Raw genomic sequence first — 72,089 nt, 5'->3', positions numbered from 1 at the left:
TTGTGTTGTATCTTATTTTTAAGGCATGTTTAAATGTTACCATAGCGACTGGAAAGTGTTTGGAGGCAGAGAGGATGTTACTCATGTTATGTTGTTGGTGCGATGTTAAGAGGACACTTCTAATAAAGTTACATACAAGTACACAATGGATTCATGTTTATTTTTATTGTCATAGGTTTATTATTGGTAGCGAGCCTTAACCTATCATATTACATATTGATGTCAGACATAAAACGTTGTCAGAATAAGAAATTTAAATACAGCCTGAATAGTGAGGACATGCTCATTCCTTCTTTAACTTAGCCCAATAAATATCATAAGTTCAACAATTATATTTAAAAATACCACAGTTTTTACACCAGTCGCATAATTTTGTTTTGTGCATTTATCCGTCCCACCCTAAAGGCTGGTCCATGAAAATATTTTCTGGCATTAAACCAGTCCGTGGCTCAGAAAAGGTTGAGGACCACTGACCTACCCTATTTCACCAACTTGAGAAATCTGCATAAAATAGATTATTTTATTGTAGTGAATATAGAAGTTTGAGAACAAATGACAACTCCTCAGACAATTACTCTGAACTACATACTTTCTTTCTAAGTATGTTATAATTCTCCACCAAAATCAGACATGTAAAATGAAATAACTTGCCAAATTTTTCGTATCCCTTACTACCTCCATGAACATGAGTTTTGTGGATACAGAATTCAAGCAATCCATGGTTGGTCTGGGAAGAAGTAAGTGCAGATGCAGTGGTTAGATTTGGAAGTGAGCAGGGATGCTGCTATGTGGTCATAACACTGCTGTCAGGAGGAAGTGTCCACAAAGGCCACTTGAGATCATGGCCCTCAGCCCACAGTTACTGTCTAACCTTCATGCAGTCAGTGTAGAAACTATGAGCTTTGGGGCAAATCCACTTCCACCAGCCTGTCTGAGACTCTCTTAAAATTACCTCGGAAGCTGATCGAACCTTTATTCCTCAAAGTAGGAAATTGGGGGAAATTGTCAGTTATAAGAAAGCCAAGTAGAATTGTGGGTATAAATTTTCGGACTCTTGAAATAACTGAAATGCTCAATCGATAACGTCTGTGTCTACTTTTGAAATAACCATGAGGGATTTGTTCTCCAACACCTGCAGATACAGTCTCCCAAACTTGGTCTTAAATACTGAGAAATTAACAAATCTATTGTTTAATCTGTCCAGGCAGCCCAGGAGGCAGTTAGAGTTCCCTATCAGGACTGGATTTGGACTGCAGGCTTTAATATTCTGAGATGAGCATCAAATTCCAACCGACATAAAATGCAACAGATGTGTAACCAAGGGTACAATCACAAGCTTTGTTTGCAACATTACCCATCACCACGTCTAGCTGCTTTTACACCTGAAATGCTGAATGTCTCCTTTTCTCTCCATTTCTGCTCCCTGCTATATGATTCTGATGCCACCAATGCTAGAGCAACTTCTCCATAGGCGGTACATTTCTCCTACCTATGTTCATCACGTTATCCCTTGATGGACCAAAGGATCTCAATAAACAAAGTTATTCAGTACTCCATGTCTAGATCAATTCCCTAGAAAGACAACGGGAATGTTTGTCTTAACCACGTAGGTAAACGCTCAGACTGTCACACTAGTGACCAGATCATTATATGGCACATCAAAGCCAGGAAGAAAAGACTAAGGGTAGTTTTTTACTATGAGAACATAGCAGTATGGTTCACAGGTACTCGAGAGAGAGCATTAAGCTCTGTGGGATTAGTGCTAGGGTATGAAGCCATTTTCTTTGTTACTATAGAAACAGCAAAATGTCAACTATTTTTAGAGCTTTGTTCCAAGATTCAAGCAGCCATGCTCGTTATCGGTATGTTTAAAAATGCCAGAAACATATGCCAAGCTAAGAATACAGGTTTATAAGGTAATTTATTTCCCCTCACACACTTTAATCATATGCACGTACCCCCACATTTAATGCTGTTTCTGCAAATACAAATCCACATGTTATAAGAAACTATATAAACGGTATTATTGTATATGCATATAGTTCATAAAAGAAGTTAATTATTCCATGTATGGTTTTTCAAGGGCGAGTATAACAGTGTTCATAGCTAGAAACACTATAAGAAACTTGGAAATGAGATGCTCCATTAGTTGGCACCTATTATCACTTAGCTGATTTCCTTTCCATCTTCAATAAACATCTACTGAAAGCCAGACACTGCACTGGCTTCTGTAAATATAAGGATGACAAAATGCCACAGTTTCACACCAGTACAAAGTGCTCTACACATGAGTGTGACCTGAAGATGCATTGTCCTATAAATCTGGACATAAACTTTTAGGAAAAATGTTAACTAAGGAGCTTTTCTCCAAAAATAAAATGGCAATTCTTAATTTTTGCCAAACAGCCAAAATGAAGAATGGACGCATCTCTGTGCAGTTTCCTTTCTGCTTGGAGCTTTAATGAAGTCCCTCCAGCAAGCGAGCATCTAAAATCTATCCATGAGGATGGCTTCACATATTTGTGTGTAAGGGAAAATGAGTGACTTGTATGTTTTTCTGGGCAAGATACAGACCATGCAATCAGGAAAAATGATGCCACAGTAAATGATTGGAGCTATCCAAAGTCACATTCACTCAGCACTGCATCTGACCAAGACGTTTACCATTCATGATCTCCATCTTCCCTTTGTATGGTTTTAACTTAAAATTTACATTGTGGGGTTTCACAGACTCCTGTAATGATCAAAAAGCTATTGGAGAAGAAAGTCCCCTGGCAAGTTATTCTCATATTGAGATTTACTTTCTGGAGAGTAAAACAATCAGAAGAATACCTCTTGAAGAAAAAATAAATCCTCTAGTGTAGAGTGTCTTAGGTGCCACTGTTCTACAACCCTCACTAGCAAGTTAAAAATCAAGTTATTAAGCAAATTTATCTAATATACCTCGATTGAAATTAGAATTAGGATAACATATTGTACTGATTGCTTCTTTGGAATTGCTCTTCATCTGTTAGAAGGTAGTAGGCAAGCCTTGATGTAAAAAAATAAATTAAATTGGGGGCGTGGGTGTAATATGTTTGTCATCTCCCTGAATTGACAAATAGAAGTCAGATAATTATTATACTGAGCTAGCATATTTATTGGGAATAGGCAAATAATGTAAGTTAAGGTCAAATAGCATGTATGTATAGAGGGGTCTCTAACAGGGTCCCAGGAGGGGAGGGCAGCTGAGCCCAGGAGGGACAGGTGTTTGTCGCAGGCCAGCCCTCGGGAGCCGGTTCTCTGGTGCTTCAGGGCCACCTGGAGTTTTACCTCTCCTCCTGCAGCTCTGTCTCAACCTTCCCTGCGGTTTCTATTCTGCTTTATTGTTTCTAAGCCTGGTTCCGCAGTCCCATAGTGACACTTCTACTCATCTCACAGTCTCGGGGAACCTGACAAGAGGCCCTTTTCCCCAAATCCCGGTGAATTCCCACAGGATCAGAGTCTGTGCTCTGTCTGACCCTACTCGGTGCAGGTTACAAAGGCACCGGGAAACCATAAAGTGGACACTGTGGCCAGACCTGAGGCCATGTTAGGAAGTGATTACTGAAGGTCCTCTGTGACCGGACAGAGAGGATGACAGTTGGGAGTGGAGGATGGAGTGGGGTTGATGAGCAGAGAGTGAAAATATTCATGACCTTGCAAGTTATAGTCAGGACTTTGGACTGTATGCTAGAGTTATGACAGAGATTTGAAAGTGACGTGGCAGGTTTTGTATTTTTGTTTGTTTTTTTGTCTGTTTTAAGAAAGTGCACCCTGTATGTCCAGTGCAGGAAATGTCTGAGTGGGTCAATATTTAGTGTTGGCAGGACCTGTGTAGCCCAGACAAAATGCAATTCACTATTCACTGAAAAGAAATAGTTCCTGAAGACTGGAGAGAAAAGCTGTCACCCTGAAAAGTGTAAGGTGCCTAGTATATTTGCATTGCCCCCAAGGTTCATAGCTGGTTTCTGCTGGGAGCAGATCCAGGATTTGAGGCTCCAAAGCACTGCTAATTTGGGAATCCTCTTTAATAAAAAATACATTATAAAAATAAAATTAAAAATAAATGCAGATATTTGTGTAGATCAGAAAACTGATAACTGAACTTGAATGTAACCCCAAACTGAGTCCCTTTAACCAGATGCCACAAATACTTGAGTCACACCAGTGTCACCCATCACGAGGGGAAGTAGGACAGACAAGCTGCAGCAGAAACACACAGTGGTTCCGAATGCGTAGAGTAAAAATATCTTACTTCTGCAAAAGTTTACAGATGGCCATGTGAACGCATGGCCCAGGTCCCTCCTAAAGGCGATGAAGGAGAAGGTGCTGAGGCTTAACCTTCTTTAAGGTTTGCTCTAAATCCACCTCCCGTTACTACATGTGACAGGTAAAAATCTCCTGAAAGAAGATGACAAATCCAGTGTCCCCATCAATCTACAGATATGTTTGAATCAATCTGAATCTACCAAGAAAAGACTATTGTCATGCCACAAGCAGTTGGATGTTACATTAAAGTTCATTCAAGGTAGGAAGATGGCAGCGGAGTAGGCAGACGCACAGACTCGCAGCTCACACCACTGAACTGGATTATAAACTAATTTATGAACAATCAGTGTGAAAAACCAAATCTGGACTACAAGAACAGCTTTCAAAAATCAAGGAGCAAAGAAGAAGCCACAACAAACCTGGTGGGGAGCGCCTGAATCTCCCCTGCTTACAAGAACAGGGGGACGCGGTGAGGCTGGGCTCTTAATTCCAAGGAAGAGAACAGTAAGTACTGCTCACAGCCACTTACCTGGTGACCAGGGAGCAAGGTGTGTTGAAAGGGCCTGCTTGTCTTCCAAAAAGAAGAGAAAGAGAGAGATGGATGGTGGGGGGAGAGAAATATAAGTGATGACATAAAAAGCTGACTCATTCAGTGCTGGAGACAGCCATAACTGGGGGAGGGGCTAATCCTTCCACAAAGCAAAATACAAAAGTACTTCCAGGTCACAGAGATACAGACATCTCTCCAGCTCCAATCAGCACAACAAGACACAGCTGAAAACAAGAAGTGGGGAGGAGGGGCAGTAACTCAGGTCTCCTTGGAGATCTGAGATACATCTCCCCCTACTGAAGCTGAGAAAGCAACCCGCCCCCAGAGAGATTAACTGGCAGAAGAGGATTTCAGAGCCTCAGGTCACACCCACTGCATTCCTGGATACAGTTTCAAATAAGTCCCCTGCTGAGATCAGCAAACAAGACAATCGCCTGTTAAGAAAACAAACAAATCAAGACTTCAAAGCAGCCCAAATCCTAAAGTGGATTACAAATAATAGCTGATGCCAACCCAAGAAGACTTAGAAACAACACAAATAAAAACTAAAGGCAGACAACACCAAGCCTAGACTCAACCAGCTCTACAAAGAAAACACCCTGGGTAGGCACAATGAGAAGACAAAAAAGTGCAATCCAAATGAAACCACAAGAGACACCTTCAGGAGATGAACTGAGTGATATGGAAATAATCAAACTTCCAGATGCAGAGTTTAAAATAATGATTGTAAGGATGCTTAGGGATCTTAGAACAACAATGGATGGTCATCACAAACACCTAAATAAAGAAATAGCAAGTATAAAAAAGGATATTGAAATATTAAAAAAGAATCAGTCAGAGATGACAAATACAATATCAGAAATGAAGACCACAATGGAAGGAATTAAAAACAGGATGGATACAACTGAGGATCGAATCAGCGAGTTGGAGGACAACTGGAATGAAGGCATGAAAGCAGAGAAGAAAAAAGAAAAGAGACTCAAAAAGTCTGAGGAAACTCTTAGAGAGCTCTGTGACAACATAAAGAGAAATAACATCTGCATCATAGGGGTTCCTGAAGAAGAAGAGAAAGAACAAGGGATAGAGGCTTTGTTCAATCATATCATAGCTGAAAACTTCCCTAAATTAATGCAGGAGAAAGTCTTACAAATTCAAGAAGCACAGAGAACTCCACTAAAAAGAAACCTACACCAAGACACATCATAATTAAAATACCAAAGTTAAATGATAAAGAGAAAATATTAAAAGCTGTGAGAGAAAAAAAGGCTATCACCTACAAAGGAGCCCCCATAAGGATGACATCAGACTTCTCAACAGAAACACTTAAAGCCAGAAGGGAATGGCAAGAAATATTCAAAGTAATGCAGAACAAGAACCTACAACCAAGACTCTTTATCCAGCAAGGCTATCATTTAAAATTGAAGGAGAAATAAAAAGTTTCCCAGACAAAAAGAAACTCAAGGAATTCATTACAACCAAACCAATGCTGCAGAAAATGTTAAGGGGTATGGTGTAAACAGATCAAAGTGGGAAAAGAATATAGCAAAAGAGGAATACAGCTTTAAAGAATAAAATGGCAATAAACAACTACATGTCAATAATAACCCTAAATGTAAATGGATTAAATGATCCAATCAAAAGACATAGAGTAGCTGCATGGATAAGAAAACAGGACCCATACATATGCTGTCTACAAGAGACACACCTTAAAACAAAAGATGCACATAGGCTGAAGGTAAAAGGATGGAAAAGAACATTTCATGCACATGGAAATGAAAAAAAAGCTGGCGTAGCAATACTTATATCAGACAAAATGGACTTTAAAACAAAGAATATAGTAAGAGATAAAGAAGGTCACTACATAATGATAAAGGGAGTATTCCAACAGGAAGATATAACTATTATAAATATCTACGCACCTAATATAAGAGCACCTAAATATATAAAGCAGACTTTGATGGATATAAAGAGCGAGATCAACAGCAAACTATAATAGTAGGGGATTTTAATACCCCACTAACATCACTAGATAGATCCTCAAGAAAGAAACTTAACAAAGAAACAGCAGAATTAAAGGACACACTAGATCAACTCGATTTAATAGATATCTACAGATCCTTTCACCCTAAAGCAGCAGAATATACATTCTTTTCAAGTGCTTGTGGTACATTCTCTAGGATAGACCACATGTTAGGGCACAAGAGTGGTCTCAACAAATTTAAGAAGATTGAAATCATATCAAACACATGATCACAATGGCATGAAACTAGAAATCAACCACAACAGAAGAGCTCAAAAATTCTCAAACACATGGAAACTAAATAGCAGCTTGGTAAATAATGAATGGATTAAGAATGAGATCAAAGAAGAAATAAAAAAATTCCTAGAAATGAATGATAACGAGCATACAACAACTCAAAATTTATGGGACACAGCAAAAGCAGTACTGAGAGGGAAGTTCATAGCACTACAGGCACACTTTAAGAAGCTAGAAAAAGCTCAATTAAACAACTTAACCCTACATCTAAAAGAACTAGAAAAAGAACAGCAAGTAAAGCCTAAATGTAGTAGAAGGAAGGAAATAATAAAGATCAGAGAAGAAATAAATGACATAGAGACTAAAGAAACAATAGAGGATCAATGAAACTAGGAGCTGGTTTTTTGAAAAGGTAAACAAGATTGATGAACCTTTAACTAGACTCACCAAGAAAAAGAGAGAGAGGACTCAAATAAATAAAATTAGAAATGAGAGGAAAGAAATAACAACTGACACAACAGAAATACAAAGGATTGTAAGAAAATACTATGAAGAACTGTATGCCAAAAAACTAGACAACCTAGATGAAATGGACAAATTCCTTGAAACATACAATCTTCCAAAAATCAGTCTGGAAGAATCATAAAACCTAAACAGGCTGATTACACCAAATGAGATCAAACCAGTTATCGAAAAACTCCCAACAAAGAAAAGTCCGGGGCCCGATGGCTTCACAAGTGAATTCTACCAAGTATTCAAAGAAGAACTAACTCCTATCCTTCTCAAGCTATTTCAATAAATTCAAGAGAAAGGAAGACTTCCAAGCTCCTTTTATGAGGCGAGCATAATTCTGATTCCAAAACCAGGCAAAGACAACACAAAGAAAGAAAATTATAGGCCAATATCTCTGATGAATATAAATGCTAAAATCCTCAACAAAATATTAGCAAACCAGATCCAACAATATATGGAAAAAATCATACACCATGATCAAGTGGGATTTATTCTGGGGAGGCAAGGCTGGTACAATATTCGCAAATCTATCAATGTTATTAATCACATAAATGAAAGGAGGGAGAAAAACCACATGATAATTTCAATAGATGCAGAAAAAGCATTTGATAAAATCCAGCACCCATTTATGATCAAAACTCTCAGCAAAGTGGGAATACAGGGAACATACCTCAATATGATAAAAGCCATCTATGACAAACCCACAGCCAACATCATACTCAATGTGCAAAAATTAAAAGCAATCTCCTTAAGATCAGGAACAAGGCAGGGTGCCCCCTTTCACCACTCTTATTTAACATAGTCCTGGAAGTCCTAGCCACAGCAATCAGACAAGAAGAAGAAATAAAAGGCATTCAAGTTGGAAAAGAAGGAGTAAAGCTATCATTATTTGCAGATGATATGATATTGTATATAGAAAATCCTAAAGTCTCAGTCAAAAAACTACTGGACCTGATAAATGAATTCAGCAAGGTGGCAGGATATAAAATTAATACTCAGAAATCAGAGGCATTTTTATACACCAACAATGAACAATCAGAAAGAGAAATTAAGGAAACAATCCCCTTCACTATTACAACCAAAAAAATAAAGTACCTAGGAGTACATTTAACCAAGGAGACTAAAGACTTGTACTCAAAAAATTATAAAACATTGATAAGAGAAATCAAGGATGATACAAACAAGTGGAAGCATATACCATGCTCATGGTTAGGAAGAATAAACATCATTAAAATGTCTATATTACCCAAAGTAATTTATAAATTCAAAGCAATACCAATTGAAATACCAGTGACATACTTTAAAGATATAGATCACATATTCCAAAAATTTATATGGATCCAAAAGAGAACACGAATAGCCTCAACAATCTTAAAAAAAGAAGAATAAAGGGGGAGGTATCACACTTCCAAATATCAAGTTATACTACAAGGCAATTGTACTCAAAACAGCCTGGTACTGGCATAAGAACAGACACATAGATCAATGGAACAGAACAGAGAACCCAGAAATAAACCCACAGCTCTATGGACAACTGATATTTGACAAAGGAGGTAAGGAAATACAATGGAGTAAAGATAGCCTCTTCCACAAATGGTGTTGGGAAAATTGGACAGCAACCTGCAAAAAAATGAAACTAGACCACCAACTTACACCATTCACAAAAATAAACTCAAAATAGATAAAAGACTTAAATGTAAGGTGTGAAACCATAAGCACCTTAGAAGAAAACATAGGCAGTAAGCTCTCTGACATCTCTCGCTGCGATATGTTTGCTGATTTATCTCCACGGGCAAGGGAAATAAAAGACAGGATAAACAAATGGGACTATATCAAACTAAAAAGCTTTTGCACGGACAAAGACAATAAGAACAGAATAAAAAGACAAACTACACAATGGGAGAACATATTTGACAGTATGTCTGATAAGGGGATAATAACCAAAATTTATAAAGAACTTGTAAATCTCAACACCAGAAAGACAAACAATCCAATCAAGAAATGGGCAAAAGAAATGAATAGACACTGCTCCAAAGAGGATATACAGATGGCCAATAGGCATATGAAAAAATGCTCAACATCATTAATCATTAGAGAAATGCAAATTAAAACCACAATGAGATATCACCTCACACCGGTTAGAATGGTGTTCATCAACAAACAACACAGAATAAGTGCTGGCAAGGATGTGGAGAAAAGGGAACCCTCCTGCATTGCTGGTGGGAAGGCAGACTGGTGCAACCTCTGTGGACAACAGTATGGAGATTCCTCAAAAAATTGAAAATCAAACTGCCTTTTGACCCAGCCATCCCACTTTTAGGAATATACCCCAAGGACACCATAGAATGGTTCCAGAAGGAGAAAAGCACCCCCATGTTTATAGCAGCATTGTTCACAATAGCGAAGATCTGGTAACAACCCAAGTGTCCGCCAGAGGACGAGTGGATTAAAAAGCTTTGGTACATATATACTATGGAATACTACTCAGCCATAAGAAATGATGACATCGGATCATTTACAATAACATGGATGGACCTTGATAACATTATACAGAGTTAAATAAGTAAATAGAAAAAAACTAAGAACTATATGAACCCATGCATAGATGGGACATAAAAATGAGACTCAGAGACATGGACAAGAATGTGATGCTGACGGGAAGTGGGGTGAAAGGGTGGGGAGGGGGCGGGGAGGGAGAGGGAGGTAGTGGGGGGAGGGTAGGGGCACAAAGAAAACCAGATAGAAGGTGACGGAGGACGATTTGACTTTGAGTGAGGGGTATGCAGCATAATCAAAGGTCAAAATAATCTGTAGATGTTTTCTCAGAACATATGTACCCTGATTTATCAATGTCACTGCATTAAAATTAATAAAAATAAGATTAAAAAAATTCATTCAAGGTTATACTCAATGATTTACAATTGTATAGTTAATAGAATAATGTTTTAAATGACTGTATATGTCCAATGGCCAATGCTTTTGAGTTGAAAAGTACAGGGTGGGCCCTGGCCAATGCCACAGTGCATAGAACATTAGTCTAGAGCACTGAGGTCACTGGTTTGAGCCTGCGGTTGCTGGGTTGAGCCCCAGACAAGGCATAAATGAAAAGCAATCGATGGCACAACTAAGTAGGAAACAAGGTTGATACTTCTATTTCTTTCTCTCTTTCTTTAAAATAATAATAATAATAATAATAATAATAATAATAATAATACAAGGTTGGGCAAAAATAGATTTACAGTTGTTTGTATGGAAAATAATATAATTAATAAAAAATAATCCAAGAATAAACTCTGTGTTTCAAGTACTCACAACTATAAACCTACTTTTGTCCCACCCTGTATATTGTTTTTCAGAACAGTTTTTTGAGAAAAAAAAATTGAGGGTTCAGAGTTACTTAGAATAATTTATTTAATTCTAAGGTATTTTACATATTTTTAATGTTTCATATCCCGCGTACGCTTTTAGACATACTCTCTTTCGTTCACTGTAGATGACAAAAATTGTGTAGGGTTCTATTCACGCTCCCCTGAGGCGGAAGCATCCAGGTTTAAGAATAATTATCCTGGTGCATTTATTGTCCTTGGTAAAGGGCTTTCTAAGTAAATACATCAGGAATTCTTGCTTTACAAGAATACTCAAAGTAGACAACTTTTGAAAACGAGTTCAGACTTTACTTCCCATGAGTGGCTGAGAAGGTCTTTGGGGGTCAAATGAGAAAAAAAGCGCCAAATTTCTTGGACTTTAAAATATCAAGCCCTAGAAAATTGTATAAAAAATTTCTAAACTTAAAAATGGGTAGATTTTCATCTCACCTATGACTTTTTCTCCAACTGGTTACCAGAAAGTTTCCTTGCTATTATTTCTGAGCAATATAATATCATCACTTGGTATTTATAAAATATTCTCATAGAGCATAGCTTTATTTTTAGTTTTTGTAATTTTAGAGTGTTTGATGCTTATGAAAAGTGTCAGATTGACATCCCTGGATACCAAAGTCCTCAATTTGTGCTTTATTTAAGCCTGGGGGAAGCTCAGCCTTCTCAGTGATATTAGCCATCACAGCTACAACAGAGCAGTATAAGTAATACCGGGCTGGCTCAGGGCTTGGCCTCCCTGCAGAATCTGTCAGCCAGTGCACCAATTAACTCAACTACAATTCTGATGATGTGTACTGATTCATCAGCAAGTGGATCATGACTGTAGGTTTCACAGCTGCCTCAAGAAACAAATAGCCCAAACTAATAGTATAAGCTGTCACTAGTATCACAAAACCACGGAGCTGAGAAGTTGAGCAATCTCTCACAGTGGGCTTTGTACCTAATACACACACACACACACACACACACACACACATACAGGGGAAAATTAATTTAAAAATTACACAAAGGCAGGCCTGACCTGTGGTGGTGTAGTGGATAAAGCATTGACCTGGAATGCTGAGGTTGCCGGTACAAAACCCTGGGCTTGCCTGGTCAAGGCACATATGGGAGTTGATGCTTCCTGCTCCTCCCCCCTTGAGTCTCCCTTCTCTCTTTCTCTCTCTCTCTCTCTCTCTCTCTCTCTCTCTCTCTCTCCCTCTCCCCCTTCTCTCTCTCTCCTCTCTCAAATAAATAAATAAAATCTTTTTAAAAATTACACAAAGGCAAACCTTAAGTGCTTTGTTGGTGTGGTCATAAATTTCATTGTATCAATTAAACAATTTCATTCTCAGTGACAACTACGATTGCCAATAACTCCTGAAACAAGTAAACATCTGGGTGCTGGCCCTCTTTTGGTTATAAGAGTAGGAGAGACTTGCAGACTTGTCGATTAGTAACTAATGTAAAAATGAGGGACCTCTAAGCCAACTGAAGAGATGTGACCTGAGGGGAACGTTAGGGTAGAAGGGAAGAGGGTCAGTGCAAAGGGGTGGAGGAGACTTCATGCTAAGGAGAACTTGTATGCTGTTCTGTCACTTCCCTAATGCCCTTCACTTGGACATTGTCCACAAAATATATTTTACATCTCAAAAAAAATGTTCATTTTGACCAAATTTGGAAAACAAAATGGAGTCAGTTGTGCTAAGGTCACAGCCCCAAATTGAGACTTTGTATCTCACTTAATTATAGTTTCAACCTTTCCCAGGAGTGGAATCTTAAACTAGCCCATTTGGAATGACATGGTCAGCACTAGTAAGGTCATCTCTCTGACAGACCCCTGTTCTTCCTTAAAGGAAAGTGACCATGCCACAAACAATTCACTCTTTGCTGGTAACTTCTTTGTCCTGTCACCTTCTACCTATAAAAGTTGTACATCTTATACAGCTGTGTGGAGTGCCTTTCTATTTGCCAGATGAGATTTGCCACCCAATTCATAAATTTTTTTAAATAAAGGGTCTTTAAAACTTAGTGAATTTTTGTTTTTTCACAATGCAATACCCAGAAGAAAATTGCAACAAATTTGACAAAAATCAACAACTTAGAAGTTATGTTTGCTGATGACAATAAGATAAAAATTGAAATCGTTAAACATAACTGTATATTTAAGTTATACATAAATTGTTTGAAGAAAAAATATAAAGCTATTTTTGTGCCATATGGGTACAGACTGCTATTATTTATGCATTATTTTTTATATATCAATAAATAAAATGTAAAGATTAATTAAAACTAGTTAGAACCAAGTGAAAATGAAAATACATTTCAAAAGTATAGAGAATCGATAATGAAGCAGGACTAAAAGAAGAAATACTATATATATATATATATGGTAGAAACAAGACAAATTCTAAAAAAATATAAAAATATCTAATTTTAAAAGTTAGTAGATCAAGAGAGTAAGCTGGAGGGAAACAGAGGGAAGAAAAATAATAACTATAAAAGTAGAGGTCGGTGTTATAAATAATAACCAGAGAGAAATCAATAGATAAGATTAACAAAATTAAACAAACAATACTGCTTTAGGAAAGAAAAAATATATAACCAAATCTCTGCCAACAGGATAAAACTAATAGGAACATGCAAATAAATTCTGAATGTAAAAGAGAAATAACTCCAAACACAACAGAAGATTAATAGCTTAATAAAAGAACAGAGTGAACACATATATACTAATAAATTTGGAAACATGGAATTTAAGGAGCAAACAAATAGCTTTTTATAGTCTTATATATTTTTTTAGCCTTTCCTTTACTGCAAATGACTTTTCATTTATCTCACAATGCATAATTATAAGTTCTGCTTTAAGACTTTTCTTTAGCCAATAATTTCAATGTCCGAAATAGCTTGCAGCTGACATTTTTTTATTGCTTTTTCCGGAGAATAAATCACATTTTCCTGATTCTTCCCATATTAAGTAATTTCAGTTTTCACCTTGTGCAAGTATTATGTCTACTCTGGATTGTGTCATAAATCTCTGCAAAATATTGAGGCTTTTGGTTTGGGAGGCAGTCAGTACTGTTGGTCATACAAGGAAAGGTCTGGGTTGGGGTATGGTCCCATTCTCATTGTGCTCCTCCAAGCCTTTGTCACACTGCACAGGTCTGATCCATGTGTGTGTAGATCAGAGGCTCATCTGGAACTTCTGAGGCTTTACACGCAAAACTAGGGGCTCTCTTCGGCTGGTTCTCTCCCTCTACCACTCTCCCCTCGTTTTCCAAACTGTAGAGGCTCCCTTGCCTGTCTTCTAGACCAAAGGATGACATGATCCTGTCCGTGTTTTATCTCTAGGATGGTATGAATTCCTCACTGGGACCTTCTTGTAACAGAACTTTAAGAAGATTGAGAAAAAAAAATTTTTTTTAACTTTCCTCCACAAATCACTGGCTTTTGTTCCAACTTCCCAGTCCCTCAGTGAATCGCTTTTGTGTTCTGCAGAGTTGATAGCTCTGGTCGGTGGGAGCGACATGCTGAGCCCACTATCACACGGGACACTCCCTCAGGTTTTGTCTTCAGATTTCTGGATGCTCAGTAACTCAGTGGTGTGCTGCTCTCAGCACCTTCTACTGTAAGATCTTAGAGATACTCATGGCATATACCTTCTTAAAACAGTGTCTTTTCACCAGTAAATTACCATGAGCTCACAAGCACTAGAAAGACAGGGATGAAGACACAGTCCTCGGTGTCCAGACCACTGAAAGTCAAACATTCTGAAGACAGGTCAGTAAATAAGCAGATGCAGCGCGAGAAGGACAACAGTGGAGACACGACAGGGTCCTAGGAGAAGCGAGAGGAAGATCTCTTAACATAGCCGGCTCATTCTTCCTAGAAGCGCCACTTCTCATCCGAATCCTGAAGGATGTGTGGGAATCACCTTGGTGAAGGCACGGGGGATGAGGAGGAAGCCTTTGGCTTTTTTCAGAGTAACCTCTTCAAGTACAGAGTAAAAGTGACTTGTTGGGTTGATAATCCCAGGTGAGCCTGACCAGGCGGTGGCACAGTGGATAGAGCATTGGACTGGGATGCAGAAGACCCAGGTTCGAGACCCCGAGGTCGCCAGCTTGAGCGTGGGCTCATCTGGTTTGAGCAAAAAAAAAGCTCACCAACTTGAGCCCAAGGTCGCTGGCTCCAGCAAGGGGCTACTCAGTCTGCTGAAGGCCCGCGGTCAAGGCACATATGAGAAAGCAATCAATGAACAACTAAGGTGTTGCAACATGCAACGAAAAACTAATAATTGGTGCTTCTCATCTCTGCGTTCCTGTCTGTCTGTCCCTGTCTATCTGACTATCTCTCTCTGTCTCTGTAAAGAAAAAAAAAAAGATAACCCCAGGTGAGCCAGGAATCAAATACAGATATACGGGGTTTATACCCAGAGACATTAACCCTGTGCTGCCCAGCACACTGGTTCCAACTCTGTGCAGCAACTCTGTTCTCAAAACTAAACCTCACATGCTCAGTGCCCGATATGATATGTGAGCAACAAGGTGGATTTCACAGTGTGAAATTCTGAAAGAGGAGCTTTTACTCTCTCTCACAACTCATGTGTAGTTTCCAATGATAAAGGCAATGGGCAGAACAGGGGAATGGGAAAACCAGTGGAAAGGAAGAAGAAATAGGGTTTGAGTTTGGCTAAACCTGATGAATTTCAAGACTAAGTACTCGAACTAAGCTAACAATCTTCGTGCCACAGCCTGGTTTGGCCGTTTGTGCCGCGGCCTGGATCTATTCACCCCCTTTACCCGCCTCAGTTTCTATATTCTCAGTTCCCAGTGAAAGCAGCCCTGTTTAGGTTAGTGAGGAAAGCGGAGTATTTCTTACTCCCTATTTTCTTCGGGGTTTGATTATATATTTAGCCAATTTTTCGCTCGACCATACCTTCGGGTGTGTTGCGAAACATCTGGAGGCTCCAAGGATAGGTTTTTCTGTTTCTGATTGAGGATCTTGTTGAGTTTTGGGGGAGATTTATCGGTATCGCTTCCTACCGCGCCATTACACTGACGTCATCCGTCTATGATTCCTAAGCTAACAATCTTGCAAGGGGATGATCTATATATAAAAAAAGCATCTTGCAGGAAATCTGACATAGTACTAAGCTCCCACTCAAGCAATAGCAGCTTTATTAGTTTGAAAACACAGCCACTGAGGTTATCTCTACAGTGTTTGTTAGAATATGCAAGACTACCCTGAACCTCATACCCTAAAAGGACTAAAGTTCTGAGCTCTCCAAGGGAGAGGAAAGTGACCAGGAGTGTGACTTATCGCCTGAGGATAACCTGCTTCTTCAACAAGTTCCTTCTTGAAGAGAACAAAATATGGCCGTTGATGAATTCACTGTCTTCTAAAAATGTACATGCAATGCGTGAGCTGGTTAGAATCCCCCTACACCTGCTAGAACACCAGCATCGGGCTCCACACCAGGTGTTTTCGCCATCACAGCCCAAAGGTAATGTAGAGTGCTGGAGGAGAAAGAGAGGCAATTTGTTCTCACATGTTGACACAATTAAATCTCTCTTTCTCCCCGGGACTTTAATGATGATAAATGCTGTGACCATTCAAGAGAATCTGAACCCAGTTTATTACACTGCCGGTGAGAGAGAGGCATGGTTAAGCTGAACTCCCTTTTAGTGCGATCTCAATGAATGTCCATTACACGTGCAGCTCCAAAACCGCAGACGTGTGAGAACCGGCAATGACTCATGGAAGCACAGTTAAGTGACTGAAGTCGCTGTTCCATGCTCGAGTGCCTCCCTAGTGAAGCACAGTTGCCCCCACCCCAGGCTCCCCAAGCAGACAGCCCAGGCTGGGGTATTCCCCTAATTGTGATATAGTGAGAAAAGTCTGTGCTGATTTTTTTAAAAACAAAACAAAAACAAGCAAACAAACAAAAACAGCAATAGGCCTCAACCCTGGGCAATTACTAGCCTACAACCATTGCGCATGAAAATCTTTTATGTTCTGTGAGTCAAGTAGGAATTTGGATTTATATAGCCGCTAAGGGTCACCTCCACTCTAAGCATTGAAGATGCTATACTCTGTTCAGCAATATGTGAGGGCTCCTCTCTGGCCCACATTCCTACCCTCCCCCAATTCTGTTGAAGTCTCTTGATCTAGTTAAGTAGGAATATTTTCTCTCCCCAGACCCTATAAATGTGCACTCAACAAATTAGTGGGGGTTTTGCTTTTTTGTTTATTTTTAAAATATTGACTGAGAATAAAGAAACTTTAGCTGACCATCTGTCCTGGAGGAAACCTCTGGATATCATTAACTCGTCATGATCATGACCCTTACTTTTTTTCATTTCTTTAGCAGCGAGCACAATGTTTGCCACAGATGATCAGTATTGTCAGATATTAATCATCATGCTGACTCACAAGCTATAAACACAAGCCCTGGCTGATTTAAGCAAGAGTGAGGAGAAACAAAAACAAAAACCCAATTGGCTATGAAGCAGTGTATAGATCTGGGAGGAATGGGAAGCTAGGGCCCAAGAAAGGGCAGCTAGGCAGCCAGAACCGGACTGAAGTCATTTCCAGAAGCACTGTCTCATTCTGTTCATGTGAATCTACTTTTCAGATTCACAAGTTCAAGATTCTTCCTCCTCAGCCCCCAAGCAACAGAGAATCACGTGAATGGCTCTCCTCTCAGATACATACATAGAGACTTCCTCGGAAGTAAGCCAAAAACAACCACTTTCAGATATCATAACACACCTGAAACTCCTTTATAAAGTGCCAATTTATTCTTCAGCATACACAGCCATGTTTGCCACTCTCCTGAATACTTCAATAGACTCAATTCTTCATCTCCCTCCAGGTCAAGTGTGTGCACGTCCTATATATCCCCTTAGTATCTACTCCACTGTGGACAGCACTAAATAGCTAAATAGTGAACTCCCTGTTCAGGCATCTGGATAGCCCCTGGGGCATGAGCCCCTAAAAGAGTAAAGAGTCTCGATTCTATGGCTCAGAAACCAGGACAGTGGTTATAAGGTTGGTTGACTACATTTGTTGAATAATTGAAAGGTATTAGGATGTTTAGAAGCATTTATTACTTACTGTGCTATCATATCTGGAGAGGAAGAGTGAGAGAGAGAGAGAGAGAGAGAGAGAGAGAGAGAGAGAAAGAGAGAGAGAGAGAGGAAGAAACTTTTAAATCAGTTGACTGAACTTGAATGGCTTCCTTTGAATGTTAGAATTCCCCCAACTTTAAAATAGCATACCTCTGTTTTACAAAGAACCATATTATAGGGTTCTCTCTCCATCTGCTTACGTGACAAGAAACAAGGCAAGCACCCCCCTCCCAAAAAAATCTAGGTGCTGCACGCAGTAGGGAATGATGGCAGATGACAAAAGGCAAAATCCACATCCTTTTCACACCACATTTACTTCACAGACTTGGCTTTTACAAATGATTCTATTTCAACAAAGTTTCCAAAACTAAAAATATAAAATAAAAATAAAAATAAAAATAAAAAATAACCCGACTAGATATATATAAATAATGGAGGGACTATACAGATGGCAAAACCCAGAATGCGCGTGTGGTCTGCATGGCTTTGGAGAGGAAGCGAACAGGACCAGGATACTATCAGCATGGACCCCAGTACAAAGAAATGATTAATAAAATAATGAACTGCTGAAACTGAAGTACGAGCAGAAGTCACAAAGCGCCAAGCATGAGATTAATGACGGTTCTAGGTCTGGCTTTTTCGTTGCCTCTTGTCTGTGATTAGAAGGCACAAGTGGACGATGCCCACTCTCCACTTTTAAGAACCCACCTTCTGAAAAGCCCTGCTGCTCTGGTTGTTCTGAAATAGGCATCCCTGTCCTTTGTCTCGGAGAGATGAAGGGAAGTATCAGAGCACAGGGACCCTGTGGGAGCCAGCACCAGGGGGCACACTCACATGCCTCCAGAACAATGGAAACATGTAAAAAGGTCACATCTGGTGTGAAGGCATTTGTCCCTCTTAAAAGCGACAGCCATTGGTCATCTCCCAATAAAAGCAGCCGACCCAATGATGCTAGGGTTTCTGATTTTCCAAGAGAGGCAATAAAAATACTTTAAATCTAAACTCTTTAAGTACTGACTCCTTCTCTAGCACTTTGTCTGTAGGTAATGCAAAACCGATCTGCAGTCCTGTCTGAGGCGCCCGCTCAACAGCTCTGGCTGGCAGGGACTTCCTACATTTCTTGATAATGGGAGAAACACTTTGTGTTATTTTTTTAAATCTATATTAGGATTTTAATTCATTAACTGGCTGGTGTTTCATATTATACTGTGTTGTCATGTTTGGTGGGGGAGTCCCTCCTGCGTGGGCCACATTCTTGAGGGTACAGATAAGCTTCTATTTCTTTGTGTTTTCACTCGGAGACACATGCACAATGGGCGTCCAGTGCCTCCTTGTCGGTGGGATGATATAATAAGAGTCCCGAGCAGCCCAGTTAGGCTGGCGCTGTTTCTGAGCCCTTTGAACACATTGCACTACTGGCAAAACCAAGTCAGAAAATGTGCTGCTGGATCCGTGGCTTATTCTATCATTTTACTGTTAAACTGAAAGCAAAAAATAAAAAAAGCAAACCAACAACACAAAAAAAACAGTAAACAAATTTTCCTCCAGTTCAATTTCTACGTGTCAAGTTGAAAAGTCAGAATTGTGTTAAATGCAGGCTTCAGCTTTTGATTAAGTTCAATTTCATTTATTCATTCGTCAGCTTTTATTGAATTCCTCTTAACTACCAGACAGTCTTCTAGGTGCTGCAGATGAAGCAGTTTATAAAGTGAAGTTCTGGCCTTTATGGCTAGTGAATATTTTGCAAGAGATTTTGCAAATAATATGCTGATAACGAGATCTGCTCCCCCCCCCCCCATGGTCTTTTATTTATTTTAATCTTACACTATATCCAATGTGGAAGATCTAATATTTTTTTTTTACTTATGATCAATTCTTAAGGGAACACAAGAAGTCCCCCTTAACAAATTTTTAAGTACTCATGCTCGATAACTCAACGATCAAGCAAGATCCATTCTATTTTGTTTAGCTGGTTCAAAGGGAATTGGGAGTAATGGTCTATCTGGCAGCATTGGGTAAAATTATTTTCCATTAATATTTGCAACAGACCAGAACGTAGGCTTGGAAACACACAGTGCTGTAGGGGATATTACAGAAGAGCCTAGAAGCTAAGGAGGCTTGTATAATGTTGTACTGAGTAGCATTTGATTGTCGTTATGTAATAAAGGAGCATACTGCGATCACCATCATTGCAGGCAGACAGCGTGGAGATTCGGGCCGGCAGGAATAAACCCTGATGGGGAGAGGCTGACTGAGGCTAATGTTTTTGCTCCCAGAGACCCATGCTTGCTAACAACACAGCAGATACTCCCTGTGACCTTGGGGAAACAACAGTTTCCTAAAGATAAACTGGTCAACCCAGAGAAGAGGCGTGCAATTCCGAGCTCATCAAACACACAAGAGCTGAAATAACTGGCCTTCAGGAAACGAACATAATGAAAGGAGATGCAGAATCACGTCCTGATTGCAAACACCTCGTGCAAAATGGCACACAGTGAGGGGACACCTGCTACCTGCACAGGGAATCCAGTGCTCTTTGCTCGGGCTGCCCAGGGCCCACAGCTCCCCCAGGCAAGTAGGACGTCTGACCATCGTTCCTTCCAGTCCCGCCCTTCATCTCTGCATCTGGGGGATTGTGGGAGGGAAGTGATCCTGGAGGTGTGCATTAGAACCTAGTGTCCTGTGGCTTCCTGTTCTGTGAGACAGCTGACAATTATATACTTTCATGAAAGAACAGAAAGTCATGTGGTACCAATATAAGATGGAATACAACTCAGCCCTCAGAAAATTTTATGAGATGCTGCCAACCGCAACAACATAGATGGACCCTGAGGGAGTCAGGCTAGTGAAATCAGTCAGACAGAAAAAGTGAAGGGCCACAGCATTTCACTCCTTTGTGGGATAGAAAATTGAAAGCAACAAATGAACAAATAAGATAAAGAAACAAAAACTCATAGACACAGAGAACAGTACGGTGCTGAACAGAGGGGAGCAGGTGGGGTGACAGTAAAGGGTAAATGGGGTCTAGCATGTGGTGACAGAAGAAGACTTGGCCTGGGGGGGGGTGGTGAACACAATGCAATGGACAGATCATGTACCTTAGAAATGTACATTGAAACCTATGTAATCTTATTAACCAGTGTCACCCCAATAAACTTCATTAAAAAAAAAAAGACAACCACATATATAATCTCTGTTTATTTGCAGTTGGAGACAGTGGTAGGCACATTCTAGGCAGAGGACCATAGTCACAAGACCCGGTGCACAGACCAGAGACAGAAACAAAGAACTGAGTATTTGGTGTAAGGGTAGGTCACAGAAAACACGTCTGGTGGCAGAAGGTGACATTTAGAGAGGGGAAAGTCAGTCACAAATGACCTGATACATACAGCTAAAGAAATTCAAGTTTATTGCAAAAGTTTTCTCTCTGTTGTTTTCTTTTTAAAGGTAAATGTATTTTCCTTCTTTCTATCTGAGCCTTGGGAATTATAAGGAACCAAAGAAGACACAGTATCCACCATCATCATAATACTTTAAGATTCAAGTTGATGAAAATATGTAAGTGATCTAAATATATGATGGGTCCCAATGCATATCATAAAATTATGCAGTGATGCATGTGTGCACTGGAAGGATTTGAGTTCAATGATGGGATTTTTATGAGCCAGGAGTGAACACTAAAAACAGAAACCATTTTTTAAACATGTTATATAATCTCAGTTCCAAAGGCCAAGTTAAGATATGATTAATTGAGGAAAATTCTTAAATGCTTTGTTGAATTTATTTCAAATGAAAATGGTCTCTGAATCCATTTGGAAGGTACTCTTGTGTGACAAATGATACACTCAAATTCAGACTCTGAAGGGTATATCTATGCCTTTAAAGTCTTCACGGCTCGACTTTGTTCCTTATGAGTGAAATGCTGCTAGTTTGGTCTTCACTTCTGGAGGATTGACTAGTTTTGTGGAGGAAGCATCTGCAACGGGGCTGCAGCGTTCTCCTTGCTGGCCGCCATAGCTGTCCCTGGGATCTGTCCTCACGTCATTCGTCTCAGTGGAATGCTGATCTTTGTCTAATATAACTTCCAGGTTATTTCTCCCAGGATTTGTCCTTTATCCTGTGTCCTGAAATACCCTTCTCATAGGTCATTCCTGTGTTTTATAGAAAAATCTCTCTTCAGTAAAACACTCCTTTTCTTTTTAAACCTGAGAGTGGTGTATTAAGCATAATAGATATCATCTTTTTTTCCCCAGAAGTTTGCTTTTGGAAATGCCTGTTTGTGCATAATTTTAAGAAAAGCTAATTTAATTTAATTTAAAAATCTGAAAAAAGAAAACTACTCTAAGCTCCTTCCATGTTTTTATTTCCCCGGAGTTCTACAGAGAGCCTAGTCCTTGTGATGCACCACGACGCTCACTGAATCTGGACCTCTGAGAGTCTTATGGCAGAACTTCTGTAAACATTTTCGAAATTGATGTTAAAGAATGCCAGAGGCTACCATCTGAATGGTGGCCCTCTCCTACATTGAATGCCACTGTTAGCAACCTCTGTATCATTGGGTTGATCATTTCATCTTGTTCTCACACATCACTCAAATCAACAAGGACACCCTCCACACACAAAAAGCCTTAAAGTCTTTGTTCATAAACAATGCCATTAGATGAAGAAGTGGTTTACTCTTGTAGGAGCTTGAGTGCTCCTAAAAATTCATCAAATACACATCTCTTTGTTCCTTGCTGCCTGACATTCACCCACATGACTGCCCCCTGCAGCAATTAAGACACTGCCTTCCCAAAAATTAATGAATGGAACTACATCAGACTAAGAAGTTTGTGCTCAGCAAGAGAAACTGATAACAAAATAAACAGAAAGCCAACTAAATGGGAAATGATATTTTCAAACAACAGCTCAGATAAGGGCCTAATATCCAAAATATACAAAGAACTCATTAAACTCAACAACAAACAAACAAACAATCCAATAAAAAAATGGGAAGAGGACATGAACAGACACTTCTCCCAGGAAGAAATACAAATGGCCAACAGATATATGAAAAGATGTTCATCTTCTTTTGTTATTAGAGAAATGCAAATCAAAACTGCAATGAGATACCACCTCACACCTGTTCGATTAGCTATTATTAGCAAGACAGGTAATAGCAAATGTTGGAGAGGCTGTGGAGAAAAAGGAACCCTCATACACTGTTGGTGGGAATGTAAAGTAGTACAACCATTATGGAAGAAAGTATGGTGGTTCCTCAAAAAACTGAAAATAGAACTACCTTATGACCCAGCAATCCCTCTACTGAGTATATACCCCCAAAACTCAGAAACATTGATACGTAAAGACACATGCAGCCCCATATTCATTGCAGCATTGTTCACAGTGGCCAGAACATGGAAACAACCAAAATGCCCGTCAATAGATGACTGGATAAAGAAGATGTGGCACATATACATTATGGAATACTACTCAGCCATAAGAAATGATGACATCGGATCATTTACAGCAAAATGGTGGGATCTTGATAACATTATACGAAGTGAAATAAGTAAATCAGAAAAAACCAGGAACTGCATTATTCCATACGTAGGTGGGACATAAAAGTGAGACTAACAGACATTGATAAGAGTGTGGTGGTTACAGGGGGAGGGGGAACAGGGAGAGGGAAAGGGAGAGGGGGAGGGGCACAAAGAAAACTAGATAGAAGGTGACAGAGGACAATCTGACTTTGGGTGATGGGTATGCAACATACAATAATTGAACGACAAGATAACTTGGACATGTTATCTTTGAATATATGTATCCTGATTTATTGATGTCACCCCATTAAAAAAATAAAATTATTAAAAAAAAAAAAAGACACCGCCTTCCTTCACCATCAAGCATCCTGTGAAAGCTGTTCTCTCATCTACTTCTGTCGCCATGGCAGCTCTGTCTTGGACTGGTCATCCCCATGAAATCAACAAAAAGTACCAAGTAAAAATTTTAAACTCTTCCCACCCAGTGTGCAACCTGGACGTTTATTGGTACCATTTCCCAAACAAATCCGTCCTTTCTGTAGACCTGAAGTGCTCGCGGAACTCATTTCCAGTGATTTCAAAAACAGCACCCTGTCCCTGGTTCTACAGTGAGTGACATAAAAGAAGAAAAAACAGCCTGGCAGCCCGACTCCTCACAAACCCCCTCGAAAGGGCAGCACAGTGATCTAACTAGACACCTCCCAAACCCTGCTCAGTCTGCATTCTCTGCCTCCCATCCCTGTTCTATTTGTTCTTCCTTCATCACTTCCATTCCGTCAGCCCTCACATTCCCCCCATTATATCCAAAGCAAAGTTGGGGGCTTTTTTTTTTGCTTTTAATCTTCTCTAATGTCCCTCCACTTAGAGGCTCCCCAGTGCATCTGAGAGGAGGCTCAGAGCCTTGCTACCCTGCGGCGGTAGGGGCAGCAGGAGACCGAGCGCAGGTCTCCAGTTCTCGTGGGTCTCTCTCCATCACCGTCACTCTTTATCTATTCACCTGCTTCTGCATCACTTTTAAACCCAGTTCTTACTCTCTTCCACTCCGACTCTGCCTCTTTGGACTAATATAACATCCGGAGTAACTGGTCATTCTTGTTCCTTCACAAATGCTACTTACACACTTCATAAGTCATTCTTGCATTTACAAAGGTTGAAAGAGAAAAAGAGGTTGAGTGACCTTCTCAAGGTTCCAGAAAATGACAGACAGACCTCGCAAATAAAGTCCCTTATTTAAAAAACCACGTTGCTTCTAAGTTGTAATACAACAAATGTTATAGTTTTTTTAAATGCTACACTTACTAAAAATCAAGTCACTGAAACATGGTCCTTATACAGGTTTAAACAAAGAAGATGCTATTCTTTGCAAAAAGAAAAATAAAAGCTTTATTCTAACTCAACTGTTATGATTTTTTCCCTTATGTAGTTTCTAAAAATTACTTTTGTCTTGAAATTTCTTGATGAGACAAACATAGCTTTTCTCTGACAAATAAAATGATGTGATGCTGGATCTTCATCACGATCATATCATCGTAAAAGTGTTGGCACAATGAAGGTTGTTAGGAAAAGTAAACTTATAATGAATATTCATTGATTCTTTTTTGATAAAATGCTGAAACATTTCCTATGAGTGGTAGGCTTAATTCATAGGTAAATTCATTCAAAATGAATAATTTTAACTTTCAGTACTTCATCTCACTTTGCAGCGAAAATGGCATATTTAAGCTCATCTTTCTTAACATTATAAATAGAACCACTTACATCCACAAGCCGTTTCTATGTTAATTCTAGCTCTACCAACTTCTCCTTCATTTACATGTAATAATATTTAAGAATGATGTGCACTGTAGAACTTTTACCAGGTTGATAACAATAATTTCTTATGCAAACAAATTTTAAATTGAGTATCAAAATGCCATGCTGAATATCTGGATTTTGAAGGATTTTAACTGGTGGGTGGATGGATACTCTGCTGTCTTTCCCAGTAAGGTGTGTTTGGGGAAGTGACCGCGACTTCCTTTCTGTGTCATGCAGGATGGGCAAAGTCGTGTTGTGCTAATGAGTAATGCCCAAACTCCGTGACTGACACTTTGAATGACATTGTTGTAGCTTGCACTATGTGTCTATGTGACTCCGGTCATCATAATCCCCAGGTCCCCTCCTAATAGAGCCTTACTGGCTGGGAATATTTCCTGCCCACTGCCCATTTATTCTCTCTCACCCTGGAGAACCTTTTTTTTTTTTGCAATTCTTTTTTCTTTCTTCTCCCCAATCTCTCTCCCTGTTCCTAACTCCACAACTTCACCATCCCCAAGTTAGAATCTGTGAGTTGGTTTGAGAGCTCTCCCTGTGGAAGTTCCCAATGGCAAATGAGAATACAAGTACACCTGATCTGATGTCTGAACTGGGGAGGCTGAGGAGAGTTCTGAATGGTGTTGCACCATCAGTTAAATGCTCAGCCCTAGGAGGCCAAATGTCACTGCTGCCCACAGCTTATTGGCCGTAAATGTTTTTATGACTTCACCCAACAATGGTGACCTAGGAAATACAACCCTACTTCAGGCCTGGAAGGCAGAAAGACAGAAGTAGGCAGTGAACAGGATTAACAGTAGATGGTCCACACTCTAGTCACCTACATCAGTGGTCCCCAACCTTTTATGGACCACGGACCAGTTTAATGTCAGAAAATATTTTCATGAACTGGCCTTTAGGGTGGGACGGATAAATGCACAAAATAAAATTATGTGACTGGCATAAAAACTGTGGTATTTTAAAATATAATTGTCAAATTTACGAGACAAGCATCAAGAGTGAGTCTTAGACTAATGTAACAGAGGGAATCTGGTCATTTTTTAAAAATAAAACACAGTTCAGACTTAAATATAAATAAAACGGAAATAATGTAAGTTATTTATTCTTTCTCTGTAGACTGGTACCAAATGGCCCACAGACCGGTACCGGTCCGCGGCCTGGGGGTTGGAGACCACTGACCTACATGGTTCATTTTCGCTTCCAAGGCAAAAGGAGATACCTCCAAGGCCCATGAAGTCAAGACCCAAACCTCAAAGTTCGCGATCTCTGCTGATGAGCCGTTGTCACTATAGCAGATCTAGATATGACCCTGCCTTGATCTACAGATACAACAGAAAACTGTAGATGCCACCTCCAAAAAATCTATAGTAATTCAACAAAAACAGGACAGTCAAGATTCCAATAAATCCAATTAAAAAAAGATACAATAAGTACTCCCATTCACAAATGAGAAGAGAGGAAAGTGCAGAAATATCACTGGTGCATGTGCACAGAAATTCTGACCTCCCATGGGCAAAAGCTAAAGGAGACCCCATCCTGGTGCAGGTAAATGCATCTCAACTGGCCCCCAATGACATGACCATTAAGTGCTAGTCTTTGGACTTTTTGACTCTTACCTCTGCCTCCAAAGACGTCTTCTCTCTTCTGTTGTCCTAGCACATCCGAAGTGCACATCAAGCACTCTGATGTCCTTAGGGACTGGTCAGTTTTCCCAACCTGCTTCTCACCTGTGGAAAAGTTGGAGATCCGAGAGTTAAGTTTCAAACAATCACACGTTTTTAGTTCAAACTCCTATGGCCATTTAACTCTCTCAAAAAGCTAGCTTCAAGGCCATGTGATTCCAGCCAGTCCCAGATGCCTTGGGCTACGTCCGGAGTTACTTTTTAAATGTGGTCCTCTGTTGACTTAACTGTAGGTATCTTGAGATTCTCAGGCTTTGTGGGAGAGTCATCCCTTAGACTTTTTTTCCCAATCAAATGGATATACCTGCTGTCACTTTAATCCATCAGGAGGTTTGAACAGGGTATGTGATGGCCAAACCCTTGATTGCATTCTTGCTGAATGGCTGAGTTTTAATCACCCTTTGTTGTTCAAGGAAGTTCACAATATTGTCATTTACTAGGCAGGGTTGAGAAGCAATTTCTTTTTCCAATCCTACAACTTCTCACACTTTGGACTTTTTCTAAGCTCCTTCATTCCTGCATACAAACGGGTCGATCATTTCTGAACCCATCTCTTCATCTCTGCGCATCCCAAATGCAGCCAAACAGTCCCCAATGCACATTACAAACATTCTGTTCCCAGACTCTTTCTCTGAACTTAAAGGACAGAAGATAAATTATCTGCATTGCAAGTGATCACATGTGACAGTGGTACCATGTGTTTTCCACTACATAACATGGATAAAAAACATTTTAGTTTCTAATGACACTTTCCTCCCCAACCAAGTGAATTTCTTAGAGCAATTTAAAATATGTTGATTTGTTATTATTAGAGCATTTGGCTTCTGTGCCAAATTTGTATCAATTAGGATTGACTAGGTTGTGGATGAAAGAAAGAGGGAGGATGGAAGGAAGGGAACGGAGAGAGGGAGAGGAGGGAAAGAATGAGGAAGGGAGGGAGAAATGGAGGAAAAAAGAAAAAGAAAAGAATCTTAAATCTCAAAAATTTAAGAAGAGGTTTAGTTTTTGCTCCCCTTGTATGTATACATAACCTTCCTTAAGGGTACTAATTGGCCAGAGCACTCTCTTCAATAGTATTGCTTATGTATTAGCTCTCTATTGCTTTGTAAAGAATCACCACAAATTTGATGGCTTAAAACAAGGCACAAACGTTATTGCATAGTGTTTGTGGGCTAGGACCTGGGCACACCTAGAAGGGTCCTCTCCTTGGCATACCACACAATGGCAACAAGGTGTTAGTTTGCCTACATCTTTTATGAAACTCACAGTCCTTTTCCAAAGTCACATGACTGTTGGCACAATACAGCTTCTTGTGGAAGTGGGAAAGAGGTCCCCTTTTGATTGCTGGCTGCAAGCCAGGGCCTGATGTCAGAAGGTAGGTGCCACTCCTGGCTCCTTGTCACATGCCCTTCTCACAGACAACATGATAGCTCAGCTCTTTTAAGAAATCACTCAGAATAATACTGATGAAAGTCAACTGATGAAGGACCTTAATTACATCTGCAAAATTCCTTATCTTACAAGCAACCTAATCTCAGATATGACAGATATCTCATTGTATCCACAGGTCTTGTCTCCTTCAAAGGAGAGTTATATGCGGAGGGACACTTACGGCAGGAATCTTGAGTGCCGCACTTGATTTCTGCCCCCACATATCATAAGAAGGAGCATGTGAATGTGTGAGGGTCTTAACTGGCTGTTCAATATCCAGCCCACAGTTGACTTCTGCTCAAAACACATTGGCTAGAACTGGCCTCATGGCTCCACTGGACCACAGGAGACCAAGAATGGCAATCTTACCCTATTTCGAAGAATATTAAGTCCTCCAGCCAATGACTCCCTCAAAGCCTACAGCTAGCAAGATGTGTAGAAGTCGTCAACTATTCAATGCCTTGAAGAAATAAAATCTTTAAGATAGCCCTGTAACATAGCATCAAAGCCAGTGATGTGAAAAGGGTATATTAGGCTTTTTCACTGATCTTACATTTTAGTCTGGGTATGGAGCACTGATCTGCAACACGGAAGAGAACAAAGCTCAACCTCTCTGAGGTTCAGGAACTTGTCGTGGGCCGCAGTGGATGTCAGTCAGTAACACAGCTCACACCTGGTTCACCCACATGCCGTCCACTGCACCACGCTTTCTTCTGTGGGCATGCACTGTGTAGGAACCCTGTTACGTGAATTGCCAAAGTGCTGGAAATTTTAAGTAGAGATTTTTTTATATTGATAGTAATGGTTATCTAGTTTTGGGGTTTTTTTATATTTGATCACCTAACATATTTCAGTCATTCACTTTGAAGTAGAGAATATTAAGACACAAACCAGTACCTATTTTTTAATTATTACACTGAAAGATAAATGTGTAGAAGATGCTTCTGAAGTGTCTCTTGATAGGAGAGACGATGAGACCTGTGTTTACCTCCGGAGGGCTGCTCCCCCCTTCCTGCTCAGGATGAGAGCTCTTTCACTCTCCAGTGCAGGAACCTGAGGGTGATGTACCTCTGAGGAGGAAGGGGAGGCCTGTGGGTCGCTGGGTGAACAGCCAAACCTAATTCTGCCTCATGTCACCACAATGCCCTCATCACTGCTCTGAGAGGTTTCAGTGCCTGTGAGACGCTCTGCCCAGCATCCTGACTTATCAACGTCTCAGCCTTATCAACCCGGCGATCTCACCCTGCCCCATCATCCATACCCTTATTTTGATTCACAGCATGAGCTTATTTCTTACTTTTTCCCTCACCAATTGTTAAAATGCCCCATCACTTTCTGTCTGTCCCTCCTGGCTGATGCCCCCACATGCTTACTGGGCTTTCGCACCTGCTGTCCCCTTGGTATGGGGATTTCCACATGTGTGTGCATGGCTGTTTCCTCTTGGCTTAAATGTATTTTTTTTAGCACACTGTAATTTTTTTTTTAATTTTTTACCCTGGCCAGGTAGCTCGGTTGGTTAGTACATTGGCCCGAAATACACAGGTTGCCGGTTCAATCCCCAGTCGGGGCACAAACAGGAAAAGATTGATGTTCCTGTCTCTCTCTCCTTTTCTCTCTCATTAAAATCAGTAAATATAAATTTTAAAAAGTTTTTCAATTACAGTTGACATACAATATTATATTAGTTTCAGGGGTACAGCATAGTGATTTGTGCAACTTAGGAAGTGTCACTTTTTAAGAAAAGTGACACATTCCCTGCCTGTCAGAGATAAAGTACACCACTTCTCTTATTAAACTTCTTAACAACACTACTCATTTTCTAAAATCACTTCTGTTTACTTCCTTTTCTCTCCTATAAAATAAGGAGAGTGTGTGTTTAATTTTTGCCACTGATATGTACCAAAAGCAGAGAATAGCACCTTATTGGTAGAAAGTTTCCAATAGATACATCAACAAATTTCCGAGAGCCAAGTGGAAGAAATGGCATTATACCCCAAAAAAGAAAATGAAGCTACAAAATAATGCAACAGCCTTCTTACAAACTAACATGCTTGTAAAAGGCGACTCTGGGGCTGAGAGATCAGACATGATAGCACTTTGGTCAGAAAGACTGAGAAACGAAGGCCTGGAGCAGGGGCCAACGTGGGCCTTCCTCCCCGGCAACCAAGGAGAGCTGTGTGAATTTCATTGTGTGTATATAATAGGCTACAACACAGACATTTAAAAAGATAGCGAACCATATGTATTGACCTAGAAAGATGTCTCTGATACACTGTTAAAACAAAAACATTTTTTAAAAGGCAAAAAAAAAAAAAATAGAGAAGCATATCCAACATTATAATAATAACTCACAGTGGAAAAAAAATAGGGGTAATTTATTTATTTTTTCTGCCTGGCCTTTTTATTTTACATTAGACTAAGTATATTAATTATGTCAAAAGGTATAATCATGTACCAAGAACCACTAGTTTGGAATAAATCATTTGAATGATCCATATGCATCTTTGCATGTGAAAAACAGACACCAGGTGAGAGGGACACATTGCCACCAAGGGTCAGAATCTTAACTGCACATGTCAGGTAGACTTTGATTTGAAATAATATCTACGTGGCCAACCTGAAGTGTAAGAGAATTACGTGTTCACTTTGCAGCAATTTCTAGAGAGATCCACAAGTATAACAAGAAAAAAAATGCATTTTTCTAAAGGCATGCAGTGCCCAGACACTTTTTTAAGTATTAAAATTAATGCTCAAAATAAGTTTGATCAATCACACTGTTCACTTTAGTTCTGAGAGTATACTAACCAGAAATATATATATCTCTAGATTGCCCTCAAAATCTAAGAAAATTATATATATATTAGAATGATGTTTTTATCAACTTAACCTTTATTTGTAGACAGAATTTATATATCCACCATTTAAAAATATATATATATGACTAGCCTGACTAGGCAGTGGCGCAGTGGATAGAGTGTCAGACTGGGACACAGAGGACCCAGGTTTGAAACCCCAAGGTCCCGGCTTGAGCACAGACTCACCAGCTTGAGCATGGGGTCGCTGGCTTGAGTGTTGGATCATAGACATTACCCCCATGGTCGCTGGCTTGAGCAAGGGATCACTGCCTCTGCTGGAGGTCCCCAATCAAGGCACATAGGAGAAAGCAATCAATGAACAACCAAGGTGCCAAAACAAAGAACTGATGATTCTCATCTCTCTCCCTTCCTGCCTGTCTATCCCTATCTGTCCCTCTTTCTGTCTCTCTCTGTCACACATACACATACAAAAATATATGACTATTTATGTGGTGATTGGTCTCAGTACTGATAAGTAGAACCCTCACAGCCTCCTCAAGAGTAGTCTCAAAGAGGCCGCCAGCCCTGCTGATAAGCAGGAGTGTCGCACTGCATGGGGAAGTCGAATCGGGGATGCCTGATCGAAGTCCAGCTCGGGCTCTACTGGGATACGTATTTACTACAGTGGGTATTAGTTTGAAAGATATAAGGAAATTCAGTTTTAAAAAGTAGTTAGGTCAAGTCAATCTTTCTGCTTAAGATTTATAAATAGCTGGGTATATAATCGCTGCGCAAACATTTGTGACGAACATCACAGGTGTCTTGCAAATTGCTTCAATTATTTTCTGATAGAGAAGACCACTTCTGTGAAGGGTTTCAGTTAATAAAATCGGGATAGAAAGTAGAATTCCTAGAATCCGATGGGATATTTGAGCATGACTTTGCCAGGTCAGGATGTGTGACCCTCAGAAGCCGGCAATTAGAGGCAGCCCCTGGGTCCTGTGAGAGGCGAGAATCAATTGGACGAATTTACCGTATTCATTATATCTAAGATTTACTCGAGTACAGCTTTTGCTTTTTCAGCATTTTTTGAAAAGCCTTTGGAAAGGCAGGATGTTCGCTGAGAATGGTTGTCTGTAAGGGGAACATTTTTTTTTAATATGAGAAGGTGAGAGGGAAGAGACTTTCTTTCCTTAATAAAAACAGAGTGGGGCACAGTTACCGTGATAACTTCTCACAAATCCATAAAGGACTGACAGTATATGCAATTTCAAAATACCTCAGGAAAATGTTCGTGCATAGCTTTTAATTCCAAGCCATTTCACTTGGATTTACGCACGCGAGCCTAGCAAAACTGTATTGGTAATCCCGTGGGTGCACACAAAATAGGGCTGAATGGAGAGGGATTTGGGGAGGAGAAAGAAAATTAAAAGTATGGCCTTTAGGTAAATAACACATATAACATTTTTTTTAAAAAGTAATAACTTTATCTATCCCCCACCTCAAATTTTTTTAAGAGTTTAAATTCAAGCAATTAGTTTACTAGGGTAGACTAGGGTGGGCATCCTCACGTTGTAGGGTGTGGCTTAGGGCGCATCATGTAATCTCTCACAATGCCTTGCCTGTCTTCAAACAGGGGCTGATTATTGAGCTTTGTTTCAATGTTGTTTGAAGATTAAATGTGGAACTCTATGCAAGATGATTGACAGGTCATTGATGCTCAGTGGGTGCAATGTCCTGATCTCTGTTTATATTGAGTAAAATAATAATATACACAGATGCCACATACATACATATTTGCCTATCAGGTTATCATCTACCTCCTCAGTTGGCAAAAGAGAACCCAGGGTATTGCTCTCTGTCTCTGCATCTCTCTCTTTCTCTGTCTCTCCTCCACTCCCCTCAGCATCCTCTTAGTATTTTAAGTCCTCTATCTTTACCCCAAGGATCTGACTTGCTTCTTTTCTCAGCCTCAGACCTCCATCACTCAGTTCCATCAAGTCACTGGAAAAGTAGGGAAGGCGTTAAGGAATTCCACTGGGCTGGGGGGAGGGGGGATGTTCTCTTCCGTGTGCAAGCTTGCAGTGAAACAACATGAAACACACACATCTCCCCACAGTGCAGACTGTCACCACCTAGCACTAAGTCTGCTGTGTGGATATGCTAAGAGAGAGGCGCTGTTTTCCTCTCCCTACCATGCCAGGGACCACCCCCATCTACTCTCCCAGATCGATGGGGCCATGGCTAGAAGGTGACACGGTGATGCTCTGCTCTGACAAAGGGACAGCCCTGGTGGTCAGGAATTCCAGCACAGAAAGGTGTCGATATAAATATCGAGTGTCTTTCCCACAATCAATCAGCTGGTAAGCGAGATGCACGTTGCACATTCATTGGACCGTCGGACTTTGCTGAGAGATCTGGGCGGTTTTGCTGTAGGTGGATGAACAAGGCAAAGGACGTGCTGCAAATATCACCACGAGTGAAACTAGGCGCAGCCTCCGCCCCAACTAGTCTTCAGGGCCCTACCTCCCCCAAGAGCAAAAATTACTGACATTAGGAAAACAGATGAAAAGCAATAAGATCTCATACAAATATAAGTAAGAAAACTTGAACAGGTCAAAAAAAATGCAGCAAAAAAAATCATTGCTTGGAATTCTCCCATTTGAAGCTAAGCGTGTAAATATTGAGGAACGTATTATGTCATAGAAAACTTCTGCTCCATATGAGGTTTCCTGTGTCCAGCAGTGACACAGAAGAGACTCACAGTTATATTGTTTAACAAAATTACTGGAAAAAAATGTAAGGTAAGTCAACATGCCTCCCCCCCCCCCCCCAGGTCATTAGGTGAGATCATAAATGACAGGCCTGGAAAATGTTATAGCTTCCTAAGATTACCATATTCGAGGATTAGCCAAAACGGAAATTCAAGGCTTTCTTTATGTCCTGACCCAAACTACTTTTAGTTCCCTCCTTGTATAGCGATATGTTTCATTTTTATTGTTATTTTTTTTTATGTCATCAAATAGAAAAGCCTCATTCAATAGATCCAAAGAAGTTGCAAAGCCTGCTTTTGTAAATTCATAGAATCAAAGATACGGCTGAATTTCAACCCACAGTGGAGGGGACCGAGAACAAGGACAATGATGCGCTTGCTCCCTGTCAGCATGTTCCCAGCAGAGTTAAAACTGGAACACGACCTTTACAACCCAAGGTCATCTGCAAGGGCAGGGAGCTCAGGGCCGAGAAAATGCTATGCTCTCATCCCATGCCCAGCATTCCTCTTTCCCTGTGGCTTTCCTGACACCCCCAAGGTTCCTATTTCTCATCCACTGGAGAGAAATGTCTCTCCACATACCCTGGTCCATAAGGGCTCATCCCTGAATCATCCGCCCTTTGGCTTCCTATGGTCCAAGCCAAAAGCTGAAGCCGTTTGGAACAGCCCAACTGTCGATGCAAAGGGCCAGTGGCCAGGGCTCATAGGTGGTCAGCAGCCACACCAGCTGATGTTCCTTCCTGAGAGGTTCCACCTGGCGGGGTGGTGTTATGGACGCTGCCAGCACTTGTCGCTCTGTGCAGGTACACCTGGTTTCTGTCCCCTTCCAGAGCTGGGACCAAAATCCTAGAGGCACTCCCCATTTCTGTTGCTGTTGCCACTGTGCCCAACCCATGTCTTCCAGAGTCACAGTTACATCTAACTCACACAGTGGCACTGCCTGGGGGAGGCCCAGAGCTTACAGGCTTCCCTAGGAATTTGCGTTCTCCAGAGTGTCTGATCCCAGCCTACACGTACTCTCTCTCCACCAGGCAGTGTAGGAGAATGTCGGGCCACAGACGGAATGCGAATCCTTTAAATCCTACCAAGCCTTGCCAAGCCTTGCACCTCCTTCACATTTTGGGGGGTGGGATAGGCTTACATCATCTCAAACACAACTTCTGTGACAACACACATCTTACCTGACCTACAGACTCTGGGTTCACTGCCCACCTTCTCCCTCATGGATGCTCCCACAGAGCCCCCAGTGACCCGGAGCAGAGGCAGGTCTTCACATTTTAACATGACGTCCTCCACGTGATGGACTCATTTTATTGATATGGGGAAGGAGGGCCAGGTCTCAGGCCACCACCACCACCACCCCCCGCCCCATGACACATTGTGGGCTATGCCAGTGGCCTTGGGAAGCACTGGGAGGGTCCATGATTGTCCCTCTCAAGGGAAGGCAAATTGCAGAAGATCTTTCAGCTAAAGAAAAATGATACCAGATGGAAACTCAGGTCTACATACACCAAGGAGTGAGGGCAGCGGGAAATAGTAGATAGGTGCGCAAATATGAAAATATGAAAGACTATCCTTTCTCTTTTAAAAGACCATTACACAATACTTGTGCCCCAAAGAACCAGTAACTAAATCCAGGGTATAACATCCACTCTGTTCTTCCTCTTCTGTCCGCTCCAGTCTGCAGACACAGAGAGGAAAGCCCATATGTCCCTTCCAGTTCTCTTTCAGACCTTTGTACGGACCTCCAATGGAGTTTCCTTGTGTCCGTATTTCCATATCTCTCTCCATAGTTCTATCACCTCTTGTACACAATGTCAACAAATATTACAAAAAATAGTTCAGTAAGTTTATGTCGCTCACTTCTCTGGGTATAGTAACTCAAACAGAACCTTAGGGACTGGATGATGTTGAAACTCTCATGATATCTCCTTCTCTTTATTCATCTTTACAAATTAAACATTCTAAGATAGTGAATGCTAATAAATCCTAGAGGACATCCCAGTGCAGGTGTAATATGAATCTCTTTCTCGCCAACCTTGCCATGAAATGCTCTCATGTGTAATCTAAGTCAACTTCAGCCAAAGTAAACTTAAAAATATGTTGAAAATAAAACTGATAGAGTCAGGGAGATGTGTCTATAAATGCACATTAATATTCTTTCATTTCAACTCTGCAAATATTTTGAGCTCCTAACTCATATCCCTGAGTTAGGAGCTCAAAATATTTGATTTTAAGAACTATTTTCTTAAAACCAGTAACTTGAAAAGACTGAAAAGAAATTCTCTTTTAGATTTGTTAACTGGCTTTTATTCTGTACAATTGTAGAGAAATTAAAGCATTCACTGCTGGTGATCAAAGGCTCTGATAATTTCATGTCTTCCACTGACCTCTGCGATGTTGTAAGAATAAACCACACTTGGTTTCCTTTTCTTAAAATTCGAGTTAGGGACTAGATCAGTATTCCTCAGATATTTGAGTTTCATGACACAGTTACCAAAATGGAGGCTGAACCAATTGGGAACTGCCCTTTCTTTCTTTCTTTTTTTTTTTTTTTTAATGAGGGCATAAAAGAAGCTAACATACAAACCACCATCTCTAGGCATGACGTGTAACTTTGCCACGACACATTTGCGTACACACTACACACTAGAGAACCTTGCAAAATGCTCAAGTGGGAAATGACAGTGTTGCCTGGGTCTATTAAAGCGTCATTCTGGTTGCACAAACTGGAAAGAGAAGTTGTGCTGTGGTAATCTTCATCCTTATCTTAGAGACCAAGAGTCACTTTGCAAATTTGTAGTATCATTTCCCTAAACAACTCAGGACGGAGTTGTACTTTGGTTCCTCTGTTCTACATGTCTCTGTCTCCACAGAGGCAGACACACAGCTGTTAGAACTCACGTTTCTTTTTCAATTTTAACCACTGCTGACAGGGTTGAGACAACTTTTTCTTCTACCATGTGTAACTATGGAATGAAATTAACAGGTGAAGGATGTAACAGATTAGATATTTCTTCTTCTTAGAGAGAAGATGAAGACATCATTGATTTTCTTTTCTCAATTGAATATGTGTGAGTTAAAGGAAAAAACATTTTTCAAGTTAATACATGGCTCACCAAAAGAAGAGGCAAGCAAAGATGCCAAAATCAGGTAAAATTGCAATTTTTTAAATCTGCCTTATACTTTTAAAAACATGATTGATGAATATTTGGTAGCACTTGCTCTTAAAATTCCAGTTGAAAATATATTGATTGTACTGTTATAATTAGGGGGGATCTTTGTTAGAAATAAACAACTGATTAAATCTAAAGTGTTTTCAAAAAATAAAAAGTGCCACTTTTTTAACCACACAGACTAACTAGTAACAATCTTTACTAAAATAGATCTTAACTACTTTGCAGTCACTGAGGGGGGAAAAAGCAAATCTATTTCACATAGGCTATGCATATTTCTCCACAAATGTAGCATTATAGTGAAAGTCTTTAAGAAAATCCCTTGAGTGTGGAAGGTGAGTGAGAATGGATACTCAGGTAATTACTAATTCTGAACTTGACAGGTCTGTCATCCAAATTTTCCTGAAGCTAATACCTTTTCATTACAGGGCTAAGGAAAAAAGAAATCGGCTAAGTCTTCTCCTGCAGAAACCCGAGATGCACGAAGAGGCGCTTTCTAGGAGTTCTGGGCACTTGGCCAGAGAAACAAGGTGAAAAGATTTTAATTATTGGTGAGGGGGTGGGGGAGAGGGGATTTTGCTGATTCTATCATGAAAGACTTAAGACAAAGGAAATCAGGGATTTCCATTTTACTGAAAATTACACAATAATATAAGAAGGTTAGAGATCTCATTTCCAAAAATATAGAATATTCTATGAAAATGAACCACTTTGATACCTTGAATTAAAAAATCTTATAAAGATATAAAAGCTCTTTCAAAATGATATACCTGTCAATTTTAAATAATATATTTCATTCCTTATAAACTTTTAAAATACTCATTAAGGGTTTTCACAATATAATACTGTCGTAAAGAAAAGCTAGGCATATCTTTCCTCAGTAGTTTGAAAAACTGTTGTAGATATATCATGGCAAGTAAAGCACAGGAAAATGATATTTGGTAATTATTAGCCATATCTTTAATTCAAACAGAAAATAAAATAGCCTTATATACTTGTATAGTATAAGTTCTTCCAAATGGGACCAGGACCAAGAAAAGATCCAAGAGAAATATATTCAATTCCCTAAATTATACATGCTGCTTAGATATCTGTTTTATTTTAAATGTTTTCTATTTCTTATCCCTTTAAAACTTCATTAGTCAAACTTCCTGTATCTGTCAAAAAAAAAGTGCTGCATCTTGTGGTAAGAGTTGCAAGGAAATTGCAGTTAAAAAAAATTGACTGGAAGACATTGTCAGTTTACAGTCTTCTATTTGCTGAATTAAGAAATAGTTGGCCTGATTTTCTTCTCTTGATTTTTAACGTAGTACCCGATTAATTTTCCCTTAGAAAATAATCAAAGGCAAAACTGAAAAAGAAGTTGACCAGTGTGTTTGAGGTGTCCAGTGTAAATCCAACTTTTATTATGTACTTGGCAAGAAAAAAGAGAGCCCCTTGCAATAGGACTGAGAGAGCAGTAGAGTAGCATGTGCTAGAGCAGATTCGTCAGCAGACTCCACGCACTCCATTACAAAACATGTTGTGTCTTGAACAGACTCTGCCCTGAAGAAGCAGTAAGATGGGGTGAATCACTTGACAAACTGCTTTCCCATCAAGGTTAGTGTTATTTTTCACCAAATACTTGATTCCTTAATGGAGAATTATACAAAGAATGCATGTAACTGTATACCAGAGGCTGTCCTCACAATTGAGTCTGATCAGTCATTTACAGCCATCTGAGTTTCTCATCAACAGAAATAACTATTGATAAATAATAGAAGAGTCAACTAATGGAGACTTAAAAAAAAAACAAAAGTCTCATTTTATTAAGAATTCTGTATCATGGTTGAAATGTTATTTCTTTGTGCTGTGGTTAATAGTTTCACATTTTAAAACCCCAGATTGTCCGTGATATTTTTATTGTTAAGGGAGCTAAAATTTAAAGTCATTCTTTTGATAGACATTCAAGCCTAACCCTCATGAAAATGGTTCTTCATTTTATGCATGCTTTACTCTTCAGATCCATCATCTGTTTTTAAAGCAGACTTTTCTATAAGTTAAAAATCAGGTGGGTATGGTTAAGGAGGAGCTTGGCAGGTAAGATGAGAGGTTGGGGCTAATACAGAGCCTCCCATGTGACTGTCCTACGCTGTGACGAAGTGTGGGTTAGAGGACAGGCTTAGGACAATTGGCAAAAGGCAGCAGGTGAGTGAGCTTCTTTTGTCTTCGTTCAACCCATAGTTCCTTCCAGGTAGAAAAAGGGAGAACGGAACTGAGTAATGGGGCTGAGTAACCACAGGGTGCCTTGCTTCCCACACTGAATCAGAAGGAGAGCTTTATCAGTCTGAACAGCCACACACTCCCTCCAGACCACAGCTTTCATTCACATCTCAGAATTTTCCTGTCCCTTGCCCCTTATTTGAAACCAAAACCCTGCACAGCATTTTCCCAGGTGAAGCTAACCAGCCTGCTCTGAGACTGTCCACAGCACTGCCAGTGGGGCTCACACCCCAGGGCACCTGCTGGAAGGAATTCCCATTGCTGGGGCACTGGGAGGGCAGTGACTCGGCCTCAGGGAATACATTGCATTTGATGAAACCCCAACTTTCCTTGTCCGTCTTCATTGTCTGTGTCTGTCTCAATTGTCTTTCCCTCTGTAAGGCTTTGGTGACCTGTTTACATTCCCCTGAATGTAGTTATCTGAGAATCCTATTTTTGAAAAAAATTTTCCTCTTCCAATGAAAACAGATTCTGCCTCTGAATTGTAATATTGACTCATAGCAAGAAAAAAAATTTTTGAGAAATCAAGGCTTAACTTTAGGCAAGGATGAACCTGACCAGGCAGTGGCGCAATGGATAGAGAGCCAGCCTGGGACACAGAGGACCCAGGTTCAAACTCAGAGGTTGCTGGGCTTAAGTGCGGGCTCATCTGGCTTGAGCATGGGCTCACCAGCTCGGTCATAGGATCATAGACATGACCCCATGATTGCTGGCTTATGCATGGGGTCACTGGCTCAGCTGGAACCCCCTAGGTCCAGGCACATATGAGAAAACAATCAATAAACAACAGTTGCTAAGGAGCTGCAATGAAGAATTATGCTTCTCATCTCTCCCTTCCTGTCTGTTCCTATCTGTCCCTCTCTCTGTCTCTGCCTCACTCACTAAAAAAAACAAAAAATAAAACAAAAAGCTTTAGGCAAGGATGTAATCAATGAGACAGAGGGTAGTAGTAAGACAGTACATTTATGCTGAGGATACAGAGCTTGTTACTCTTTCCTTTGTACTTCACTGTTACCTAATACTCTATCATACCCTTCAGAGAAGAGGAGGGTAAGAAACACTTTCCTCTAGTCCTCACTTTCCTTCATTCCAATCATTTCTGAACTACAGTTAAAATTCTTGCCAAATATATGTCAAACCTGGCTCATCCATATTCACTAATTCTGCTGCCACTAAGTTTATTTGTTCTTAAGACTAATTACAATGATCTGTATAAAACCTCCCTCCATTTTTTATGGCCCCCAAAATTTCTTTTTAAAAAAATCCTATTATTTGCAATAGTTTGATATATTTTAGCCTTTTAACTTGTGAACCACACAGAGCAAGGGAAAAGGGGGAGTGGAATTCATTCATTTACAGTTTGACTATTGATTATAAAGATGTCTTTTCAGCCATGAATCAGCAGACCTGGAACATCACCTGGTAAATATTAAGTGCTCAACTAACATGAAGTTTACAAATGCATTGCTAGGAAAGTCAGCCCAGGGTCCCTTTGAGATCTGAGTTTGGGTTCTCTTCTGCCACATGGGGGTTGCATAATCTTAGAGAAGTGTTCTAATCACTCTGACCCTCAGTTTCCTTTGTGACAAATGGAAATAAGCATGTCTTTGTCTTCAATGGGAACAGGGTTAAATGAGGTGGTAAATGAGATACCAATGACTGCTTGCTGCTACACAGAGGGACATGTTTACTGCTATTCTGAAAAACATCAACAATACATTTAATGACCTTTTTCTGTTTCCCAGTCCACTCCTCAATGGATAAACATCCCTGACAGGGTTAAATGTCAAGTGAAAGAACTACACAAGCTAGATTTATTCCTTTAACAATAAATTGGTATGTAATAATTTCATCATAAACTCTCACAACTCACTCAGAGAGAAGACAGATTTAGCCAGGGTCATTAGTCCTATAGGAAACCCTCCCCTACCTGTCTGCAATCATTCTGCTTTACAAGTAGTCAAAACCAAAGAGAAAAAATAAATAAACCTGCTCTTTTTTACTGGTGGAAATACTAAAGAGCTATGAAATAGCAGCACTTGGAATCAAGAGGCTGTAACCCACATAACACAAAATCAGCACTGACCCACTTGGACGCCATTATCAGTGTTCACGATCCAAGTGTTCATTAAATTATATTGAATTCACCAATAATTATTTGACTGGTATTCTTTTAATCAGGTCTCAAAATCCAATTATTTTAATTGCAAAGCTATTGGAATATTAAATTATAAAGCTTAAAATAATCACATAAAGTCTGTTGGTGGCAATGGGTAAAGTCAGCTCATTTCTACTGACTTAACTCTTGGCCCAAAACAAAGAAAAACAAAGAGTAAAGTAAGGAAGGTAGGAAAGGAGAAAGGGAGGGAAGGAGGTTGGGGAAAGAGGAAAGGAAGGAAGGAGGGAGGAAGGAGAGAGAGAGGGAAAGAGGGAGGAAGGAAGGAAGAAAAAGAAAAAAGACAATAAAGATGTTATCCTGGTGTGTGTGTGTGTGTGTGTGTGTGAGAGAGAGAGAGAGAGAGAGAGAGACCTTGTTCTATCTCTACCTATCAAATTTTATAGAATATTCCTTTGGTTAGATGTGTAAGTTTCTCAAATTCTGTATGTCATAGCTATAAGAAGGAAGTGAAAATTGTAGTAAATGTAGTCAAATGAGACACAAAATGATAAAACAAAAGAGGGTAGAAATCTGAGTCTTCAGTTGGACAAAATGGCTGATATTAAAACCACTGGAGACTAATTATGAGCATCTTTAGGAATGGAGCCACAGAAAAGATGGTTCTTACTCTAGACTGTAGGGGATTCATCAAAGTTCACCATCTGGACAAGGAGAAAAAGAGAACAACCAAGCAGAGAGTCAATACAGGCCTGGGGAACTAACCAATGGAATGAATTTAGGGAACTATTACAAAGTAATTCCTAACTAAGAAACAAAATTTGAAGGAAAGGTGGCTTAGTAACAGACAATAGACAGATGTGACCAAAATAGAAGAGAATGGTTTTGCTGTATTTGTCAGAAACCAAAAAAAACCATGGAGTTTTTTTTGAGGGGTGTTATTTCTACTACTTTATTCAAATTTCATCCTTAAAATGTAGCTTCACTCTTAAAATTTAAGAAAACACAGCAGAAATCCAAGAAAATCTAAAAAAAGTATAGACTTTAAATAATAATAATATATCAATATTTTGTAACAGGAGGGAACTGAATGTGGTTACATGGCAACTATACTATTTCCATAACTTTTCTGTAAATCTAAATCTGTTCTAAAATAATTTTTTTTAAAAAAGCTCAAACATGTTACTGAAGTAAATTACTGAAATTCCTCAGTAATTTAATTGCTGTTTCCCATTTGTTTCTACAGAAATGTTAAAATAAATTTTTCTGCCATCCCTGTTTATTGGCAAATTTGTATGAAATTGAAAAATAATTTTTTTTAAAAATCTATAACTACGTATATAATTAATATTTTCTAAATGTTATTTAGTAAAAACAAAAAGTGTGAATAAATAAAAAAACCGATATCAGACTATCTCTGTGATTTGTAACTATACGTTTCAAATTTAGTCATCGGTCTTCTCACTGACTGACTTCATAAAAGTAAATGCTGCCGAGCCCTGGCCGGTTGGCTCAGCGGTAGAGCGTCGGCCTAGCGTGCGGAGGACCCGGGTTCGATTCCCGGCCAGGGCACATAGGAGAAGCGCCCATTTGCTTCTCCACCCCTCCGCCGCGCTTTCCTCTCTGTCTCTCTCTTCCCCTTCCGCAGCCAAGGCTCCATTGGAGCAAAGATGGCCCGGGCGCTGGGCATGGCTCTGTGGCCTCTGCCTCAGGCGCTAGAGTGGCTCTGGTCGCAATATGGCGACGCCCAGGATGGGCAGAGCATCGCCCCCTGGGGGGCAGAGCACCGCCCCTGGTGGGCGTGCCGGGTGGATCCCGGTCGGGCGCATGCGGGAGTCTGTCTGACTGTCTATCCCCGTTTCCAGCTTCAGAAAAAAAAAAAAAAAAAAGTAAATGCTGCCAATATAAAGTTAACAAGTTAAACCCAATAAAGTTATTTATATGTGTATATTATACTCATCCATATGTGTGTTTGTGTACATATATGTATATGGCTTTGTGTAAGACAACTTTGAAAGTAAAATATGTGCTGAAATATATATAATTTTGAAAACTACCAGTTAAGTACATTAAAAAGGCTAAAGAGCTTACAATGTATCACATAGACTTTAGAAAACCATTAAAAGAAATTACTTAGATGTGTGCAAGCTCTGGAAGAGTTTGTTTGATGGGTGAAAAGGTAGAATTTTATGCATAAAATATGAGCTGCCTACAAGGCTGTTACAAACATACAAGCTAACCTTGAGGTACAGGCTGTTTTGCAAAGAAAACAGATGCACGGGGTGACTGAAAGTATGTGTAAGCATGTCGTTAAACGAGGCGATGAAGAAATAGGACACACACAAAAATGAGCCAAAGATCCCCAAATTTTATTTCATATTAAGAGGAAGATGGCAGTGCCTCTTGTAGATGAGAACTCAAGGTGAAACAATATTTGTGAGAAGGTACCAACTTAGAGTTTGACCTTCTTTAGCGGCTGGAAATTTTATTAGAAATATTGCAGGGTTTCAGAGGCATGCACCTAGAATATAGAAGATGGTTTGACAGAGATTCTAAGCCACCCCACATTGTTGATAACTGAAGATGTTATCAACAGAGAACACTATTTCCTGCAAAGGGTGTTCCAGTCCCCAAAAGCATCTTCCAACTACTACATCCCTGTGTATTTTCCCGTGTGCACCCTTTTTTTTCACTTGTTGCAAATAATTCCCAACATTCTGAACCTTTTAATTAATGACTATTTGCTTGGACTTTTTTACACCCTGGATCATGATTCTAGTAAGCTTAAGGCTGAGAATAATGTGCACTACTTAAGCTAGAAGTAAAATATGTATGTCACTGCATTTTAAAAATACAAGCTGATTAGGCTGTGGAAAATACTTCTTCCTGGCACTGAGTGAAGGCTGTGGGGAAGCCGTACTTCTCTTTTGGGGAAGGAAATGAGGACTTCCTCTGATGCTTTTCACCTACTGGCTTTTTTAAGTTGCTCTTCCCAATTTTCAGTTATGGCTTTTTTGCAAGATAAGGGAATCCAGCGTTCTGCAAAACTGAATTTCGGAATCCAGCTTACCACTAACAAGCACTCGATTCCTTAATCATCTCAAGGACAAAAAGTAGTAAAATCTGCCCTAACTTATACATGGATCATGTAAATGAATAATGATTGCAAACATAAGCACTACATTCTGGGGCAGGTTGAGAGCTCTATGAAACCAAAGCTAAAGGGGAACAGTGCAACCTAGAACTGAGGATATGAGGCCGTAGGTGGGTTTCCAACCTCAGGGTTGCATGACTTGTTTTATTTTGTTTTTTGGCATCAGAATAACACCCTGGCCCGTGCCAGACTTTCCATTCAGAAACACGCAACTCCCAGCACTTCCTACCCTGGGCGACACACTGAGCCTGCTCTTTGCGTGTGCGTTCTGATCTCGGGCTCTGTCTGGCAGTTTTGGCAGTTGTGTTCGCCACCACTGCCTTCTAAGGAACTGTTCGGTCCCTGACTGCCTCCGTGTGACACACGGTTCTATTGTGACATGACTTAACGCAGCTGTCCAAAGTAGGAGAAACAAGAAGTAACTAATGCACTTGGATTATCTTGCAAACCGAAGCATATTATTATTTTTTTTGTATTGATTTAAGAGAAAGAGGAAGGGAAAAAGAGAGAGGGTAAGGGAGAGAGAAAGAAGCATCAACTCGTTGTTTCACTCAGTTGGTCCATTTGGTTGTGCGCTCACTGATTGCTTCTGCTAAGTACCCTGCCCACAGGAGCTAAACCCACCACTTCTGAGAGAAGGCATGGCTCTTCTGGTCATGTTTCCAGCTATCCTTTTTAGTAGAGAGCAGCATCTGTACACTTTCTCAGCATTAATATTTTATAGTTAAACTATACCCCTTATTTTCTTGGTAGATGGACTGGAGGCTTTTACCAGGTTTCTAAAAACTGAATTCAGTGAGGAAAACATTGAATTTTGGATGGCGTGTGAAGATTTCAAGAAAAGCAAAAACCCTCAACAAATGATGTTTAAAGCAAAAGCAATATACGAGAGATTTATCCAGAATGATGCTCCACAGGAGGTAAAGATGATTGGGAAAATATACAACTGTTTGAAAAAAAATTTTGGTAGAGAATCTGCCTTCATCAAATTGGTACCTCCTTACATTCCACAAGAAAGGTTAGAATTTTGTTAACACAAAGTGAGTATCTGTAGATTTCTACCTACAAACAGATGTGTGGTAAGACATTGCCATAGAACTAAAGGAATCATCGAAGTCACTCCTCAGGGTTATTTTAATTCTAGACTAAACATGAATACAATTACTTGCAACATTTAGATTCAGTCACTTATCCATGTTAATCACTTTAGCATAAGCAAACTCTCATAGAAACTAAAGATTTCGGTAACTGATGAAGAAGGCAAGAGAAATCAAGAAGTTTGTACCATGTACACTTTAATGTTAGCTCATCTACCTTTACAAGCTGTTATTTGCCCCAAAATGATTATTTTTCCACCTTCAGACAGACTTTTAAAAACTCATAATAGAGAGATGAGGGAAACCTAATTTAGCAAAGAAAACACAATGTTGCTTTTCTTTGATGGCACGGTCCGTGTGAGATTAATGTGTCATACAATCGCTAAAATGGCTATAAAACTGGTAAATATTATCTATCCTCACATATGAATTCAATAAGATCTCTATACTTTTATTATGCATTCCATACACAGTGTTTCTTCACTGAATTGGTAGAATGGGTAGTCTCTACTGTTAAGAGTTCTGCTTGACTATGAATTAGTATATCCTTCAGGTAACTGCCTGTGTGGAAACTGGTCCTCACAAAATGATGCTTGTTCTCCTTGCTTCAATATGCTTCATTCTGTCTGTGATTCAGTACATTATTCTGTTTTCCTCGAGGTCAACGTTATACACAAACCAAAAAAAAAAAAGGCCTGAAAACTCACCACCACCAGAACCAGAACAAGATATGTCAACAATACTTTGAAAAAAAGCATTAAAAGATTTTATAGCTTTAAACTATATTAGTTTTCAGCACACACTGGCTTGTAGGAATGCATCATCATATAATGGAAAATAGCCCATTTTTCCATTATATGATGGGCTGGGATAAAACAAAAACCCCATACTGAAATCCCAAATCAGCTCCAAACTCACTGCGATCACTGGAAATTATCTTGTTAATGACTGAAGATGAGGTGAACCTAATGATCATATCTATGATTCTTGCTATAACAATATTCTATTATTCTAAATTAGCAGAAAGTGGGAAAGATCACAGCACAGGGGAACAAGAGTCCCATGGAATGTCAGTCCAGAGTCAGTCATCAGACTCCTAGACCCGTAACAGGAAAAGCACCCAAGTACCCCGGTACTGTGCCCACTCCAACATTGAATAGTCTTACACTGTTTCTCAAAGGTGTTTACTACAGTAGATTGACTGACCTTAATTACATTTTTTTAATTATTATCAGGTTAACCTTGACTTTCACACCAAAGAACTCATTGCTAAGAGCATCACCCAACCCACCCTGCACAGTTTCAATGCTGCACAGAGCAGAGTATATCAGCTTATGGAACAAGACAGTTACATGCGTTTCCTGAGATCTGACATCTATTTAGGCTTGACAGAAGGAAGACCTCAGAGACCCACCAATCTTAGAAGACGATCACGCTCATTTACCTACAATGACTTCCAAGATGTAAAGTCGGATGTTGCCATTTGGCTATAAAGAAAATCCATTTTGCACATTTTGGTGGCAAATGTGTATGTACATCTGCTTTTAAGACACAGCATATGTTAACAAATGGGTACGTCATTTAAAATAAAATACATCATATAAAAGGATTTTAAGATTGCAAATCAAAACTTTTATTCTAACAATACATACTGTATCTGCCAATACATTCTGTAACATCTTCCACTTGACTCTATTTCATTCAGAATTGGAAAAGTAGATGTTAATAGACACTGATAAGTGAATTATCAAACAAAAAATAATACATTTGATAACTGGAACTAGGAAGTAAATTCATAGAAAGATCAAGATATACTCATAAAATTTTATTTTTCTGTCTTATTTTTAAGCCTATCTGTTATGAGATGCAATAAATACATTCTGTAAAAAAGTTGTATGATCATGAAGGAAACAAGAACTTAACAACTAAATCTATTAATTTATTTTTTGGATGTTGATTTAGGGCATATTTTCTCCTTTTCCATTTTTTGTTTGTTTTCTTTTATAGGCAGCTATGTTTCTAAGAATTTAAGCTAACATGTTTTTAGGGTAATTATATATATATATATATATATACACACACACACACACACACACACACACACACACACACACAGTTTGATTTTTAAGGGATAAGTAATAATTATAATTATTCTTCAGTCTACTGAGTAAGTATAATTTCTCTGCCACACTATACTCTTCCTCTCTCCTTAAGAAAAATCCCTAAGAAAATGTTGCAGGTAATATAAAAAGACAATACTCATACTTTACAGAGGATTTTGATTAGAAAATTAATATTACAAATCACAGATGAAAAGTAATTGGAGAGAAATAAAATCAATAAAAAAACTAAATATTGTGTTTTAAAAAATCATGTGAAAAGAAGAGTTTTCTAATCCCTGAATACTGAAAATACTGTGTTTATTCAAGCAACTATCAGTATCTACCTCAAAAGAAAAAGATATCATTTCACTTTTTCTGTCTCCTTTTCCATCCTGAATCTCGGGAGCTTTTAGAAATTCAAGAGTACGTCATATAGGGGCCTCCCTTCTCTTGAATGCCTGATTCAGAAATCGCATCTCTAAAGGTAGTATTATGTAATTATCACATCAAAATAATGTATTAGTGTCTCCTAAGTCTCAGGATCCTCTTCCAATAAAACACAATATCAGGTGAGTATACGAAATATACCAGCTTGTCAAAAAAGTTATTTTGTTGGTTTGACCAAAAAATCAACCTTAAACCAGAACCCAACATGCAACTAGATTCTTTCCTTCAAATTTATTTTTGCTGATATTATAAATATGTATAGTGAACAAACATATACATAATTGTTGAAATACAAACTACATTTTTAAATCAAATTTTTATTGTATTTTATGTATAAAATGCTAAAGACATTAAAGTTTAAGTGAATGGTAATATTTGGAATAATAGAAATGCAGATAATTTTATTTTGTGAAAAATAACTATGTTTACTGGCATAGTATCTAAATTTGTTATCCATAATTAATAACAGTATTAAAATTATAGTCATTTATATATACCAGGGGTCTCAAACTCAACTCAGCATGTGGGCCGCAGAGCAAGATCACAGCCGTTGTTCGGCGGGCCGCACTAGGTCTACAAAAGGCAACTGTTATGCAACACTTTTCTCACTGCAGTTGAAAACAAAAAAAAATCAGTACAACAAGCACAATTGTACATGCAGTTTACTCAGTGTCACAAAACGACCAGAAACTGTAGTTCGCATCACAACTGCTGTTAACTAAGCTAATATCTAGCTAGGATGCTAGAGAAATGAAAAATACAAGTAGGCCCCTAGGCTTACTTAATTTTATCCAAAATATTTTGAACTTCGTGGATTAGTCTGCGGGTCGCACAAAATTGTTCGGCGGGCCGCATGCGGCCCGCGGGCCGCGAGTTTGAGACCCCTGATGTACACACATACCCACACACACATACACAGGTCTAGACGTTCAGATTTTTGGAAGGACTTAGGTACTTCACAATCTGTTTTATAGTAAAATTGCATAATTAATTCAATGAATAGTCAATATTAAAATACTATGTTTAGGTAGTTCTGACTTTGGCATTTATCCTTAAGATATGTGTTACATATTACATGACTTAATACCTTAATTTCATTTTTAAAGAGAAGCTTCCATAATTTTTAGACATTTATTTGGATAATTTTTAAAAGACTTAATTGAAGCTGTTGACTTACCTTTGTTTTATAAAAACCTTCATTGCTTCTTTTTAACACTTTCTCTATGCTATATATACTTACTTCCAAGATTCTAACATATCTATAAAATAAACTCAGAAATGACTTAATACTGGTTAAAATTAGTATTAGAAAAAGTGAAAATTGAAACTGATCTCAGAGGTTCGTTTCAATTTATGTTGTCTTCCATGTTTTAAGGCTGAGTCATTAGCCAAAATATAAACTGGGCTGTTCGGTCAGGGCTCTTCCAAGGGTAAGTGATAACTCAGACTAAACTTGATTTCAAGGAGGAAAAAAAAAGGATTCAGATTTCAAATGTAACACCACTATGATCAATTTGTAACTTTTTGATGAATATAGTCTTTTTATAATCTCTGATTTTACCACACAGAATAAAAGAGCATTAAAAATCATACCAAAACAGTAAATCATGCAGAAAGAAATGGAGGCTTTGACAGAAATGTGGCGAGGGAAGGGGCTGCTGAGGGTAAGGTGGTGGGTAGGCAGGTGGAGAACCAGATAATTAATCACTGCAAATGTTTCCTAAAATAAGAAAAATATTTGTGCATATACTAATACATCATGTAATATGTAAACTGAATGATAGACTTTTTAAACTATTATTGAATGTTTCTAGGTTCTGTTTTACAAGCCCTGAGGTCAACAAGCCAGACAATTTTACTACTTTGTATATTATTATTCTTCTCTTCTACTTTTTTTTTTTTTTTGTATTTTTCTGAAGTGAGAAGCAGGGAGGCAAGAGATACAGACTCCCTCGTGCCCAACTGGCATCCACCTGACATGCCCACCAGGGGGCGATGCTCTGCCCATCTGGGGCATTGCTCTGTTGCAGCTGGAGCCATTCTAGCACTTGAGGCAGAGGCCATGGAGCCATCCTCAGTACCCGGGCCAACTTTGCTCCAATGGAGCCTTGGCTGTGGGAAGGAAAGAGAGTGACAAAGAGGAAGGAGAGCGAGAAGGATAAAGAAGCATGTGGGCATTTCTTCTGTGTGCCCTAGCTGGGAATCGAATCTGGGACTTCCACATGCTGGGCCAACACTCTACTGCTGAGCCAACCAGCCAGGGCCTTTTCTACTTCTTTTAAAATTAAAATTAAAAAAATCAATCGAGTTTCATGTGATTTCACAGATGGACTTATTCTCTCTCTCAGACTCCAGTCTTCCTAAACTAAGTAATAGTTTATTGAGATTGTTCTATAAACTCTCTCTTTATGGGTATGTCCCCTTTAAACCAGGCCTAAAAACTAAACTACTCCTGGGTGCAAAAATAAACACCAATATTTCTATTTCTGATTCCATGCATAACATTCAAAAGCACTTTCATATGAAAATTGAATCAGGATGTTTAGATAAAGGAAGTAAAATCCATGTAATACGATTTCACAGTTTTGAAAATAAGATGCTATGTGAATTTAAAATAAATGGCGCATGGGCAGCCCAAAGTTTTTCTTCTTTAGTATGCAAGACATAAGTGCCCTGGGCATCATGAGGTGCCAGTGAATTTAAGGAGGCAGCAAAGATTTGGTGAAGAGAAACTATACAACCTGCAGTTTTATATTCCTCAGAAATCACCAGAGATTTAAAATGACAATAAAACACTCTTTGATAAAACAGAAACCAGTTTATTATTTGCAAAACTATTATCTTCTTTGTTTCTAGGTATTTAAGATTTTTTTGTTTATTTTTTAGAAAGTGAATATATTATTGGATGTACAAAATGAGGATATTCACATATTTACAGAATCAAGTCTCTTTCTCTCAATGTGTTCCACCAATTTCAAGCAGCCTGAGGAAACTGTCAAATATGCCAGTATATGGCATAAAAAACACTCTCAACCCTGAAAATATTGATAGTTCATTTTTACAGGCACTTTTTCCTGCTGTATGCCAACTTCTTATTTTTATTATTTTTAAATTGAGTTTATTGGGGTCACATTGGTTCACAAAATCATACAAGTTTCAAGTGTACAAGTCAACAAAACACCATCTGCACACTACATTGCTAACCCATCAGCCCAAGCAAAGCCTCTTTCTGTCGCCATTCCCCACCCACCCCCTTTCCCTCTAGGTAGCTCCACACTGTTGTCTGGATCTATGTGCTTTTTATAAAGGACTAGCCAAAAAAATGTCTATCAATATATGGACACCTTCTAAAACCATTCTTCTCATGCACCTCCCCTCTGACAGCTGTCAGTCAGTTCTCTGTCTATGCCTCTGTATCCATTCTGTCCATCACTTTCTTTGTTCATTAGATTCCACATATAAAGTAAGATCATTATATTTGTCTTTCTCTGACTGTCTTATTTCACTGAGCATAATACTCTCCAGGTCCATTCATGCTGTCGCAAAAGGTAAGGTTTCCTTCTTTTTTTATGGCCAAGTAGTATTCCACTGTGTATGTGTACCACAGCTCTTTTATCCGCTTGTCTATTGATGGGAACTTGAGCTGTTTCTAGATCTTAGCTACTATAAATAACACTGCCATGAACACAGGGGTGCATTCATTTTTCTGAATTAGTGTTTTGGGTTTCTGTGGTTACATTCCCAGAAGTGGGGCTGCTGGGTCAAAAGTGCTATAACAGCCTGACCAGAGAGCTGTGCAGTGGATAGAGCATCAGACTGGGATGCGGAGAACCCAGGTTCGAGACCCCAAGGTCGCCAGCTTGAGCGCGGGTTCATCTGGTTTGAGCAAGGCTCACCAGCTTGAGCCCAATGTCGCTGGCTTTAGCAAGGGGTCACTCAGTCTACTGTAGCCCCCCAGTCAAAGCACATATACAAAAGCAATCAATGAACAACTAAGGAGCTGAAACAAAGTATTGATGCTTCTCATCTCTCTCCCTTCCTGTCTGTCTGTCCCTGTCTGTCCCTCTCTCTGTTTCTGTCTCTGTCACAAAAAAATAAGTGTTCTAACAATAAGCGTGCTCAACCCTGGGAAGGAGGCGTCTGGGTCTCTAGCAGACGACCTTCTACCCCAGGTGGGCTGAATCCCCACTGACTTTCACCACCAGATGCTGTGCGGACTCCTCTTCCCATCTGGGTGGCTCTGGTTTGGGGATCCCTGCTTTGGGTTGAGACCCCTCATTCCCGGGGAGAAGGGAGTTTTGCAACTGAGCTATCTCTTCACTTCTCAGCTGCCACACATGGCTGTGGGGGCCAGCTTTTTTGACATCTACACCCTTCTTACTACTCTCTGTGTGGCTTCTTCTGTAAACCCTTGGTTATAATATTCAGTTTGGCTAGCCATCCATTGGTTATTTGGGTTGATTGCTTTACGATCTGGCTATAAATCAGCTTTGACACCAGGAGCACATGAGTGTAGCTTCCCCCTACTCTTGCTGCCATCTTGGAATCCCTCTGTATGCCAACACTTTAAACAGTGCTATTCCGTTTTGTCCTGAGCAAACAAAATATTTGAACATTTTAATTTTTATTTTTTACCAAGTACCTAGATTTTTTATTTCATTAAGTAATAGGGTCGAGGACTTGAAATGCTAATGGCTTCCCTAACCCCTGAACAGCGTAGAAGAGATATTTTCTGAAAAGAGACATTTCCTAAGCAGGTTCATTTCACACTTTAATTTCTTTCAATGAGGTAAAGGTCAGTGTGAGGCTATAAGAAAGTTAATTTGCATGAGGGATGCACACAGAATGTGAAAATAATATAGTATGAAAGATTCATAATTCAAGCTTTTAGATCCAACCTTGGGGCTAAAAAAAAGCAATTATATGAAATGGTTCAACAATTACACAAACTTTTTTTCAGTGATACACTCTCATTCTGAGAGACATGAAGTGACAGTCTTGTAAAATAACAAATTCTAAGACTCAGCAGTCCTTTGTAATGTCTCCTTCATGAGTCCACTGGCTTTAGAAAATGTTTATCAATAAAGACCACATTTGTCAACCACTAACGCAATTCCCTGTGCCATCCTATCAATCAAGTCCTGCAGTTCATGTCAGTTTTATATTTATGTTGATTATCTTTTTGTATCTTAGTATTCTTTAAATCATGGGGACTAACACACATGGCTTTATTGAATATGGTTTCATGATTATTTAATTGAACAGGAAGTAAATTGCATTCTTATCCACAATAGTGTGGCAGATACCTGTTGATCTGTTTCTGTTTCAATCAAATAGTGTCATGATATTACTGTCTTCCTTGGGATCACTCAACTGGTCCCTACCAGATTCCCCTGAAATAAGAATAGGAATACAAACACGTGTGTGGTACAATCAGGACGTGGGGTCAGGGGACATGATGTTAAGAGATGGGAACCAGTCACAATACTGTGGCTACTTCCCAATCAGCCCTCTGCAACTGGAGAGGAAATGCCCTCCTTTCCTTCAGAAGAGCCAAAGCCAAGTTTTGAGGGAACGAGGAACATCTTATACATGGTTTTCATTAGCTTTTTTCCCAAGGGCTTCAAGTCAGGTTATGCCACTAAATAAAACATATGTTGAATGCTTTTTACCCACTATCTTTTTCCTTAAATACTGTATAATGGAGATCTTGCCCCGAAATGGTTTGCTTCTGCTTTAATGTTTATGCTTATCTTAAGATGTTATCTTTTTTCCACCTGGGTTTTCATCATCAGTATATACTGGGATGCTGGACAGCATTAAACAGAAGGTACTTGGAATTAGAAGTTCTTTCCCAACTTGGTGTTACCCTCCCCCCGGGCAGTATTAACATACACACCAACAGTGCCAGAGAAGTGCGTGTATGAGTTTGTGTCCTTTTGGGTTTTTTACACTATTATGTTTTCGGATAATTCTAAATAACAATCAGAGAATAACTATATTTATTGAGTATATGATACATGGTAAACATAATATTCTCTCTTCCCACTACCAGTGTTTTGACACTGACAATTTAATTTCTTTGTGCCTTGTTTTCAACTATAAACATGGTAACAATAATGTTGTGTTCTTACATAGTTTCTGGAAGAGCCAACGAGCTCATGCATCTAAAGAATGTAGATGAACATCTGGCTTGCTATAAGCACTCAGTGCGTGTTAGCTATTATTTCATGAAACGGGTCAATCTTTCAACAGCTGACCTGCAGGTGAAAAAAAATTGTCAATCCTCTATTCCTGTCCCTATTCCTAAAAGGCAGTAACAGTAAAGAGACAGTAATGACATTTAAACAAGAGTTTATCAGCTTTGCCTGCACATGTGTGAATGTGTGCACATGCTTATTTACTGTGGTTGGCAGAACTGCAAGATGTCCAAGATGGCCCCCTCAAGACTCTCAAGGTCAGCCCTGGCTGGTTGGCTCAGTGGTAGAGCATCAGCCCGGCGTATGGAAGTCCCAGGTTTGATTCCTGGCCAGGGCATACAGGAGAAGGGCTCATCTGCTACTCCACCCTTCCCCTTCTCCTTTCTCTCTATATCTCTCTTCCCCCCCCCACCCCCCTGCAGCCAAGGCTCCATTGGAGCAACATTAGCCCAGTTGCTGAGGACGGCTCGATGGCCTCCGTCTCAGGTGCTACATTGGCTCTGGCTCAACGGAGCAATGCCCCAGAGGGGCCAAGCATCACTCCCTGGTGGGCATGCTGGGTGGATCTCGTTCAGGTGCATGCGGGAGACTGTCTGTCTGCCTCCCGGCCGCTTCTCACTTCAGAAAAATACAAAAAAAAAAAAAAAAAAGACTATCATTGTGTAGAGACCTTGCATAACCGTCTACCCTTGAATGTGGTAGACCCTGTATATGTGATAGCATGGTTACTCCCTGACTGCACAACTCTGCCAATACTCATTTCAGCCTAGGGAGACCCTGAGCAGAGGCCCAGCTGAGCCCCACCCCGATTCTCTACCTGCTGCTAAGTCTGTGGTTGTTTGTTATACACCAGTAAAAATTTCTCTCAACCTCCCAACCCTTTATGTGTATAACTTTTATGGCATTTATATAGTCATCATCTGATACTATTTCAGGTACAAAATATTTATTGAATAACCATTATCCATGATGAACATATGAGATATGCTAGGCATACTGGAACTGATAATAAATTAAATATGATCGACTGCTCCTTTTTAAAACGCTACACCCCAAATTGATTGAATGTATCAGATAATTTTAGACCAGTACAAAGTTAAATGGGACCATTGATCTGACTGTACACTTTGAGGCAGACAAAGGTAGCAGTAGATTTTGGGGGGCTATTTATTCGATATTAGGTCATTTATTCCCACAGAAAAAAATTATTTTTGCAATGACGTTTTTAGATAGCTCAGTTACATTCTTCACAGAGTTGCTGTGAAGATATTTTTAAAAAGATGTTTTTAAAAAGCACTTTAAGCCTCTTGAAGAAACCATACTTTATAAATGCAAAAGAAGATCACTATTAACAAAAGAAATCGTGTGTGTGTGTGTGTGTGTGTGTGTGTGTGTGTGTGTGTGTGTGTGGTGTGACAGAGCCAGAGAGATGGACAGATAGGGACAGACAGACCGGAAGGGAGAGAGATGAGAAGCATCTTTGTTGTGGCACCTTAGTTGTTCATTGATTGCTTTCTCATATGTGCCTTGACTGGGGGCTACAGCAGACCGAGGGTCCCCTTGCTCAAGCCAGCAATCCCACACTCAAGCTGGTGAGCCTTGCTAAAACCAGATGAGCCCGCGCTGAAGCCGGCAACCTTGGGGTTTCAAACCTGGGTCCTCGTGTCCCAGTCTGAAGCTCTATCCACTGCACCACCACCTGGTCAGGCCAAAGGAAATCTTAATGATCTTATTCATAGAATCATCCATATGCAAATATACCGTCATAGTGTCTTATTTAAGAATAGACATCCTTTTAATGAATTCATTAAATCCAATACTTTCTCCATCTTTTAAAATGTTAGACAATAGACTAGTATGGTGATCACTAGAGAGAAAGGTGAGTAGAGGGAGGCAGAAGAGGGTAAAGGAGGGATCAATGGTGATGGAAGGAGACCCCACTTGGGGTGGTGAACACACCATACAATATACAGATGATGTGTTATTGAATTGTATACCTGAAACCTACATAATTTGATTAACCAATGTCACCCTAATAAATTGAATAAAGAATTTTAAAATGTTTAGATAAGTAAAATTAGGTAATGATTGGTGCCAGAAATGAATATTAAATTATATTTTGTAGGCATCATCTTAACCTTAATTTCAATAGGCAACAGATACATAGTTGATTATGGATTCATAATTTCAAGTAGCATAGTAAATTAAAATACAACCTTATATTTGATTCTAACTTTAATGTTCACATTTGAAATTCTCGAGACAGATGTCAGACTGAAGTATTTTCTAGCCTAAATCTTTATCATTATTTTACCACCCTTTTTTATATACCTCCAAGAGACAATTGCTATATTGAAATTCTAATTTCCAGTTGCCAGCTGCCACATTTAGTACTGCACAAAACAAGCCCTTGAGTCAGGTTGCAATTAGAGATAGACAAAAAACAAACAACAAAAAAAAAACCACACTCACAAAAATGCTACAAATAAAGAATAGACAACTTTTTAAAAATGCATTGAAGGCCCTGGCCGGTTGGCTCAGCGGTAGAGCGTCGGCCTAGCGTGCGGAGGACCCAGGTTCGATTCCCGGCCAGGGCACACAGGAGAAGCGCCCATTTGCTTCTCCACCCCTCCGCCGCACTTTCCTCTCTGTCTCTCTCTTCCCCTCCCGCAGCCAAGGCTCCATTGGAGCAAAGATGGCCCGGGCGCTGGGGATGGCTCTGTGGCCTCTGCCCCAGGCGCTAGAGTGGCTCTGGTCGCAATATGGCGACGCCCAGGATGGGCAGAGCATCGCCCCCTGGTGGGCAGAGCGTCGCCCCATGGTGGGCGTGCCGGGTGGATCCCGGTCGGGCGCATGCGGGAGTCTGTCTGACTGTCTCTCCCCGTTTCCAGCTTCAGAAAAAAGAAAAAAAAAAAAAAAAAAAAGAAAAAAAAAAAAAAAAAATGCATTGAAGCCTGATGATGGTCTGATTTGAAAAAAATATTAGTAAAAGAGTTGCTTTTTATACCATACATCCACATACCCATCTGTCTTTAGCTTGAAGCAGAATAGTGAAATGTCAATTACAAGCTACTCCTGGTGCTATCAAGTGAATCTACACCAGAAAGCAGTTGACATTTCTAGAAACATCTACTGTAATTGTGATTCGGGAACTGATGCTGAGTAAACATGATCTTATAAGCCGCTTGCAGACAGTAGGTATTTGAACTACTGAACAACTCCTTAATGCACACTGAAATTATTAACATTTCCGAGAATTCTATGATCTCTGAAAACAAAAAGGCAGACATGCATTTAGGGAGCAAACATCTTTCACGTAAAGGTCTGTTTTTTCTAGCTTTTACAAATTTTTTTTCTTTTATCCTATGACCAAAATTTTGTCTTGCCCACTAGGAGACACATTGTACTGGTCTCCTCACCATCGGTTTTGTCTTCCACGGAGCCAGTTACCTGAAGTCAACTGTGGTCCAAAAATTTGAATACTTAGAATATGTTCATTTAAAAGCAAAAAGATATTTGCTGAAGTATTTTTTTAAGTGTGGTAAAGATGGGGTGGGGCTTCAAGATAGAGTATGTCAGTTTGTATTTCAGTACTTTATTTGTACGCTGACAGAACTAAGATTTTTCCAGTCGCAGAATTTGTTGAGTAGCCTATTTAACACAAAACATGCACACTTCTATTTAACATGTATTTGAACTATGTCAGCAGAATCGTGCACACGTTATACTGGGTTATTGGTAACTGAGTTTAAATGAACTACATCCAGGTAGAGGGGTCAAGGGTTTCTCAGGATGAGCATGTTGAAATGCTTATTCATTTGTTTATGAGACTTTTTCTTTTGTATATTTTATATATGGCATAAACTTATGTGTTTATGTATGTTTAACTGTTTAAGTAACAGTATCTAGTTTATTATTTTTTAATGTGGGTTGTGTTCGTCTTAACTTATCATTTATTGTCTTTTACAAGTCATGAGTCAGGGTTCAGGCTGGGTGGCTCAGTTAATAGAGTGTCATCCTGTACGTCAAGGTCATGGGTTCAATCCCCGGTCAGGGCACATATGAGAAGCAACCAATAAGAGTACAAGTAAACGGAAAAACTAGTGGAGCAATGAGCTGATGCTTCTCTCTCCCTCCTGCCTCAAATCAATGGGAAAAAAAATTTTTTAATTAAAAAGGTCATGAGTCAGAATAAATTAATAGATTTATACCAAATGGATTGCAACAGATTAGTAAAGAAAGATCAAACAGACCAGGTAAGGAGAACTTCTTTTTTAGAATAATGCCTTACACTTTTATTTCTATACAAATTAATTTACTTAATGAAGATAGTGTGAAAAGTTTTTGCAACGATCATTACTGTTGTAAATCAGTGTTCCCTCTGCAGAGTCCAGTTATAATCATCAGGTGGACTACCAACCTCAGATGTGTGAATGGTCACCTCTGCGTTCAATAGCTCTTGAAGTAGATCCGACACTGACTTTGGTCCATTGTTTCTCTCAGTTGATTTCTGTGCTTTGTGTCTTAGTGCATTAGTGAGAAGCACAGCTCTAAGCGTGAAAGCTGCATGGTACAGGAATTCCCCTCCTGGAGTACAGAGCCTGTGTCACGGTGATGCTCACAGAGACAACCGTATCAGGGAGCCGACTTTAAGGCTCTGTCCTAAACTTGGTCTGTGTGGATTTGCCCCGGTTGCTAACTGCTTTTTACTCCTATGTTTTCTCATCTGTAAAATGAACATAACCATTCCTATTTACCTGAATTGTTTGGGGAGTTAAAGGAGATAAGATGTTCATATAATGAGTAGTTGTTGGACATCCACTCTGTTCAAGGCTCACGGGACTCAGTACAGAGGAGCTCTTTCATTTTATCATCAAGAATATGATTTGCAACCCTGGATGGTTACTAAATCTGCTAGACTTAACATCATTACAAAACACCAAGGTTGTGGGTTCGATCCCACGTCAGGGCACATACGGGAAGCAACCAGTGAGTACACAACTATGTGAAACAACAAATGAATGTTTTTCCACTTTCTCCCCCTTCTTCACTGTCTCTCTAAAATCAATCATACAAAAAAAAAGAGAGAATAGTATTTTTATAGTCTGGCCTTCTTGAGATCTCTGGATTTTGTCTTTGCGATGTACTGGTGTAACCCTCATATTTTTTCCCAGCCTTTTCTCAGAACCTCTCCCTGACTCCGAACTGAAAATTGCTCAGTATTCTGTGTGTACTCACTACTTTTTATTCTGCAAATCTTGGCTTTCATCATTCTTTGAAACTTCCCATCTCTTTGCTTTTATAGAAAGAATAGACATTTCTCAAGATAAGTTCAGGGACCTCCCAATTTTGCACTTGAACTCCTGACTGTTGGAAATGCTCTAAATTTTAAAAACACATCGATTATACATTTTTTGTTTGTTTTTGTTTGGTTTTTACTTAACATCCTGTCATCCTTGTTATAAAATGGCTCATTGAAAATTCTAACCATGGTTTATGTATGTTTAAATCCAACATGGGGCCTCCTCCTATGTAGTAGAAGTTGAAAAATGTTTCAATGAAGGAATAAATGAGCTGACACACAGACATTGATGTTTTTCACGACTTGACGCTAAAAACTATTTAAATATCCAACCCTGTTCTAACTATTTAAGATGATAGCGATTGAAATAGGATTATACAGCCAGATCCAGATTCAAATTTAGAGGCTTTTCTGTTACAATGTCCTCTCATTGTGACTTTCCTAATCAGAAATAACAAATGAGAGGTATGGATTTTGACACATGTAAAACTACAACCATACCATCGGTGAAAAGGGCTTATTTAGAATTTGAAATGCAAACTGTTAACTTTATCTAAATGGCTCATCTTACATTAATTTAAATCTACAGAAGAAATATGATCAGAACTTTAAAAAGAAAAAAAAGGAAAACAGAGTAATTGGTAATTTCATATGCATCGTGTGTACCAGACCCAACGTATTTTGTTTTTGAAACTAGGATAATGTGGAGGTGTCTGAAATTCTCATTCGTATTCTGCCCAAACAGCTGTCATTCACCACCTGCTGTGCAAAGCCCACTCATATTTTTAAAAGCTTCTAGAATTACATTAAAAAAAGCTTCTTCCAAATCAGTTAGCCATACTTCAAATGTCACCCACACCTTTGCAGTCAAAAAAAAAGTATCCAAGTGAGAAGATAAATAACACAAAGATTTACTTCTGACTCCCGTCCAAATCCATAAATCTTGTACGTGCTCACATAATATATTTCGAATTATGCTGAAGAGTTAAGAGAGTGAAACGGGCCCAGAAGAAAAACATGGAGAGGAAGATACCTGTGTTTTTACAGCCACGTGGACCTGGAAGGCAGTCCAGAGGAGATGTTAAGACCAGAATGTTAGGACTGATGCCCGCACTGAGGAGGAGACCCTGGTACCAGCCCCTTTGTAACACTTGTATTATTGAAGCCAATATACTTAAATTCATACAAATGCCTAGACATGCATGCAGTGCTGGCCCCTGAGGGACAACCCAGATGGCTTCCACTAACATGTCAAAGCTGGGGTTGGTGCGGTTGTGCAGGCTCGAAGTTCAGTACAGCCACTCTACCCCAAGAGGAGTAGAACCCATGTGTTTAGAAACCATAAAGGGACTTCTTCCTTATTCTTAGTTTTGACACTGAGACTTCGTATGTCTGGGAGTCAACAAGGACACCAGGCAAGAAGTCTTGGTTTGGAAGTCACAGTGGCAATTTAACCACCGCCAAAAAACGTCTATATCTACTTGAGATTTTTATAAGGAGAGACGTTATACCAACAACTTCTCCACCGGGCAAAGGCCAGCAGGGGAAGAACATGGTGGCTCCGCACACAGGAGCTGTCCTGACTCAATGTCCCTACAGTCACATCAATATGACTGCTGCCATTCCCATACGCATGGCATCGTCCTTGCAGCTTAGAAAACTAATAAAAACCCACTTCCTTCTGCACCGCAGGAGAGCAGTACCACTAACTGAATAAGGAGCATGATTTAAGAGGAAAGGTTTTGGTAAAATTTCAATTTTCAGAAATTTATATCTTCCACAGTCCTACTCGTGCAAACACGGGCTCATCCCACCATGGAATTTTTATATTGTTGCCACAAGCAATGGAAACGCATTAGACCATTTAAGTCCCACCACAGGGGAAAATAATAACCACAAAGAGAGTTAATTCAGAAAAGTAATTTCTTAGCAAATAATCTAATTACCTTTTTACAATATCAAAGGAAGAAGCCCACACTTTTCTTTCATTTCAAATATGCTAATAGGCACAAACTGCTGACAAAATAAAGATTTAATGCTCTTTCAATCAAAGAAGAATGATTTATTTTTAATCTAAGAGGAAGTTATTTTAGCCATAAAATATGATAAGAATGACTAAACAAAGAATGAATAAAACATAGGCAGCGTGTGCACTTAAGAGGCTGTTGTAGTTACTGAAATTCATGAAGCATGCTCAACATCTTTAACAAAGGCTGGGCTACATCTGCCTTTGGAATTAGAAAGTGCAGACTTATGTGTTATTCCTGTCTTCTTTTAACTATGGACCATTTTGTATCATTCTCTGTTTATATCAATTAATATGTTATTACTGATTAATATGCTGCAATTACATTTCTATTTCTGCCATAAAAGCTTCAGTATTTAAAAATTAGGTTGAGCCCTGGCTGGTTTGCTCAGTGGTAGAGCATCAGCTAGGCAGGTGGAAGTCCTAGGTTCAATTCCTGGTCAGGGCACATAGGAGAAGCCACTATCTGCTTCTCCACTCCTCCCTCTTCTCTCTATCTCTCTCTTTTTCTCCTGCAGCATGGCTCAAACGGTTTGAGTAAGTAGGCTCCCGGTGCCAAGGAGGGCTCCATGGTCTCGCCTCAGGTGCTAAAATAGCTCAGTTGCTGAGCAATGGAGCAGCAGCCCCAGATGGGCAGAGCATCACCTGGTAGGGGGCTTGCCGGGTAGACCCCAGTAATCAAGAATAAGAACCAGATTCATCAATAGCAGAGAGTTCAGAATTATCAAACCAGTGATTTAAAATAACTGATTAATATGCTAAGGACTCTATTGGAAAGAGTAGACAATGTGTAAGGACAGACGGGTCACAGGAACAGAGATATGAAAAACTACAAAAAGCAATCAAAGTGAGATGTTAGAAATCAAAACTATACTAACAGAACTGAAAAATGTAGTTGATGTGCTCCTCAGTAGGCTGGATATAGTCAAGAAAATAGTAAGATTTCAGATGTGGCAGTACAAATTCCCAAAATAGAAACTTAAAGAGAAAAAAAAGAATGAAAATGATGGAACAGTATACCCCCAAATTGTAATGGAAATACCAAGAAAAGAAAAGAAAAAAAGGAGCAAAAGAAATATTTAAAGAAAAAAAACTGACTAAAAAATTTTCCAAAATTAACGACAGAAAACACCAAAGGTAATAAGTCCCAAAAAGTCTATACCTAAACCTATCATATTCAAACTGCAGAAAATCAAAGAAGAAAAGAAGATAAAGAGAAATATTTGGGCCCTTCTTCCTACTTTTCTCTGTCAACCCTTTTTTTATAAGATAAGAAATACTCCAGGAAGTTGAGGGTTCCCTCCCCCTTTTTTTTTGCATTTAATTTGCATCCCGAAGGCCCAATATTCACATGGAAAGCATGCTGAAGAGATAGGCAGTAAATCCTCCTACTCGTGACCGTTCAAGTGCAAAGCTTCCAGAGTGAAAAACACGATTGCACACTAAAGTAAAAGTGGGTTAATGATTCCTGACACCAAAAAAAGTCAATATTGGTCATGTGGTCACTTTTAAACACACGGACTTAAGAAAAGCCTTTGTGGGAAAAAAGGTCACACAAGTAAGAGTTTTATCAGTCACCAGTGTCTGTCCTTCGCCCTTGCAGAGGGAGGTCTGTGCCGCTAGTCTGGTGCAGGCATTCTCTGGTCCCTGGAGCACAGCCTGGCCCAGAGACTGCACAGACTAAGGGCAATTGCAGAGGAAGATTTGCAAATAGCTTTGAGAGGTGACAGCAGCATGTCAGTAAGAGCCAGCAGACTCTGTGGGTGCCCTCCGCCTACCTCATCACACCTTTTATAGGTATCTGCTGCTGTGACTACCAGCACAACGGCAGCTTCTCTCCTGAAGTGCCTGCCTCTGCCTTATCTGCCTGAGGGCTTCCTCCCAATCCACGGAGGATTACCCCACTTCACCCAGGAATGCAGCTCCTGGGGCCCAGCGTCAAACAACAGTGGAAGGAACAAGGGATACATGCCCCAGCTTCCCCGTCCTCTAGTGGGACAGGTGTGATATCTGTTTCTCAAAATGTTCCCAGCGTTATTGACCCCCAGTCTCCCACAATGGTAGCCCACTTGATAGCACACCCCATTAGCGGTGTGTCACCCTCCCTGAACTCACCATCTCCACTTCTGCCCTTGCCCTTCTTCCTGAGATCACATCCCGTATTAAATGTTTACAGTGAAAGTCTTTTCTTAGGGCTGTTTTTGAGGGAGCAAAATAATAATGGAGCTGTGGCAGTATGGCAGAGAGGGACGTGGGCGGGTCTATGAGCATGGACCTGAAGCAGGAAGGTTTGTGTGGATCACGTCGATGTCGATGGGAGAACACACTCAGCAGAGAAGATGTTCAACACCTCAGTGGGTGAGATAACTTGTCCAGCAGATAGATGTCAGGCATCACTGTCCTTGGCCATTCCATTGCTTACACAATTAACCAACGAGCAGAGTACATGTAGTGGCAGGACGAAGGCCACCAGGAGCACAAAGGCATAGACCCACCTTTTCCAAGGCTTTGATAGTTACAAACATTGCTATACATCTGAATTTACAATAGCACAGACCCGTCCAAATTGGCTAAATAACCATAAAGTATCAATAAGTTTACTCAAATGAGATTTTTTTTCAATGAATCTAAAATCAATCTGGAGAAAAATCATAAAATCATGAAAATGAAGACCCAAAACATTACTAATCACTTTTATATACTTTTGCTCCTTAAGAACACAGGGTTCTAAATGTGTAAATCAACAGATTAGGAAAGAAAATGCCATATGCAAATTAGGTGTTTTTATCACTCATCTTTCAATGTGATTTTTGGGGGGTCAAATTTTTAACTATGTTATCTTTTTTTGTGACAGAGACAGAGAAAGGACAGATAGGGACAGACAGACAGGAAAGGAGAGAGATAAGAAACATCAATTATTCGTTGTGGCACCTTAGTTGTTCATTGATTGCTTTCTCATATGTGCCTTGACCAGGGAGCTACAGCAGACCGAGTAACCCCTTGCTCAAGCCAGCGACCTTGGGCTCAAGCTGGTGAGCCTTGCTCAAACCAAATGAGCCTGCACTCAAGCTGGCGACCTTGGGGTTTCGAACCTGGGTCCTCTGCGTCTCAATTTGACGCTCTATCCACTGTGCCATCGCCTGGTCAGGCTCAACTATATTATCTTTTTCTTTTCTTTTTTTTTTTTTTTTTTTTTGTGTGTGTGTGTTTCTGAAGTTGGATACGGGGAGGCAGTCAGACAGACTCCCGCATGCACCCGACCAGGATCCACCCAGCATGCCCACCAGGGGGCGATGCTCTGCCCATCTGGGGCGTCGCTCTGTTGCGATCAGAGCCATTCTAGTGCCTGAGGCAGAGGCCACAGAGCCATACTCAGTGCCCAGGCCAACTTTGCTCCAGTGGAGCCTTGGCTGTGGGAGGGGAAGAGAGAGACAGAGAGGAAGGAGAGGGGGAGGGATGGAGAAGCAGATGGGCACTTCTCCTGTGTGCCCTGGCCGGGAATTGAATCCGGGACTCCTGTACACCAGGCCAACGCTCTACCACTGAGCCAACCGACCAGGGCCAGGCTCAACTATATTATCTTAATGTCTTTCACACCTGCTTCTCACGAAAGGTGTTGTTTCATGGAGAAATGCAACTGGGTTCCTATCAACAACCTAAAACCTGCAGGGCAGATGCATAGGCGACACAAAAACTGCTGTTATTGGCAAACCCTGAATTTCTCAAAGGAGTAAAAGCAGCTCTCTTTAAGAGGCTCATTCCAAACCTAAACTTAAGTAATTTTTTAAAGGGACAAATTTATTTACCTACCTCCTATCCATGTTCTTCTCTTGGTTCTGATGAAGATGCTCCAAGGGATGGGTTACTGAGACAACCCCATCTCCCAGGCAGAGGTGGACTTCCAGATGTTTCCTTCTGCATCTTCAAGTTGTCGCCATGGCACCTGACAGAGAAGGTGACTCCCACACTCCCCTCTTCTAACCATTCAGGCATCACTTCAACTGCAAGGAGGTAAACAGAAATGAAAAGACCCTTTACTTACCTCCAGCAAGGGGAAGTTGGAAATTTATTTTTAAAACCACAACCAAAAATAAATTAGAAAAGAGATGACTTATGGGGTTTTTTTGTAATTCTCAGAGGGGAAAAAAAGCACATAGCAGGTGATGACGCAGAACCAAGGGGCCAATGAACTATAAAGGACACAATCAAAAAAGTGGCCATACATATGAATGTATATGTTGTACGTATATGTCTGTTTATATTGATATGTGTATGTGTGTATATATATACATATATATATCATTTTAAAGTGGAAAGAAACTTTAGAAAGAGATATATAACAACATTTCCCCTATTTTGTCATTGTACTTAAGCTAAACCACAGTGGATGATTTAATCTGATTATGCATATAGTACAAATTTTAAAATTTTCAAGAGATTGTGAGAGAAACATAGAGCACATAAAATTCTGATACAATTACCTAGATATATTGATATTTCAAAGTTCAGTAACTGCAAATCTACATCAGTGGTCCTAGTCTTTGCCAAGGAAATAAAAAAATTGATACAAAGAACCATTGCAATAACATATAGAATGCCATCTTTCTTAAAGGCTTATGAAATTTGTCGATGGTCTAGTTAGGACAAAAGAGTTATTATAACAATATCAAATAAAGTGGCCTCTCTTGATTTTTAGTAATTTGTGGTGTTTCCTACGAAACTCTCACAAAACTGCTAGACACATTTCATGTACTTGTCACCGTGAAATAACTTAGTAGTGTAAAGCATTTGATATACACAATTAGAAAAATTAAGACCATTCATGGCTTAAGTTAAATACACAGTAGAGACATATTGAGCTAGGGATAGAAAAACAGCAATTAGCTTTATAACACTTTCAAATCTATGTATTTTTCATTCACATCTACAAAATTTAGTATGATCATGAGCCCTACATGTCCACATGAAAACGTCATAGGACTTAAACATCTTTCCTCTTAAATGATTTACATCATGTTTGATCTAGCACATGATCAATTTTTTCTAGAGCAACGTCTGCAAGCCACTTTTGAGAACTGGAATCGCTTTATAAAAGTTGCACCCAGTAAAACGTTGTTTCCTTCTTAAATTCTCTTCTTAGAAGAGTGTCGGTCGCTGGAATCATTCCGGGACTTTAGGAAGAGGAGGGTTTAACATTTCTGTCACTCCGGATCTCTGCAGTAAGTTCCGCCCTGAGCTAAAAACCTCCCACGTAGAAGTAATGGGAACAGATGAAAGGAAGGGAGTCGTAGAAAGGTTCATTGACTGCCATTCAATTTGCCGAAATTGCCCACTTAGAATACTTATTTAGACATTACAAGCGTCACTCCCTCAAGCGTGAAGCCCGGGTGTGCTGCACAGACCTACAGCGTGGGGCTGACTCCCTCCACACTGCCTTTTCAGGAAAAAGGAGAGACGACTGCTGGTAAATAAATGAACCACGTGTGGGCAGGTGACTGTGCTCCACAGCGGATCCGTACCTTCATCACGAGGAAGGGGAAGAGATGTTGGCAGGGGGAGCAATCTGAAAGGCTGATGGTCTGACTGTTTCACTTGGGTGAGCATCTGGCCCCTCCACATGTTAGAAGCCGGAGGAAGGGATTCAATTCTTCATGAACCATCTTCAAAACAGGCACGTTCCCTTCCTCTTACAAACACCTTTTCCTAGAAATCAATTCTAGTTTGTATGTTGATGCAAGTTATCTGGAAAATTTAGTGATATCTTTTCATATTCTCAAAAAGAAAAATAACTTTCAGTCTCATGCATATCTTAAAAGAAAAAAAAATGAATGGATGGAAATCCTCCATATGTTTAAAAAAATTAGCTGAAGAACATTATTCTCTTCTTATAGCATATGATATATTGGGTTGGTAATTGCTCTTTCTTAGCAATTCAGAGTATTGTAAATTTAAAGGCTTGTGCCAAAAATAAGTAAATAAATAAAAGGTCGCCCTGGCCAGGTAGTTCAGTTAGTTAGAGCATTGTCCCTATATGCCAAGGAAGGTCGCAGGATTGATTTCCAGTCAGGGAACATACAAAAATCAAGCAATGGATACATAAGTAAGTGGAACAACAAATTGATGTTTCTCTCTCCCTCCCTCACCCAGGAGTCTCCTCCCAAATGCGAGTGGGGTAAAAGGTCCCTTGCTTTTGGCTCTAATTTCAGCATAATGTAAACACATGTCTGATGTCTGGGACTTTAGTCAGGAAAGAGAAGTAAAGACAGAGATGTCCCAGAATGTTGTCCCCATTTCTAAACTCTCTGTCCCACAGTCAGCCAGGTCCAAGATGCTGAACTTAGAAGGGTCGGACAAGAAACAGTCATAGTAGCTTTAATGACTGTACCTGAGATCTTAAAATGGACCATTTCCCTTCCAAGTTAGACAAATAAGAACAAATACTCATTTTACATAGGTTTCCTTTCATGGAGTCCTCCCTCTTCTCAGCATCTGAGTGTAAAGATGCAAAACTCAGAGATTTATTTTAACACTAGTGAAAAGTGTTTTTGAAGCGTCTTTGGAGATACTGTGTCTCATTTTTACAGAACGAGACTCAAGGTACAGATCTAAGCACTAAAAAATAATGAATAAATAAATAAACAAATAAAGAAATAAAGAAATGTCTAGCTTTAATAATGTGTCTTAAATGTGACTGCCACGGATTCAAGACACTAACCACGCAAGCATCTGCCAGCCCTGATTCTGTGAGTGAAGTTAATTTTACACTTAATCTCTCAAATGCATTTGCATCCCAAATCCAGAAATTCCATTTGCATGTTCCACGGAAGATGAGCTAGCCGGCCCCAGCTCTGAAAAGCAGAGGAGAGAGCACATCATTAATATCATTAGCTTCATGTTACTTTTTACAACAGCCCCATAGATGGGGATATAAAAGCTAGAAAATTCAGCGCAGAAATGAGAAATAAGCATTTGTTTCTGGGGAAGGAAATTTGTTTAATAGTTTCCTCATTCAAACGGCTCAGGAAAACTACCAAGGTAATTCAACTAGTGAGGGGACATTAGGTGGGGAGAACCAGACCATTTAAAGAAATGAGTCTTTGATGGAACATCATTGCTTGTCATCCTAGGCAGTACTGTAGCCCTGAGTATTTTATGTACTTGCTGGAAAAGCCTTTTACACATTAATTTGTGCTGTTGTAAAATTATAGTATGTAAATTGCTTTACATGCTGAAGCTTAGAGTGATTAAGCCATGCTGAAACTATTGTGATGTATAGAAAACCAGAGAACGTATCTTTAGTAAAAGGACCCAAGCACTTCCACTATCTATCCACAGATTATAGTTTACGTTTGCATATGAAGACTTATGAATAGAATTTATAAAGTAAGTCAATCCTATAAGTTTGCTCAGGAATTTTCAGCAGTGTGCATGGCCATGTTAGTTCCATTTCAGTTCCCCAGGACTTAGAATAAGTCATTGCAATTATAGTTATCCTCTCAAAAACACAGAACTATTCTTCACATGGCTGTTAATAGGCTGCTTCGCAGCTTTCAGACTCTTAGGAGGAAGAAACTAAATTCACTACTTGGTTGTCCAAACCATTGATGCTTCGTATCATTCAAGGAATAGGTTCCTCCGTCCTTTTCACCTCTCCAAACTTTATCTGCTCTTCAAAACCCAGTTTTATCTCTTTTGCTAAAAGCGTTCTAACTCTACCTCAACAAATCCCTTCTTGACATTGTTAATACATTGTGTCAATACCATATATGTTAGCATGTCATGTTAACCTACTTGTCATTTTCTGATTCTTCTCTTGGTGTCTAATTTGTTTCCTTGAAAACAATGTAATTCTAAGACAAACATCATGCTTTCTCTCTTTTTATCCCTCCATGCACACTGGGCACAAAGACACCAAAGTCCTTGTTGATATATTGGCATTTGACATGGTATCACTCCACAGTGTTGACTACAATATCAAAGAATATTGTGTGTCTGTGTTACCTTTATAAATGAAAAATAACATTGCTCTGTTTTCTTAGCATTTATTTCTCTACAAGTCAAGATTTAGTGTCATGTATACACTAGCCCAGGTGCTGAAAATAATGACTATTACAATGAGAGAGATTTCCGTGTAACTACATTACAGTAGATTAATTGTTGAAGTAATACCTAGTCCTCTTCTGCTGAGCTGGATTCTGTTGTGCATTTATCCAAAGACTATCCAAGACCCTTACCTGGCTAGCTAGTGGACAGCTCAAATTTATCATGCCCCAATTCTCATTTTTGAAAACTCTTTTCTGCAATCTTTTTCGACACTAGTTTCTTCATATCCATAAATGAAATTACTGACCTCCCCAGTTCTCTAGTCATGGAAGAGGGGTCATTGTGATTTACCCCATTTCCTGACCCTTCACATCTCAGTTTTTAACAGTTTTAACATCTCAGTCACGTAGAGTTTCTAACTGCAAAGAGCAGACCTCCTCTTGGACAAGGTCAGATTCCTTACAGTGTCCCCAGCCAGAGATTGCTGACTGTCTGTGGATGTGTCAACTTCTTCCCCTAAAACAACTGTGTGATACACTTAAACTTCCCAAGAAGAAGACTGACTGTTTGGTGCAACACAATGAGGTAGGCTGTGCAGAGATTTCTTTTAAATCACTTCACCAAAGACTTCTAGTTTACAAGAAACACCAACCACTGTTATGTTCTTAACATAATCATTGTAGACATAATGTGCATTCACACATTTCCCTAAAGTTAATTCTTTTATGGATATAAAGGAAAGAAAGTATTGATATGAAAAGCAGGCAAAAGGTAAAACCATCTTTTAGAGCAGTGGTAGTCCACCTGTTTCCTACCACCCACAATGGGCGTTCCAGCCTTCATGGTGAATGGTAGTGGAGCAACCAAAGTATAAATAAAAAGATAGATTTAACTACAGTAAGTTGTTTTATAAAGGTTTATTGAGCCAAACTTAGAGAAAATTTGACATAAAGTACTTGGTAAATAATTATTATTATATGCTTTAACTTGCTGTAACTCTGCTTTATAAATTTTATAAAGTAAAGTTACTTTCCTACTTTATAAATCACCAATACTGTGGAACTGGTGGGCGGTTAGAAAATTTTACTACTAACAGAGATACAAAAGTGGGCAGTAGGTATAAAAATGTTGACTACCCCTGTTTTAGAGGTTGGCCATGGATTTTACTCCATTATCAATATCTTAATTTTTTTGGTCCAAATCATGTTTTATGCATATTTAATGATCTTCAAGGAATGGAAAAATACGGCTTTCATCAATGATCCACTTTCATGTCTAACTTCTCTTTGAACAGGAAAAACTTTTCTTATGCTTGATCCAAATTACTCTTGCTCAAATTTAAATGAATTTTCTTTGTTCTGTTTTTAGCACTCAGATCAAGCACTAGACTGAAGAATGTAGGTAACACAAAGCATTACTACCAACTACTTCTCAACTACGTCAAACTCACTTTGAATCCTAATTCTTTCTTCCCAGATTTTAGCCATCTCTCTCACCATGGGGTCATAGCAAATCTAATAAGTACAGAGGCAGGAAACTCTCACACCTATTTTTAAACATGCCTTTTAACAAAACTACATGCAAATGGGTTGCCTATATGACACTTTTCTTTAATTTGCTCATTGCATATAATAGAAAAATTATCCCCATACCAGGGCATGGAAATAACTATAGGGTTCTATCTTTTGCATTCTCAGTTTCTAAATTTAAGAAATGTTATGACAATGTCGCTAAGCAATGTGCAAATCAATGGGCCTTTGGAATCTTGTATCCTTTGGAAAAAGCTATATTTAAGTTTGTTTATAAGGCATTTTCCTAAATGCAAAATATCTACTGAACTGCTAGAACACCTGGCTTTAGAATCCTCTAATTAAACTCACTGGAAATGTGTTTAGGAATGTTTACTTTCTAACTACATTAAGTGAAATATTAGATGTGTGTGTTTGTATGTATGAAGGTATGATATGTATCATACTGTTATATATATGATACATAGTATATACTATATATCATATTATATATTATATATATATCACACTATAAATATTATATA

At 39.5% G+C, this 72,089-nt stretch overlaps 1 protein-coding gene across 1 annotated transcript; it reads left to right on the top strand.

The window, feature by feature from the left end:
* Window positions 1-36,938: 36,938 nt before the first annotated feature.
* On the top strand, window positions 36,939-47,590 carry RGS18 (regulator of G protein signaling 18). The gene is made up of 5 exons (XM_066360880.1): window positions 36,939-37,264; window positions 37,716-37,817; window positions 38,825-38,886; window positions 45,573-45,739; window positions 47,152-47,590. Exons 1-5 carry the CDS (start codon window positions 37,146-37,148, stop codon window positions 47,407-47,409), a joined length of 708 nt encoding a protein of 235 aa, XP_066216977.1. The 5' UTR covers window positions 36,939-37,145; the 3' UTR covers window positions 47,410-47,590.
* The last annotated feature ends 24,499 nt before the right edge of the window (window positions 47,591-72,089 follow it).

Source organism: Saccopteryx leptura, chromosome 1 (assembly GCF_036850995.1).
Source record: "Saccopteryx leptura isolate mSacLep1 chromosome 1, mSacLep1_pri_phased_curated, whole genome shotgun sequence".
Taxonomy (NCBI): Eukaryota; Metazoa; Chordata; class Mammalia; order Chiroptera; family Emballonuridae; genus Saccopteryx; species Saccopteryx leptura.
Note: the sequence above shows the minus strand (reverse complement) of the source record. Positions and strands in the feature narration are given on the sequence as shown.

Coding starts and splice junctions, on each gene's coding strand:
- RGS18 (XM_066360880.1), top strand. CDS start 37,146: ATGAAGACATCATTGATTTTCTTTTCTCAATTGAATATGTGTGAGTTA. Junction 37,818..38,824: donor CACTTGGCCAGAGAAACAAG/GTGAAAAGATTT, acceptor TGTCTTGAACAG/ACTCTGCCCTGAAGAAGCAG. Junction 38,887..45,572: donor CAAACTGCTTTCCCATCAAG/GTTAGTGTTATT, acceptor TTTTCTTGGTAG/ATGGACTGGAGGCTTTTACC.